This window comes from Mixophyes fleayi, chromosome 2, assembly GCF_038048845.1.
Source record: "Mixophyes fleayi isolate aMixFle1 chromosome 2, aMixFle1.hap1, whole genome shotgun sequence".
Lineage (NCBI taxonomy): Eukaryota > Metazoa > Chordata > Amphibia > Anura > Limnodynastidae > Mixophyes > Mixophyes fleayi.
Genome location: NC_134403.1, coordinates 91,113,676 through 91,185,764, shown reverse-complemented (window position 1 = coordinate 91,185,764; position 72,089 = coordinate 91,113,676). Strand labels below are relative to the sequence as shown.

At 39.5% G+C, this 72,089-nt stretch overlaps 1 protein-coding gene across 1 annotated transcript; it reads left to right on the top strand.

The window, feature by feature from the left end:
- Nucleotides 1-25,736: 25,736 nt before the first annotated feature.
- On the top strand, nt 25,737-61,241 carry WNT10B (Wnt family member 10B). The gene is made up of 5 exons (XM_075199637.1): nt 25,737-26,005; nt 38,283-38,443; nt 48,446-48,708; nt 56,161-56,537; nt 60,192-61,241. The coding sequence occupies exons 2-5, from the start codon at nt 38,361-38,363 to the stop codon at nt 60,648-60,650; spliced, it is 1,182 nt and encodes a 393-aa protein (XP_075055738.1). The 5' UTR covers nt 25,737-26,005; nt 38,283-38,360; the 3' UTR covers nt 60,651-61,241.
- Nucleotides 61,242-72,089: the final 10,848 nt, after the last annotated feature.

Here is a 72,089-nt window from a genome sequence, read left to right as displayed (position 1 = left end):
GGTGGTGAATGTGACAAGAACACATAGGAGAGAGCAGGACAGTCTGTCAAATGTTCTGATTCTAGTGGGACAATCTCAATTTTTGGTGACTGCTCTGCCCAATCTAAGGGGCAGGTCAAGACTGTGTACACTATGGTGCTAGCTGTCCTTCATGGGCTGATCACTCCCTCTCTAGTGTCTGGTCTCGCCTCTATGATGGCTGGCCACACCCACTCTGGTGGGCCTCTAGCATTGCAGTTCCCCGGTGGGCCCTTCATACCCCAGTCCGACACTGGGCACACCCACAAGCACTACTGTTCCCAGCATGTTTGCAGTCCTCTTTTTTTTTATACAAATCACTAAGGTCTGCAATTACCAGTATTTCTCCTTTAACTGCATAATATTTAAATGTTGTACCTTGTAATGACTTGACTGAAGATTGCCAGAGGTAAAGTGTGCACTTGTCAACTTGTTATGATATGTTATACTTACGCTTGTCTTTTAAAATGCTAGTGTTCTGTATGCATTTTACACATACTGTAAGAGTGACTTTCTGAGATATATGATATAGATAGACTTCAATGCTACAGGGGAATGGAAGACAGATCAAGGTATCCCGAGCTGTTAAATTTACCATGAAGATAGAAGGAATACATGAGCAGGAAAAAGACTACACTGGAGTACAAGGGAAATGAATGAGTACTAAGGACTTTACTTTGCTCAATCGCAAAAACTTAGTTATTGCTATATTGAGCTGTCTCTTCAAACCCTAACATTGTATTTATACATTGTACATGGAGGACATCATGTTCAGTGAATGTAAGATCATCTATATGCATTGTATCATCCTAACAATATATGCCATGTTCCAAGTTCCGGAATGACCACCTTAGCAATATTGGTGAAGTACTTAAATAATTGATCTACAGTAGGGACTGACTTGAAATTATTACATTGGAGAAGTAGCTTAGCAGGGTCACATGGTACCTGGCACATGTCCTACGCTGGGTCCTGCTCCCATCTGCCATCTCTTTTGAGTGCTTCAACTCAATGCTCAGAGGAGAATAGTGGCTGTCAGCATGGAGCTTAATGAGCACCTATGGTGTGTGACTGCTGACACTGAAGCATTTGAAGCTCCAGAATACTGTGTGGACAAGACATGATTCTAGGGCTCCATAATTAAATTCTGGTCAGAGAGGAAGGGAACTCTGATGTCCCCATCCTGTCTGAGAAGTGCAGAGCAGCAGGCAGCAAGAGGAGGCGGTGGGCAGGCCCAATAAAAGAAATGAGGGGAGGGCGGGGGCCGTGACCCCCTCTAGAACCTTTGGGGACCCCTTTAAAATTTTGCTATGGGGCCCACTTGTTTCTAGTTATGCCCCTGCTGGTAACGCATCTTGTGCTAAATAATTAGGAGTACAGCAGCAGTACCTATGGGAGATAAACACGTAGGAGAAGATTCTCATTATGTCAGTTTGGAAAGACTAAAGTAAAACAACAGACATTTTTTGTTCTTCATATTTTCCTTAAAGTGACAGAAACGCCATGAACCTCACAATCTTTTATTTATACTTAAAATTTGGCATGATTTTAATATACTGCATTTTTAAGTAAAAAAAATTAAAAGTTTTTCTTTCCTTTGTTTTGTTTTTCGAGTCCAGTATTTTGGATGTTACAAATGCTGTAGTATACTAAAATTAATCTAAAGATTCTCTCTACCATTTGATGATGTTTCTGACTACTTTTCCGTTTTCAATTGCATTTTTTTCATACTAACAGTTTGAGAATATTTTTCCTAGTGTACTGGTTAAAGATTGCCCACCTCAATGCCTCTGCACATAGCGAATAAAATATATTTGTTTGGCATAACACGTACTAAAGATAGGCTTGTCCAGCTGTCTATCCAAATGAAAGGCTTGCAGATTTTTCTTTATTAAGTGTTTTGCTAAAAGCAAGAATCAGTTATTGCACTCGCCCAATCTATATACTTTTCCATTGCTACATATTAAATAACTTTGTTTAGCTTAACTATGCTTTATTTGAGTTTTTTTAAACAAAAAAAATCTTAATTTGCAGGGTATTTCTGTAGATAGTACATGTTACAAAGGATTCTAGATATACACTAGGTTTAAAATAGAAAGTAAAGCTGAAATCAGCAATAACATAGTTTGTGTAAATAAAGAAAAGCAATATCAAAACGTAAGCTGTTTTATAATTTACACCACATCCATATGTGTTCTATGAAGCAATGCATGGCACTCAGATAGTAGAACACTTCATCTTAACAACTTGATTGTGTCTATGTATTGTTATCATAGGAAAGCACAATAGTACTTTGCTTTCCACATGGGAAAATAATACTTAGCAATTAGTCCATTCACACGCTGGGCAGGTGAGGTCTAGCAAAATATCACAATTCCCCGGCTACTGATAATAAGTAATGGCATGTGTATGGTATGATCTGGAAATATCCGATAAAGGGAGCACATTGTTTACACTGGACGTACAACAGCTTCCATCTCCCTCTGACACCAACTGCATATATTTGCTACAAGCAGCGGAAGAGCCCCGGTGGGCCCCGGGGTTAGGCGATTAATGGAACATTAACTCTGCAGATCAACAATATTCAAATGAGTCATTGTTCTCTGCAGCAGCCAAAACAAACAGAGGGAGGGAGCATGTCTTAACTCTGCCTTTGGCCCAAGCACATATGAAATTGAATTTAATTATTCTTTCCATAGATGGGGAAACCCATAGGGAAGGTTTCCCTAATGTCACACCCATGCAGCCACTTTATTATACATACAATGCAGGCTACGCCCATCAAGCTATGTAACCTGAGTAAAACAAATTCAACTAGGAATACTCTTAGCAGCTCATATAAATAAGAATCATGTAGTAAGCATATACACGTCCACAACTGTTTTATTTTACTGTCAATGTCGCGGGATAGTGCCTTCTCTTTTATAAGCTTGATATTATATACTATATTATATAGTATCAAGCATATCTAGAACAATTTTGAAAAATGTTTTTATTTAGGTGAAATTTTTTTTATGGATGCTATAGCAAAGTTATGCATTCCACAAAAACGTTTTCAGCTATTTTGAGGTAATTACAGTTTATCTCCCACATTTCTGGTAGTGTGAAGAGAGAAATTAGTCTGTGCAAAAAAATAAATTGAACAAATAAAAGATCAACAATAAAAAATGTATTTACATGACTGAGTGATGGAATTTCAATACATAAAATACAAGTAGTTTAAAAAGATATACACCTACCTTAGGCAATCATCCATGTCACTAAAAGTATTTTATTACCATGTAACAAAGGGATTTATTAGTTCACAGAAATTATTCTTATAACTGTACAAATATATTTTTTCAAGCTGATTTAGATGGCAGTGCTTACTGATATTTGCACAAAGCAAAATATATCAAATCATTTTTGAAATCAGGTGCAAGCAGTAATGCTTGTCTTAAGGTGGTCATACACATACAGATGCTTTCAGTCAGTGTGGCTAATTAAAACTATGTGAGGCTAGCATTGGAGCATAATGTATATGGCTAATAAAGTCATCATCCAGTTCAATTGAAATCCAGTACAAACAGATTGGAATGTAATGATACAATACAAAATCTGATTGACCTGAATAAAGGAAGGACATGTTATATCTGGCCAGATGCTGCACCAGCAGATGTTGTCCCAATGTATGTTGCTAAATCTGCCATATAATGTATATTGTGGTGAAACAATTGAGCAAAATGACTGGGTCCTGCCCAGAGGTGTCCTTATGAGTTTTTCCTGTGTCCCCAATTAGCTGTTATGTATACTATGCATCCATATCTCCATAGACCATCATGTAAACACAGGGATGCATAGACATAGGCATAGGTCAGCATCTTTCGAGGAATGGCTTCAGCTAATATGCTTTATACCTATGCACCTTTTCCTTTCTATCGGTGGGTTGTGGTAGACACCGTTTTTATCTTGTTCAAATCTTCAGGTTTTATTGGACATTTGTAGAGTACATGTACTAATTTATAATGACGTAGAGTCATCTCTCTGTATATGATATGCAGCTTGGTTTCATATACCAACCATAACAATGTAAAAAAGCTGTATAACATATCTGAAATTATTGCAAATTAATACATTTCAAATAGCAAATCAATGCGACATAGATAGTATGGGAGGAAATGCAGTGTCCATCATGTACAGACCACTGACCTCACTGCTATGTTATAATAAGAGATCAACAAAGTTGCGGCAGAATATTGTCGAGAAAAAGGACAGTTTGCAGAGGCACAGAGCCATTCATTACTGTATTTGTGAACTTTTGCAGAATTTATAACATAGAGCTGGGATGATGACTGTTGGACTGATTCATTAAGGAAAGTTAAGCAAAAAAATTGATTAAGTTTTGTTACTGAAGTTTTCTGGACAAAGAAGTGTTACAATGCAAGGGGTGCAAATTAGTTTATTATTTTGCACATAAGGAAAATACTGTCTGTTTTTTTCATGTAGCACACAAATACTTGATAGCTTCTTTGTACACTGAAATTTAAAGTTGATCTAGGACATGCCCTACCCCAAATATAAATCTGCCATCACATTTTAAATTTACCTCCCCCTCAAATGCAACATGGTTTTGACTTACTTATTTTTGCTTAACTTTCCTTAATGAATCAGGTCCTGTGTCACTTTATTCTGCTCTGTGGTGTAGTTAGCATATAATTAAGGAGAAAAAGTAGTATCAAATTCCACCAGAGAAATGTGCAAAATTCTGTGTCAAAATTCAGAATGAGGTTAATATTCAACTGAATAATTTTGAAAATGTTGTTTATGTCTAATTATAATTAAGGAAACACAAAAAAGGACATCTAAGCCTGTCTAAATGTTGCAAACAAAAATGCAATCACCGCAAACCATGTAGGAAAATATCTTATGGTGTTGTCAGCAAGGGTGAACTGTTTGTATTAATTCTAAATGATATCCAAGTCAACCCAAAGAATGGCTTCAGAAAAGGAAGAACAAAGTCTCAGAATGGACCAGGCAGGGCTAGATTTACTAAGCTGCGGGTTTGAAAAAGTGGAGATGTTGCCTATAGCAACTAATCAGATTCTAGCTGTCATTTTGTAGAAGGTACTAAATAAATGAAAGCTAGAATCTGATTGGTTGCTATAGGCAACATCCCCACTTTTTCAAACCCGCAGCTTAGTAAATCTAGCCCCAAAGCTCAATCCCATCGAAAACCTGTGGAATGCCCTAAAGATGACAAAGTCGAACCCCTCGCAATGTGATGGACCTTGAACTTTTTTGCAGGGAAGACGGGGATATAATTCCAAAGTCCAGGGGGTAAATTTATCAAGCTGTGGGTTTGAAAAAGTGAAGATGTCACCTATAGGCAACTTTTTTTAAACCCGCAACTTGATAAATTTACCCCCAGGTGTACAAAGTTGATAGAGACTTATTCAATAGACTCACTGTTATTATAAAAGCAAAATGTTTTACACAGTATTAGTTTAGTGTTGTGCACATTTATGCAATCAGAGTATTGTAGTTTTCTTATTTTCAATTATTTCCCCCATTATTGTCTATTTAATCTTCACTTGAATTTGATTGGTTTCAAGTTCACATTAAAGGTAGAAATATGTCTGATATGACTTATCTTTATTCCAGGCTTTACATCACAAACACCTGCACTTTCATTAGGGGTGTGTAGAATTTTATATTAATATATTTTATAACTCATGTATGTATTGTGTTTGTATCTTTTCACCAGTTTAATGGTAATACTCGTTAATACATACAGAATGGAAACTGTCTATTGTATACTGTATATTACTATAAAACATTTGCTCACAATTGCACACATATACAATATATGTGTGCCAGGTACAATGATTAACCAAATACAAACTAGTCTACATCTACCAGTATGACGGAGTTCCTAAAAGCAAACTATATAATTGTGGAAACTTGTTGAAAATAGTTTATTTTCCACCAAACTTAATTCTATAACATTGTTTATGGTCTTATGTTTGTTCTAAAAAAACATTTGTAATTTTAAATCACAAAACTACAAAGGGGAAATAAGTTGTAAAAATAGCAATAATACTTAGATGAATAATTAATTCATGTTATGTGCCTGTGATGCAAGTTTAAATAAGGCTCTGTGAGCTTCACTTATAAAATAAATCACAGTATTGGCGGGACATTTTCAGGTTTTGCGTGTTTATTTTCCATATTTAAAACCAGATGCAATGGAGTTGGTGTTGTTCCACATAGGTAAAATAGATAAGGGAAAATCCAGAGATAAATTTAAAACAAGTGAATCAAGATTTTTTTTACAATACCCAAGCATTGTTTTAAAATTAATTTCACCCAATTGATAATATTCTAATGCTTGATTTCATAGCATTGTTTTATATTTTCTGCTGCCTTCTGGTGAAAAAAAAATAGCCTATATTTGCTATAACCTGTCAACTTTTGAGCTGGAGATTAAAGCTGCTCACACAAAGTCAGATTTGATTTATTCACTTTTTTTTAATTCAACCGAATTAAACAACCATTGTACAATGTGGTACTACTTCCACTGTTCCTGTCCATTTGTGCCTGGAATGGAATTAGATTGTTTCAGTTTCCAACAGAAAACAATAGACTATGGAGCACATATTAAGTGGAAATGGTTGATCAAGCATAAATATTCCAGGAACATTCTGTTACGATCTGCCTCTGTCTGCAGTACAGCACCTCCTCTTTGGATGCTGCCTTGGCTTTTTCAAAACCTGCCTGCAAGGGATTAGGCCCTCACCACTTGATCTGGATCCTGATCACCTGTGTCTGGCCTTTTAAAGACTGTCTTTTCCAACAGACTGGTGCCAGTTCTATTGTTTGTTTCTCATTGTCACTCTGAGAATCTGCTGTAATCTGGTCCTGATTTGTCTTCTGGTATCTGACTCCTGTTTATCTCATGATATTTGACCTTTTCTATTGACCCTGACTTCGGCTTCAGTTTACTTTGCTCCTGTTTATTACCTGGTACTGTTGTGAATTTCTTGGTTTCTAACCCTGGCTTGCCTGAACTTCCTCCTGTCTGATTCTTCAATGATATCCTGTACATTAAGTTCTCTAACCGTGCCTGGTATCCAGTAGCTCCAGCTGCTCAGATAAACCTGGAGATTCCAGTATCATGCACCTGCAGTTCTCCATTTGTGCCTGTTATTCAGTGTTTCCTGCTTCCTCAGCTATACCTGGAAATCCTGGTATCATGTTCTTGTTGTTTCTATTGACTTGTGCTAGCTGCTTTACCATTGACTGCATCTAGTTTATACCTGTGTTACCTGTGTTCAAAATAAAGTTACTCTGTTTCATTTACCCTACTGACTGTGGTCTTCATATTGGGAACCCTAACACATTTACAGGTGCATAGAATAACTCCTTTTATATATTTTCGTCCCTCCTATAGCATGCTAAACATAATTGGTATAGAATGCAATTATATAGTACTAGACTTTACTATATATCTATATCAATAATGTTTATTATCTTAAATATGTAAAAGGATGCATTCTATACATCTGTGAGTGTATGCTGGACTATTTATCTTATTGGTTTCACAGATTTTTTTTTCGATTTTTTTTCGCCACAGCATTTACTTTAGTACATTGTGGTTTACATTTTTTAGTGAGCGCTTACAGTTTCTAGTCTAATGGTCAAGCCGAAAGCAGATCATACAATCAGGGCCGCCATCAGAAATTGTGGGGGCCAGTACAAATGAAGCCATAAAGCGACGTTCCCATATGAAACATCAGTGATCCCAAACTGATTAGGGTTTCATCACAACCAAGTAAACACCTGCATTCTTTACTTATAACATGGCAGAACTTAAACCAGTTGTCACACTAGTCTCTTACACGATCATCTTCTTGAAAGCAAAGAGATTCCGTCCACAGTTGCCAGACACTTTTTGAAAAAACATTACAATGTAACTTAACAGTGTACGGTATGGAAAAAGTCAGTTTGGGCATTAGAGGTGGAGACATAAAACAGGAATTATTGAAAAAAGAAGCAAGGATGATTTTCTTGATGGGAACTACCCAACCAGTAGGACTTAATGACAATAGTAACTATAAAGTTTTTTTTATGAATCACAGTTTTATCTATTAATATCAGATGGATTTCTGTTTTGTGGTAAAGTAGTATGATATATATGTATGTACTAATATATATGTTTATACCTGGACATAGGAAGAGAAAGTTTGGATATTTATTTAAATAAAGATACACATGTTTAAGACAGTATTATAATTGAATTTGTATATATAAGACAAGTTAAATTATAGAACTGCTGATTTAAATATCGGCCATGTACCAAACATAAGATTAGCCTTTACAATATTTGACTTTTTGATTGATAAATAGGATATATGAAAATATTAATCAAATATAGTTTAGTTGGTTGATAATAAGATAATAAATTATCTTTTGATTTTTTGATTAATAAATGGGATATATGAACACACAATTTAATTTTATTTATTTGGTGGATAACAAGATAATAAAAAATAAAATAAAAAATTATTAAAATTATCACTATAAATTATTTTCAACAGTTACTGCAACTAATTAATAAAATCTCCAAATATTCACACATTATTTAAATGGGTTATTATTGCAATTTAATTTATCATCATTCACTTTACCTCACTTCATTATATCCATTGCATATAAAGGATTTAATATCAATCTGATTGCACATTAAGGTTACATTGTACTCGACCTACAATATTTATCACATTTCACATTTATTTTTTAATGTCTTTTAATGTTATCTTTAGTTTTTTTTATCACTATCATATTTGTTTTCTAGTTTACCACTATGTACAGTTTTTATTACTTCATATTTACTGCACATTAACAATTAAATAATATGTTTATTAATCTCATTTACTAATCACATATTAAACATGGAACCTCCAATATAGTTATATCATACCGCCACATGCATGAATAATATAGTTATATCATACACAAATAATATTTTTTGTAATATTTGTTCCAGAATTTTATTTTTACCTTTATAAGAGGCTAACTGCATTGTATACATTAGAATGGGGAATAGTTCTGAGTAAATTTGTTTGCTAATATGGATTAGCCAATAGAAATCACTAAGAGACGGGACTTTCATCTTATTACCAACCTTATTGGTGGAATGTACTGTCAATCTTGATATGAATCCCAGTTCCTGATTGGAGGAGGTAAGAATGACTCTGCCCGGTTCCTGATTGGAGGAGATAAGAATGACTCTTTTTCGGGGAGCTCGGCTCCAGAGTATTTAAGACCTGTCAGATGCACTGATAGGCTGGCCCTGATAAAGCACTAATCAGTGAAACGCGCGTTGGCGTTCTTGCCGGCCATACCTCTACCCTATTGATAATAAGAGCTTGCTTACTATACACAGTCAGTGTGGAGCTGTAACAGGCAGGTATCAATACACTTCCCGTAATAATAGTGGCGCTCATGCTGGGGCAACGTGAAACAGTTTTCAGGCAGTGACACATGGGTTTCCAGCCATTATTTTCTATGTCTGGAATTCCCATGTGGTAGATAGATGATCTTTTACATATTGGAAGCTACCAGTCTTATTTGATAAACATTTGGATTTAAGGAAATACTATACCTTATCCATTTGGAATTAGCTGTATATATATTGGGTAGGCAAACTAATGGCATGAAAGGGAACACATTTTTATCCCTCAAGAAATACAGCTGATTTAAACTCCATTAAATCCATAGTTAGTATGGAGTATTAACAGGCAGGTAGCAACACACTTTTCACAATAACAGCAGTTCTTATGCTGGGACAGCGTCTAATAGATCTCTAGTCAGCAATATACGGGTTGATGCCACTATTCTTTACGCTTTTGGAAGCTTTACGTGGTATACAGCTGATTTTTATTATTTAGAAGCTACCAGCCACATTTAATAGCTAGTTTGGATTTAAGGAAATATTATACTTTATCCAATGGGAATAAGCTGAATATACTAGATAGTCATATATATGACATGAAAGGGAGAAAACATTATTATCCCTCAAGAAATACAGCTCAACTTATTATCATATATGTAAGCCTAATCTCTATTAAATTTCAGGGTAATAGATGAGGTACATCCGGCAATTTTATGATACAAAGTTTGTTTAATCACTTGCGCCATAACACTTTTTTCTCTTTTAGAAATTTTGCTGTTTTAACAAATTTATTATTTTAATGATACTAAATAAAAGTTAGATTTTAGTAACTTCTTGACGTCCCTCCCAGCTTTATATCTTACATATATATTAGTGAGTTATAGTGCACCATAAAATCCTAGCAGAGACGAATGCAGGGCTCCAAATAGAAAGATAAGAGGTTTTGCAATGTGTATGTAAAGTAACGACGGCACCCACTTTGTACAGTTACTAGAGGCAGTGTAATGTGCATAGCATGAGGTTGTGGTTTGTATAAATCAGACCTGGCCTTACTAGTATACAGTTAATACCTAACCTCTGCTCTGCAGCCTGTGCTCAGACTGCACTTGTCACTGCTCCAATATGGGATAATCAGTATCATAAGGGAGTACCTTTAGAAAGATGGGTTGTTGTTTTTTTTACTACCAATAATGCAGTTTTCATTATATTTGTTTGAATGTCTGATATAAAAAAGGTAGAATTATATTCTATTGCTTGTAAAAATACAAGCGGATATGTTGTACTTGTCTCTACTGAAGTGGACTTCATTCAAGCTACCGACACTGACGGTGTAAATATAGCGCACCCCCACTGTGGTGTCAGGTCACAGCTCTGGGTGTCCACAGTCCTAGCAGTGATGCAAAGCTCCCACTCCCACAACACTTTTGTCTATAATATATAACACTATAATATATAACACTATAATGTATACTTTATAATGGCGATCTTAAAGCCCAATCTTCCTGTGACATTCTACCTGGGCGTAGACGCTGGACTGCCTAATAAGATACAGAGCACTGGCCTGGCGTTATAAAACACAGTGTGTCCAGTGCTCAAACCTAATAGATAGCTACTAGAATTGCTGCCAATGTTAAAGGATTCCCACTTTCAGAGCATGAAGTTACCATATAAAACATAAGGTGCAAAAAACTCTAAAACTTGAAGAGGGGGCTAATACTCACACATAGGGGCATATTCAATTGTCGGCGGGATCGCCGAAAATCCTGCAGCGGAAAAACTAATACATGGAATACGGTAATTTGTAGCTGGATTTCAGCTCGCGGCTCAGGGAGCTGCGAGCTGAAATCCAGCAAGTAAATTACCGTATTACATGTTTTTCCGCACACGATTACCGTAAGATCGGTAATCGTGCGCGGACTGCGGGATTTTCGGCAATCCTGCCGACAATTGAATACCCCCCATAAAGTCTCAATAGTAATCTTATCTCAAAACCAAAAGGAACAGAAGTAAGCACAATTGAATTTCTGAATTTCTGAATTTCAGTAACTAGATAAAAACAAGACAAACTCAATCCATAAATATTAGTAAAACTATCACTGCCCAAAAATTCATCACAGTGGAATTATCGTTATTAAACAGTAGTCCTTAGAAAAGCTTTTAAAAACTAAAAAAGTCCAGCTATGTATAGTGCAGCTTTGATATCTAAAATTGTCCAATGTATATCTCTTTTCAGATACCACAGTCCTTATTATATATCCAAATTTATGTTATAGGATAGATATTGGCCATTCTAATTTGCATTAGGAAGTCCCCCTTATGTTTCCTGCTACAAATGCATTTAGTATCAGGAAACATAAATGCTTCAACAATGGTGGTCTAGTTTTGGGGGCAGCAAAATGAAGACTAACAACTAAAAATAAATTTTTTGTTTCTTCCTGCAAATGTCTATTTTAATGGTATTCACTATATAAGTGGTATTGGTAGGTAGAGCTAACATTGCTTAATTTTTATTTTTTTAATTCCTGTATGCTGCTATTCTCCTTTGTAGAATTCCAATAACTAGATTGGCTGCTTTTAAAAATTCGCTGCTGTGAGCTCAATGTCGCGGCTCCCCTGTATCGGTAGAGGAACACACAGGCTGCTTCCAGGTCTGTTGTTTGTGTCGCTAGAGGTGCCACCCCCTCTCCGAACCCTGCTGAGACTCATTGTAAGGAAAAATAATACAGATGTGAGGTGAGTCATCTGGGTGGTGGGCAGGACATGCATGTCACGGCGGGCCACCTTGTCATTCCGGGACCCGTACAGCAGTACCCCCGCATACCACCGCTCATGGCGGCCTTGCATATACTCACCAAATATCTGACCAGTTTGAATAAACACGTGGAAGACCTAATTGGAGAGATCTGGTCATTCGTGGACCAAACTGAATGATTGGCTTGGAGTGGCCCCATAATGTTGAGTAGCCATTATCTGACTAGAGTTTTGGTAAAAAAACAAACCGTAAAAGACAACTAGACTAGAATAGAATTTTTCAAATGTGAACAATGAAATTAAAACACATTGTTCAGTGATAACCTAACATTTCACTGCAGCTCTGTTAACCTCCCAACTACATTACTGACAGATGAAACCTTTCCCACATCTTTAGAACAGTGTCATAATTTTATATGATGTAGTTCAAAAAAACTTTTCAGCTGGTGTCACTTCACTTCACTGCCCCTGTATATATATATATATATCTACCAATTCATACTGTACATCTCAGTGTAAGGCTGCAAGTCTGTCAGTCACTTACTGTCTGTTCAGACAGGGAATCACCTCCATCCTAACACGACGTACATGTTGGGTTACGTATAAACTTTTCAGTTATTTCCGTATATTATTCATCTCAGTAATACATAGTCTTTGTTATATATTAATGAAAATGGTTTTATTTACTCTGTAAAGAAATACATCAAAAGACTGGTTCTAGTTCTATGTTGGGATTTAGTTGTCCTTTAAGTTCTTAGCCCCACTTGTAGTGATTTTATTGGTCCAAAAATCTGTTAGGCCGATGACTGTGGCCAGGCTGCATGGGGCTACTCCAATCAATCATTCAGTCTTCTTTAGATACCACTGCTAGAGTAAACTTCCTTGAGTCCAGCAATTATACAGGGAAACTCTAGCTTTGCAAAAATAGAACCACAATACACAACAGAAAGTTGGTGTCAACCAGTTCCCATATCTCCAATATAATAATGTATTCAGGTGTATTCGATAGACGTTTTTGTATAGAATAGTTATCTTTATGCTTGTATATGGCACTAAAGCACTTTTGTAGCTATTGGGACAGCTGATAACATTGATTACATCTGCTAGGGCAACAACTGCTTTCAACCTGCTGCGTCACTTGTGATTGTGCTTTTCTGGCAGCTAATAATACAGGAGCGCTGTCAGCGCTTATGGTTGTTAGAAGTTGCTGCAGGCTTGATCAATCTCGGCAGCAGCGCCAGTATGGAATTAATAAATTTGTGCAGGGGATTAATATACTGGGCCCGGGATGTTGCAGTAGTTCTTCACTTATTTGATAGTGTAGTTAACATCAATTATTGAGAAATTCTTGACCTTAGATGGGGACACTCTCTCTACATCTGTCCCACATTCATCCAATAATCACTCATTCAATAATTGACATGACACCAAGCAGTGTAGAGAATATAGCCACAGCCAGTGGTTGAAGTGGAAATTTAGAAGTGGCGGTATTGAAAATGTGAATGGAGTTTGATAGTTTGAAATTAACTTTATAACCCCCCAGTCACCAATTAACTTTAAGCCCATGGGCCCAAACCTTAAGCCCTAACAACAATCAGTTCACGCACTAAAACTTCACACATAGTGGGGAATTCAATTGGCCGCATTATTGCCGAAAGTAACGTGGCCTGCGCTCTATTACTTTTCATATGTTCATTTTAACCCGTATTTCTGCTCGCGAGCAAAAATCAGCGTTAAAAATTACCGTACTAACGGTAATAATGCACGCTATTACTGCAGTAATGGTATAGTGTGCAGGCCGTATTACTTTCGGCAGTAACGCAGACAATTAAATTCCCCCATAGAATGTAACATAAGTACAGGGAACTCACTCACATCATTCCCTGCCCCATTGGGGCTTACAGTCTAAATTCCTTAACATACACACACAGACTAGGGTCAATTTGATAGCAGCCAATTAACCTACCACTATGTTTTTGGAGTGTGGGAGGAAACCGGAGCACCCGGAGGAAACCCACGCAAACACGGGGAGAACATACAAACTCCTCATAGATAAGGCCATGGTCGGGAATTCAACTCATGACCTCAGTGCTGTGAGGCAGAAGTGCTAACCACTGTGCTGCCCATATGTCTGACCTTATGTCTGACTTTCTTGCATCTTTCATGACTCCCCTACTACTTTACCCACTATATCTTCCCATTTTCTCAGGTTGACCTATCTGCCCTTATATCTTGCTTTCTGTTACCTCTGTCCCCAAGTGTTGTCTCTTCCAACTGCTTTTGCTTTCCATAGTTTCATAGTACTGTTCTTCCAACATAGTTGCAGGGACCCAGGTCACACTGCTGCGCGGCGAGAGCTCCTGTCTGACCCGCCCCCACCGATGACACAGATGACCAGTAAGAGCCACGACCCATGGCACCCAACGTGCCCCCCCCTTCCCCATGCGATGCGTGGCACACACATCCTACTCCCGCACCCTGCGACCTCCTCACTCAGGATAATAAGAACATCGTCAACGAGGAGCTGGAAACTGTTTCCAGAAATTTGAACACAGTGCCGTATTGGAAGTGCCGGTATGACATACCGCCTCATAGGGGCACACTTTGAGCACAGGCCACAGCCTTTTATTCAAATTCCTTAATTTCAAATATTACGGGGACTGGTGTGGCAAGCAACTAATAGCCAAATCAAAATCCATGGGTCTCGTCCTCAGTGCTCAGTCAACAGGATACCTGATCCTCTGCACTGGTGACAATCAGAACCCGTCTATAATATAACCCCAAAACCGTGGGCCGAGAACCCTTCTTGAACTGCTGCCTGGCTCCCCCCAAATATAACTTTACCAATAAAAGCTTTATCAAGCTTGTTTTGAAGTGAAACGTACGTTGAGGTTATGGGTAACTGACGTCAACATTGACGTCATACCCGGAAGTGGAGCCAGCGAGCGGTGGTGCCGCTAGCGCTCTGATACTACTGACTGTGTGTCTTTTGTTTTGAATTCACTAAGCGCTTGATATATATTTGGCTAGGGAATCTATGGCATGTGTTATAGCAGTTAATACACTCACATTGATGGTACTATATCAATGCTGTTATTAGTCAGGGACTTCTAATACAAACCCTATGGCACATACCGATCTGTGATATTCTTTCACCTGGGTTTTTTGCCAATCCCCATTAATAATTAATAATTATCATTTAGTATGGGGCTGACACTTTAGGATATCCCTGGCAAGAGCGCTTCACATATATCTTAGCTAGGCAATCTTAGGCATTTGCCACAGTCATTTGGGGCGCCTATACCAGGTTATTATATACGATCTACTCTGTCCTATTATCAGATATGGACACCTAGAGAAATGTATTTTCATATTACCTGGCTCCACTATCCTTAATTTTAATACACATTGCTCTATTTTCTTTTCACCATATTCTATCTTTTTTTAATATTTCACTTTTTTACCAATGAGGTTGTATACCATCATCTAGATGGATATGTTTTCTATTTATTAATAATAAAGGCTTTTTGCCCGTAACTATTTAGTGGTAATTATTGAGTTACCCTTCAATGTGGACAGGAGTGCTTCCAAATCCTTTCTTTTTCTGATCCCTTTTTATGTTCTATTATGGTAGGGAGCACCCCCTCATTTATGTAGACTGTGATTTCTATATACTTTGAGGCATATCCTAGCTCTGTGCAGGACATTATACAATCTTTTGTGTCACTGTCTTACAAGTTCAGAATAGTGTTTCTACGGCATAGGGCATATGAATAGATTGGACTGCTATCCATTTGCAGTTTGAACAGGTGACATACAAGGAGGACTCTGTGCTTGAGTGGATGATCCAATGGCCTGCAGCAGAGACTAGAAGTGCTAAAAGACTGATTGCAGCGAATGTGTTTGAAGATGAATCTCGGCAGCTTGAATATGAAGCAAATAGCCCACAGCACATACAGTGGCCGCAGCCTGCAGATGAAACAACTGACAGCTTCAATATGGAAGCAGTCAGCAAGCTGAGACAGATCCAAGTGATGGCTATGAAGTCACAGAGCAGTGGGGACAGGTATAATTGTTAAAAGGGGTATAGCTGTGGGCAATACTACCGAACTTCAACTTAAAGTGCAATCAAAGAGTCAGATTGTTAAGCTAAAACAGAGAAAAAAATATAAACGTCCAATGACTGTTGTAGCAATAATGCAGATTATCAGAACTTTACTACATGTCAGTGAAAAGCTAAAGGCAATTAACCTGTGGGTCTCCACAAAGTACTTCTTACTATATATACACAGATACAAAGAAAGTCATCACACTGTGAGGCCACAGCCAGCAAGAAAAAAAGAGGTGTATGTGTTCCCCAGGTTCTTCACTTATGTCTGGTCACTGGACTTGGTTACATGGCCTTGTTGTAAGCTCCGCCTGGCCATAGGTCCTGTTTAACTTCACATTGGAAGTGTGGTGCTGTCTATATTATCCAGTGTGGAACTGACTAATATCTTAGGCTCAGATCAGGGAATTCTCTGCAAGTTGGCTTTCTGAAACGCTTGGTCCAAAGTCAAAATGATAATTTCAGAATTTCAATTGGCTGAAGATTTCACAGCTTGCACAAAGGATGGGTTTGGACCTCATCTACTTGGTTTACCGTCGGCGTGCCAGACTTGTCTACCCAGCGCATATCAAGGTGACCAGGAGATGCATCTGCAAACTAAAAGTGTGCCTTGGTGTGCAGAGGGGAAAAACGAAGAGGCGTATGGTTCACACTGCTTTGTTTAGCCTTATTTATAGCTTGAATTAATTGTGAGAGTGTTGGGACATCAGGACTGTTTATGCAGTAAATGGAGATGTAAATTTGGTCCTATTAAAAGTATTGGACAAGAACAAAAGCCGTCAGCTCATGATAGAGCCCAATGTTTTAAACAAAACAAACTAATTTAGAAAGTTGCAATATTTTGGGGATTAGTATAATATGATTATTTTGCAGATATTGCTTATAGCTTTCACCCTTGCACCTGTTTGCAGCAGTGAGGTACATCAAAAATACTGTCACTGTGCAAAATTTACTCACTGCAGTTGTACATGTCATTTCAGGTGCAGTTCCATTGAAATCCTCAGGATAAGTCATTTCTGATAACGCCACCAATATTGTGAGAGCATTACAGCTGGGTGAATTCCATCACGCTCCCTGTTTTGCTCACACAATCAACTTGTTGGTGCAGATCTTTTTAAGAAATGACAGCGACGTGCAGGAGATGCTGTCTGTGGCCTGTAAAATATCTGGACATTACCGGGATTCGGCAACAGCATGTAGGAGATTGCAGCAGACACAAGAGCAATTTAATTTGCTCTGCCACACACTGAAGCCAGAGGTGGTGACAAGGTGGAATTCCACCCTGTATATGCTTCTGCAGATGGAAGCCATCCACGTTTACTCCAAAAGCCATGACATTGGGAAAGGAGGGGGGATGTATTTTACTCAAGCGCAGTGGAGAATACTTTCCGTGTTGTGCAAGGTGCTGAAACCATTCGAAGTAGTCACCTGTGAAGTGAGTTCAGACACTGTTAGCTTGAGTCAAGCGATTCCCTTAATTAGGCTTTTGGAAAAGCAGCTTGAGAAACTGAAGGAGGAGATTAAACAAAGCAATTACGCTAAGTATGTTGGAATTGTAGATGAAGTACTATTTTCCCCTCGCCAGGATCCAAGAGTTATCAAAATCTTGAAATCGGATCACTACATTTTGGCAACTGTGCTTGATCCTCGGTTTAAGAGCTATGTCTTCTCTTTGTTTCCAACTGACCCAGATCTGAAGAGATGCAAGGTGTCTCCTCCTTTATTTTCTCACTCAACTGCTGCTAGGAAAAAAAACTTAGCTTTCCCAAGAGACCCCAGGATGATGCAGATGACTCAGCACAACATTTTGACATCTGGGCTGGTCAAAAAGAATTGACAAAAAAATGTGACACCTCTGCCGTAACTCCACCTGATGCTACTGTCAACATTCAAAGGATGGTGGAGGATTATTTTCATGACAGCATAGAAATAGATACATCAGACAGTCCCTTTACATACTGGGAGAAAAAAACGGGAATTTGGAGACCCATGTACCAACTCTCTTTGCACTGCCTAAGTTGCCCACCCTCCATTGTGTACTCGGAAAGAGTTTTCAGCACAGCCGGGAACCTTGTCATCGATCGGCGTAGGAGGCTACTTCCTCAAAATGTGGAAAAGATGATGTTCATAAAAATGAACATCAAGTTCCACGAGAAGGCCTTTCCCGCCAATTATATCAAAATACTGAGACTTCTGTAATGGTGGATTCCAGCGGTAATGAATTAATAATGTGTGAGGATGATGTACAAACTGATGAGGGTGAGGATGAGGCTTAGGATGATGACAACAACATCTTGCCACAGTAGAGTTCATTAACAGCACTGTTACCTTCGCTCCTTAAGCCCATTGTTAACTTGTTTTGTGGGAGCGCAAACAAACCAAGCACTTCAGTCACAAGGAGTGCCACTTTTGTGACTGAAGTGCTTGGTTTGCTAAAGTGTGCATGTCCGTTTTAAGATCCAACATAAGGGTGGATGGGAGGGCCCAAGGACAATTCCATCTAGCACCACTTTTCTTTTCAGCTACCGCTGTGTGCCAATGTTACCTACATGTGCTATATACTGTTGTGTGCTTAGCAAAAATCTTAGACACCCTTTGATGATGCAGATGATTTAGCTCAATATTTTGACGTCTGGTCTTGTCTACTGTAAAAGAATTGACCAGGATTAGTGACACCTCTGCTGTAACTCTACCTGATCCTACTATCAACTATCAACATCCAAAGAATGGTGAAGGATTATTTTTAAATTTTTTGAACGGTGTAAAGACAACAGTTTTATTAACAAAGAACAACGTTGTTTGCAGAACTAATATAAGCATGGATGTCTAAATAGATTTGTATATGTATTACCTGCCACTTTGCTGCTATTTCATCAAGGGTTTGTAATCTGCACTTTATGTCAAAGGTACCTAACTAGATTATAATTTTGTGGGAATTGGGGCTGATTCGAAGCTCAGTGATGAATTTTTAATTTTGCTGTGAATTACACTTTTCAGTGCATTGTCTGGCACCCCGGATTGGTCTGGGTCTGATAAAAGCACGCATCCTGGGGGGTCAGTGCTCGTTGCCATGTATTAGCTGTAGAATTCATGATCCAAGGACAATTCCATCTTGCACCACTTTTCTTTTCTGCCACTGCTGTGTGCCAATGTTTCCTAGATGTGCTATGAACTGCCGTGTTAAACTGCCGATTAACAAAGTTAAACCAGTTCTGATGGCTGTGGATCTTATGTTATTGACCTACAGTGAGCCAGTGGCTAACAGATGATGTTGGGAGTCAGAGTTCAACAATAGTGTAGCGAGCATTATGAGATCTCTTTTACTTCTACAGCAGCGAAGAGAACTTGGAGAACTTTTGTTTTCAATCTCAAAGGCTGATTAAATAGTTTTATTTTACCATTACCATACCTCAGATGTAGGTTACTGTAAATTATTCCACATGTAGGGAGAGCATAAGGAAGATCAATAGGTCAGTATCTCTACTGTCAAGTTGTATGTTAAATTACATTTCTGATCCACCTGTTTTCCACTAGTGAGAAACAGAACTCTTGCATTACACATACCTAAATAGTAATCATACCAAATATTTGTCCACCAGTTTCATCCTAAATATGAGAAAGTGATTTGATCTATTTTTATAATGCTACTAAATTTTTGTATACCAGATATGATAAACCTAGTGATCTTAACAAACCGATATGCATATGAGCATGTTTCTCAACTAGTAACCAACAGGTGCTATAAAACTCACTTGATGCTATGGCGCCTTTTTATCAATAGTCCCCTTTTTCCAGCACTAAGGATGATCTTATCACAGCGATAAAAAATTCCATATTACTGCAATTTATCAAAAAATATCACCGGGGCGGCTGAGCGATGCACAGCTGTCTCAGCGATACCCGCCTGGATAGATAAGGGTTAACTTACAGATTTGCCAAACTAGTCTCTGTAGGTATGCACATCTGTGAGTCTATAAAAAAATAGATGAAAAATATTTAAAAACCTTTAATGATGAAAAAATATCCTTTATTAAAATCTGGTATCTAGCATCCATGGAAAAAAATTCAGCATATCTCAATAAGAATAACTATCAATTCTCCCAAATTTAGAGAGTTTGGTTCATTTACACTGATCCCTCTGTTCCCAGGTTGAGCACCGTATACTGCTCCACTATGTCTGCCCTCCGGTTGACGGGGGTCCCGGGCTTGGTCTCAACTCCCCCAAACCCCCTCCTCTCCTCCTTCCCCTCTTATCCTCCCTTCTCACTACCATATACACTGTCACACTCTCTCACACCTTTTAAGGTTTTTCATTGACACACTGTTATGTAATCCTCCTTCATATTTATGTTGTGCAAACGCCCCAACTGTACTTGTTCTTTATATTTCGGTTTACCATTTATGATGTAATTTATTTATGCCCTCTTGGGACAGTGCCAGGTGTCTGTTTACTGTGTGACAAAAATGTACAAATAAAGGTTTAAAAAAAAAAATATCCTTTATTCAAAGAATAAACATTTAAATGATTTTCATTTGCGGTAAAAGAAAAAATATTGTTAAATTCCCAGAAACTAACCATATGCAATGTCCAATTTTTCTTCGAGCACAAATGACCCTTACTACAGCCTACAATTTCAAGGTTGTAATGGGGACAGGGGAGGGACTGGACGTTTGTATGGAGTCAATGTACAGTAAGGGCGTGACAAGCTCCAGCGCACACAGCAGTGTCTGAAGCAAGATTTGGGCGTCTCACAGGTACGTGTTTTTCTGTCGTATCACTCGCACCAGCTACAGGTCTGGTACAAGTGCCGGTAACTAGTGATCATGCATTTTATGTACAGTAGACATTAATAATATCATTATTATGGAGAAAAAAAAAAAAAAAGTTTTTGGTTTTTTAAATGTTTTGTGATTACTGACTATATTTTTAACAGGTGACAATAACTGAATAGTTTTCTATGCTTCCTTTTGGGACTTTATCTTCCACATATGTGTGGATGTGCCCTGCAGTGTCTTGTCTGTTAGAGAAGAGCCGACCTAGATCCGTATTCACCAACAGAGGTATATTTACATCAGCTCCTTGTTGAACTCGGACATGAGTATGCCCGATTTATGTGAGCTTTAAACAAAACACAAAACATTAGTTTTGTGTGCTTAAAGAATCAGACCTGTAATATCTAAAATAAAGTAAAGAGGCATACAAATGTTAACAAATCTGTTTTTTGAATGAGAGCTCAAAACCTTTCTTTCACTACTTTATGAAACAGCAAAATCTTTTCTTAAATAGTCCAATGGAAATCTTCATCCATGACACAGTACAATTGAAAATAAAATAAAACCCTAATGAGATGAACGTAACTCCTCTTTACAGAGCCCGACGCAAAATGACATTGACATCAGTTGACTGGACAGGTTAATAGCCGTTCAGCCACAGCGGCTATGCTGTGAAACCAATGAGCATGTTGTTGTTGTTTTATATTATTATTATCGGTTGTTTTTAGTTGGGAGATATTTAGAGATAAGTGAGGACATATTTGCCAGGACACTTACGCTGATTGATTTGTATGATAGAAGGATCTTGCATTAGATTATATACTGTACAGGCCAGTGGCGGATCCAGGGGGAGGCGATCGGGGCGATCGCCCCCCCCCCCCTAGCAGGGGCTTGCTGCCGGTGGCTGCACACTGTGCAGGTCCGTTCAGCAGTGACAGTGTGCTGCCCGGCTGCTCTGATTGTGTTTTAAACACAATCAGAGCAGCGGGGCAGCACACTGTCACTGCCGAGCGGACCTGCACATACTGTGCAGCCGCCGGCAGCCTTAGAAATTAGATAGGGGGCGGGGCCTAAATCGCCCCCCCTAAAATCGCCCGGGTATAGCAAAAGTCTGGATCCGCCCCTGGTACAGGCTGCCAGTAGAAAAGTGGAGCAGCATTAGGTAACCAATTAATGAGGAAAATTTGACTAGCTGTCGAATTTAGAATGCATTGTAGAAATGGAGGTCAGTTCATAGAAAGACCGGTCCGAATGACATTATCGTAATCTATGTGGTAGAGTGTAAGGCAAGGACAAGAATGATGTTTTTGTCTTCTGTGAAATATAGAGACATTTAAGAAAAATATCTTATCTGAAGGTGGCATTCTTTGGATAAAAGTGAGTAACAAAGGACAGTCAAATATACCCATAAATTGTGCTTGAGTTGTGGAGGTATTAAAAGCGATATAAATGTCAAAGAATGGACATTAGAAGCCATAAACAAGTAGTTCTTTCATATACAGCACTACAGTGAGTGTGGACACTATGAAGCCCTTAGGTGACAGGAGCCTGCCCCACTCCTAGGCCCCTGCTATTCCCTGAGGCAAAGCTGGTAGACTAGAGCCCAAATTTTGCTATGGACCAAGTGATACACTGTTACACCCTTGACAGTATGACTTAGTTATTGGACATTTATGAACACATAGCTGTTACACTGTCCAGAAGAGATGGGGACAGATGTGGAGAGAGAAAGCGAGAGAGAGACTTGTGTATAATTTGTGTAGGAACCCAAAAGCGGAAATGTGAATGAAAATAGAAAGAATGTAGAGGGAGTAGAGATGTTATAGCTAGAAACGCTAAAGTTGGTATGTAAGATGAGAATCAATCCGATACAGCATTTCAGTCAAATAAAGAAAGCTGGGCTACATGTTCCACCACTACAGTGGAGCCCAGCCATCTTACTGACTAGTTTACTCTTAATAGAAAACAGTTTTGCTGTGCAGTTTCAATATAAAACTAGTTTAATTAGTTGAAACCACCTTTGATTTTCTCTCATTGATTTCATTGAAATGGTGGCTGCCCATTGGCTCTCCACACTAGCAGTGTTTTATCTCTCTGGCTAATATGGGATGCACACTACCCACCACCAAAGGTAGTGGCATGGGACTGTGGTGGACGCGAGACTGGTATGTTGGGCACAGGGCTTTTCATGTTGGGAGTGGGGCTATGGTGGGCATATGACTGTTATGTCAAACCTGGAGCTATATGCGGTGGGCATAAGTTTGTTATGCTAGAACAGGGCTGTGCATGAAGGTCATGGCATGGTGCGTATGCAGGGCCAGATTAATGGAGGCCCCTGGGCTAAGAGGGCCTCCACTCCCCATGAGGCCCCCCCGGGTGAGGCCCCCCTGTGAGCCGCAGCCCCCCCCCCAAGGCACTGACCACCATCTCCTGGCATTGCAGTCCTTCCCTGGCGCGCTGTACGCTCCTTACTGAGGAGATCTCGTGAGAGTGAGACTCACGAGATCTCCTCAGTAAGGAGACTACAGCGCACTGGGGAAGGACCGCAGTGAAAGTGCTCAGCAGCATTGAATGGGCCGGGGGTGCCCCCGACCGATCAATAATGCTGCTGAGCGCTTTCAAGGGCCCCCTGGATGCCCCAGGCCCCTGGGCTGTAGGCCAGTTAGACCTCGGGTTAATCCGGCCCTGTGCGTATGTGGAGTTTATACTGCACACACCGCGTAATATGATTGCCATAGAGCTGTAGGTGTTGGGCAAAGAGCGATGTATGATAGGCATTGGGGTTATGTGTGGTGGGTATGGGCTTGCTGTGCAGGTTATGGATCTGCTATGCACGGTATTTACTAAATAGCTACATATATGACATATTTTGTGCTATGCAAAGTGTATCATTTTTCACCATACTACTTTTGCTAATAATTTGATTTCTCCATCTTGTAGGTCCAAAAAATGTGTCCCCCCCCCCCACACATGTGAAGTTGGCTGACACTGTCATAGCACGTGGGATCACACAGAGGAAATTGGTTGAAAAGGTCAGACATTGCTAATAGAGATTCCTGCAGAAATAGTATTAAAACCTAAGTTAAATTGTGTAAAACCAAGCATCACTTGGAGCTATACCAGGTTATAAAAATTGTAAGGGCTGTTTTCTGGATGTGGAAACAAAACTACCCTGATCCCCACAGAGCAATGTGCAACTTGTTTGCTTTCTTGGTTCATTTACTACAAAAGCAGCTTTGTAGTGCACAAATAACCCTAAACTCTCATTTTGTTTTTACGGGAACATATGTGTAAAAAAGACAAACCTTCGGAATATAAACCCTTCTGTAACTGACATGTTTACAACCCATTGATAAAGGGCACAAAAGCTAATGTTCACCAGTAGCCTCTCTTCCCTGAGGCAATTCAGAAGTCAGTGGGGTTTTCTCCTGGAGATCTGTAACAGGCTTATTTACTAAACTCTATCTAATGCAAATCTAGTGAAAATAAACTATAATGCCAAAAATAAAACTAGCAACGTGAACCTCATTAAAAAATAAGGCTAAATAATAAAGCAAATTTTTATGTACTTGTTGTCGTAGAACTAAACTCAAGGCTGTACATGATCAATGAAGGTGGTCATAGGAATAATTTTTTAATAATCTCTATAATTGCCAATAGATTATCTTTTAGAACAACTTCATAGATAAGGTGTAAAGTTGCCAGTTGCAGTTTTGCACCTGATTTGCCAACCTTATCCATACATACTCCTACTAATTTTTCAATGTTTTAGATTAAATATCTTGAGTGTGTAGCTGACACAGGTGTATGTCGAAGGGCATATTTTGTTTACAGGCATTAAACCATTAAGTTACTTACAGCTCACAGTATCAGCATCATGGCAGAAACCTATAATGACCCACTAATCAGTGAACCTATGTAAGAACTTACATGCTACTGGAGTAATTATAAACCATTAAAGACACAATGTTTGTGAATTCAGAGATACAAAGTACAAAAAAGTACAAAAAAGTGCAATACTGTCCTGGTGGTTTCAGTTCATTGCAGAGTGTCCTTTGTTTTTTATTACTAAATACAGTTCTGCAATGTGACAGCACCTTTCACTGAACTAATAATTCAAGCCTCAAATGTTACTGAATGACAGTAACAGTAGCACTAAGTGTAAGCTATTTAGTAGATGCTGTAGGGAATAATTAAAAGATGCCTGGGGAAAAAACTATTTCAACTGTTTCAGGTAATAAAAAGGTACAATGAAAATATGCATGGTATTAAGAGCAGATGGAGCAACGTGTTCTGTTCTTCTGTGAACGTCTATGTGTTTGTATTAATCGGACATATACCATAGATAGCAATTTTAGTTTTACCTGTAACAGCAACAGCCCTTTTGTGCTTTTTCGGTTGCAGTTTGCCACCTAGAGTTTTGCAAATTGGTGTTGAACTTTGCCCTGTGATCCCTCACTCACTTGTCCCCCAAAGCAGCATGCAAAAGGTAGCATTGTGTTTGAACCCTCTACACCTTACAGATGGGAAACCCCTAACAAGACAGAAAGGAACAGATGATAGCAAAGTTGAGGAAAAGAGGTGAATCCTCGGGATGGACAGGGGGGGAGTGGAAAGTGACTTCAGGGAGTGGCTGTGCATTCACTATCCAGAGAAACAGACAGAGAGGAGAGATTCTGCCAGAGACACATCCATAAGGGAGCTGCACAGAGTGGCGCTACAGGCTGTGTCCTGACTACATCTGAGACCTGCTGTGGCCAGGTCACCAGGACAGTGGCACTGAGAGATGCACTGGCAGAAAGCACAAGGGTCACAGAGAAGTCCAAATGCACCTAGAGGATTCCAGTAACAATGGGACACACTGATAAACTTAAAGGAAGCATCTTCAGCACATGATCACGAATCAAGCACTGGAAAGGAAGGTAGGACAATAAAGGGCTCAAAGGGGATAAGCTGAGGTCACAAAACAATATTACAAACTATACACAAACAAATGGAAACTTATTGGTGCTCTGTAATACTACTACAACAGACATTGGCAAAGAACTATATAACATGAGAGATACACCTGTCAGAAATATGATATTATTATTTTATTAGAACCAGCGAACATAGAGAGAAGTGGACTGCAGCGCAGTGCAGGATTGTGAGACAAATAAGTGTATAGAAAAGTTCCCACAAATGATGTATCCATATTATGTAGGTTATGTGACCCGAACACAGATGTGTGAATGAAATGTAAGAAATTAGACATTAATGCCGGTGTATAGACCAGTCTGCGAATGTGTATTGACTCAGGAGGGCTGTTGTTATGTCATTGGTGATTAGTTACCACTTAATTGAGGGACCATTTGCTAAAACCCCAGCACCTAACAAGAAGATATTTACAGCTGCAGCCCCTGTATCCACGGCTTCCTCCTTGTAGAAGTACAGGATCTATATTCTACAGAAATGACCACAGGTAGAATACATGGAGGCAGGAAGACACAGGAGATGTAAAGGAAGATTTATAGAGGTCTGGTAATTGAAAGCTCCCTGCTGATATAGCAGAGCAGTAGCTATAGTTATGGTGTTTTGACCCTGTGAAGGGCTCTGTAAAGACTTCTTTAAAAAAAGGTTTTCACAACTTCATAGTAGGAATTCACAGTACAGAAACAGGATCGCATTTCAATTTTATACCCCCCCTAGGCCAATTTTTGCTGCCCCTTCCCCATAGCCTCCGTGGTCTATGGCCTCACTGGTCACCACTTTCTATTTCTGCATAACAAATAAATATACCCTATTATCCTATAAATAAAATGGCAATGTATTACAAGCCACCTATGAGAAAGTAAGGGACAATTTGCCACCCCTGCCATTCTGCCACCCTAGGTTTGGGCCTATGTAATACATATCAAAACAAAATGTCACAACACGCTCTTATTGCCCATTACTGTCTATATATAATTAAAAAACTGGTAGAACTTTCCCTGACATTTTTGTCACAAATAGATTCCTGAATTCAAGACCAGGAATCTTTTAGCCAAAACAATCCATCATTCATCTGTTTGAGATCCATTCCATTGTTTTATTTAAGCCTTTAAAAGTCATAGATTTATCACTCAAACTAAACAGAAACATATTAACTGAACTCTTTCATGCATGATAACTGTTATTCCTGAGACAAACCACATTGAATCAATCTATTTTCTGACTGTCTTAGGTTTACACTTAAAATGACAGCTTTTAGTATTAAAGATCCTTCTCCATTATAAGCATTTCATTTCAGTGTCACATTGAAAAGACTGGTAATTATATACTGAGTCTAAATGATATCGTTATTATCTGACAGGTTATGTTACAGTTTTACAGGACTTATGTCATGACACAGATCTAAAAAGGTTGTTTTCAATTGTATAACATATTTATGCACCTTATATATGATGAAAGGCTGAATTTCTCCTACTGGTTTCAGTAAGGTTAGGAAGATTTCCCACTGCAGGCTACCATCTAGTTTCGGGTGACTAATTAACATGAATTGCAACACAAGTAATAAATATCACAGTTGCCCAACAAGCATTGTCAGTCTTATAATATACATTAAAGCCAATGTGCTGACATTGATGTTAAATAATGTGTGTATATATATATATATATATATATATATATACACAATGTTTGTGTATGTGTGTGTATATATATATATATGTGTATATGTATAAATATATATATATCATCATAACCATTATAATATGTAAATGTATAAAAGCATTTTTTTATGTTTTTTTTGCGTTAATCATCAATATCTAGCTTGTTACTTATGTTAGAGGAATATAAAATTGCTTTTCAAAGTGATGAACAGTTTATCACTATCTAAACTACTGTATTGGCACTGGTTATCCCTGGTATCCAAATCTCTTAGAATAACCAAAAATAAAGAATTTATATTAGCAGGTAAGATGGTAATATATTATGTGGCATGTATTACTGTTGACATCGCAAAATTAAAGGATAACATTTGTAAAAACTATTTATAGTAGGAAAACAATATTTATTTTACCATTAGCTGATAAATGGTTCATAGGTGTTTGTTGCGAGCTTCCCCCACTCTTTACCTGCACATATTGAAACAGTGACTTGATAGAAGACTGACAGAGAAGATATAGGAGTTTAAGACTATTCTAAGAATGTGTCCATAGGACATACTTGAGAGCGGTAGTGATCTCAATGCACGGCTTCCCGGTGACACAGTGTATACATAACAAAGAGCCAAGTATATTTGGAACACTTGCAATTACCCACAAACTAATAACTTAAAACATCACATTACTTTTGATGCGTGATACAAAGTACATGCACATTTTATACCACAAATAGTTTCAGATTCCAAATAAATCTTAATAACAAATTTGGGACAGGCATAAAAATGAAGCCAATTTAAAGCCTGGAAAACATATGGAGATAACTCTTCCAAGTTTGTCGTTACCTCCTTTTTTCACGTGTGTTATTTCTAGGCTTGTATGTTTTTTGTTATGTGCTTTTGCATCTGTTACAAACTGCACATTCAATTCCTGTAGGTCTTCAGAGATGTCATCAATATTACTGACAAAGGTGCCCACAGTCACAAATACACAAGACCTGGCACAAGGACTTTAAAAATATGCAATCTTGACTCTTGCGCTTGCCATGTGCATCTTAAAATGCAACCGCTTGTACAAAGATATCAGTTTACACCTGCTTACACCAGTGTGGTAGACATATGACAGATCATTTATATAGAAATAGGATGTGTTATTTCATACCTTTCCCAGGCAGACAATAGATTTGATGTCTCTTTTAAAGAAGAACAAAAATACATTGAGGTAATCATTGATGTACATTAATTAACTGAGCTTGGTTATCTGCAGTTCTAGAAAGCCATTGATTTGTAACTAAGCAGCCTAAGCATTTGTAGAGCAGTGACGGCTGTGATACATCAGGTAATGGTGTCAGTCACTGCAGATAGAAACCAAAGATCCAGAACAAATCATTTTCCTGTGCACACAATGCACTTACATAATTGCTAAGTTCTTGGTTGAATTTTCTTTCTTTTAGTGACGACATATAAAATACAAACTATGGACGTCAGCTGAATCTTGTCACCTCAACATGTTCTCTATAACATAAAATCTATTTAGTACATAGATTTACATGACTTGGTAGACCCATATGGAGCTATTACATCTGCACCAGTTTAAATTAGCTCATCCCCTCACATCTAATAGGACCACTCCCAGAGAAGCTCATAACACAGGTTTTTTGGGGCACTGTAAGTAAACGTTTGTCAGAAGTGAGTCAGTTGTGGAACACTTTTCCAGCCTTCACACACACCCTCTCCAGTATCAATGTAAACTTGAAAACATCCAGAGATTAGAAATCCTCACCACACAGTACGTCCCATAGCATAACAATCAAACTTTTCAAGTTACAGGTTCCTTTGATATTTGTGATACAATTATCCAACCAAAAAAGTGTTCCACTTTTGCCTTAAAACATAATACTAAATGAACATGTCCTATTCTAGAGAACATCTAACAAGATTAAACCTGCTTTAATGATACCTGCAGAGGATTACTGCAGCTAACTAGAGACGCAGGGACACCTGCAAAGATACTGCTCAGATCCAATACTGTGACTGTTCAGTGACCACATGCAGAGTAATGCTAGTGAAGCATGCAGGGTACAGTTTACTATTAAGTATTTCATAGGCTTACATGGTGGTTAAGTATTACTTGGTTTTATAGTCATGCTGAGCACTATTTACTTTTACTATTGAATCCCACAGAGCAGTGTTTAATTATATCAGCGGGTAAGTGTTTCTCACATCTAGGCTGCCACCATGGAAATACCATTTTACATACATGAGCTTTGGTTTTTACACTGATAATGTGTTAGTTAACACACAAAAGTGTTACATTTGCAAATGTCTTTAAGACTGTCACACAAACCCACAATTTTTAACCTGCTATGAATCAATTCCTTTTAGAACCTACTGTCTATAAGAAATCCTTTATATATTATAAATAAAACAGCATATAGCATCACAGGAAATCGATTATATTAAAGTTCTACAATATTCGGGCACTTTGCTAATAATCACTGTTAGTGGGGAAAAACTTTTTATTGAACTTATTTATGAAAGTCTGTAATTTTTGTCCTTTCTGCAGTAAGAATATCTAAGCCATAACCACATTTTTTTAATTAAAACTGAACCACAAGCGTAGTCATTACAGATGCTATATATAGACTTTATTCGTGGTGGAAATGTTATTACTTATAGTTGCGATCAGACATATATTTACAAAAATGTTTAATCCGTGCATGCTTAGTTGCGCTTATCAAATATAGCTCACTGCTATGATCTGGAAGGTGGATGTGCCCAGGAATAGAAGAGACAAGTGAGATCTTGTCTGTTGGCTGCATGGGAAATGTAAAGAAACAAGAAATCTTGTACATGGAGCTACTGCAATTGATCTTTGTAATACAGAGTTGCAGAGAAGCTGAGATATATACATAGACAATAGTAAAAGTGGCATCTACACATTTATCTTCAGATAATTATTGGAGGCATTGCTATGAAACCTGGGTGGCTGACTTTGTATGATCTTCAAAATAAGGTTTTTACAAGTAAACAACTGTGCATGGACTCAAAGAAGATGACAGCCCTGGAAATGATGTCACTGAAGAACAGTTCTATTAGCCACTTGGGAGGAGTTACTTTTTATTATGCCTCTGCTCCAGAATGGGTTTAAAACATACTTGCCAACTCCCGGAAACAGAGGGGGCGTGACTGGAGGGTGGGAAGGGGCGGGGAGAGGCCAATCGCATCATTTTGTCCCCGCCCCCCGCGAAAACATAATTTACATCACGGGGGCGGGGACAAAATGAGGCGATTGGCCTCACCCCGCCCCCTCCCGCCCTCCAAAATGGCATGATTCACAGAGAATCGCGTCAAATGACGCGTTTGACGTGATTCTCGGTGATATCCAGTATCCGGGAGAAATGCCAGCTCGCCCGGGAGACTGACCCGAATTTCGGGAGTCTCCCGGGCTTTCCGGGAGAGTTGCCAAGTAGGGTTTAGAATCTTATTGAAAGGTGAATTTGTTGATTGCTAGAACAGAGGAAACCTCCATGGGGTGAGCTGGGCATGCAGAAATTAATTTTCAAGTGTGTGCAGTTAGCTGCATGGACACTGCAAGTGAAGTGTGTAAAAGCAAATAATGTGGAGCTGCTGAAGGAAAATTTCACAACAAAACACAATACAGACAGTTTTGCACGTTTACTACAAAAAGTAGTATTGTCAAGTCTACTACAAGAGAATAAAACATGACCTTAAAGATGACGAAGTATAACCTACACTGAGATGGTTCTACCGACTCAAAAGTATATATATAAATATATATTAAGGTAACAGTAAAAAGAAGACATCTAAATTACAGAAATGTAACAGAGGTGCATGTGAGTTTAAGAGACTCATTCTTCAGATATAACTACAGCCAGGCGGCTGCCGGTTGAGTCATAGAAAGATAGTGATAGATAGGCTGGGGGTAGTGGACAGGCTACGTAGGCAAAGGTCTAGGGCAGCAAAAATACAGAAGCAGCATGTTTCTCCTGGTTTTATCAGGTGTTCAAATGTTTTTCCTCTTTATCCTGCCAGCATAATGCCCCCAGTCACTGGTGAAAAAAACTAATGCTTGCACTCCTGTATTTTAATGCTAGTAAATGGGGATGGGAAGGGAGTCTATTGGTTTCAGTGATCTGCATATGCCTGTAATCTGGACCATTTGTTGTGTGGTAGAGTCTTTGGATGTTGCATGCCCCATTTACTTGCAATTCATTGCAAAATGCATTGAGGTCAATGGGGTGTCCATGGTGTAAAGGATTTGGTGTAGGTTGGTGCCATGGAGCTGAACATTAATGTGGTCTGGAAGGCAACCGAACAAAACCAGCCTGGGGGGAGAAATTTGAAGTCTAAGGACATTGCCACTTCCCTTCACCAGTTTCAATATATAGGAATGGGAGGAATGGAAAACTTGAAGAAGCCACCTAAAGTGAAGGCACTGCTCACATCAAAATGTATTGAAGCCTCTGACTGCAGCATCGCAAAGGAGCTCAGACCCGCCTAAAAGACAGCAAGTGAACAGTATCTGGTAGAAGGCTATAGAAGATGCAGCTCACTAAAATAAACGTTGATTAAGCTAATAAAGAAATGCACATTTTTAAAAGATATGTCCAGTGTTAGAGAACTATTGCTTTCGATCCTATGTTTTGGAAAACCTATGTAAAAAATGAGTAGAAGGAAAACATGAACATGCTAATACCACCATTCGCTCATTTTTGCCATTAGACATTTTTAAAGCTGGAAATTCTCATCTATAATTCGGACACAATACACAGGTTTCTTTCATGGCAGCTTATTCCACAACTTCTGCAATAATGGGGTACGATCATCTTGCCTCACTTGGACTATTTATAGTTTTTATCCAACAACATTTTCATATTACATCACATACACCACAACTCGGTGGTGGATTTAGAGCTCAGTCCATAATTATATTTGGATCTTTAGTGACTTCTAACTAGAGATTAAATATACCAAATTCTAAGCTTTCAGTTTAACTATAGCGTCACACAAGTCATCTTGATTTCAGTTCTCAGTAGTAGGTCAAGGCACTTATATGTCTTGGTGTAAAAATAACCAAGGAATACTCTTCTCTGTAGAGCTACATGGGAGAATATGACCAAACCAAGGCTTTAGGTGTCCTCAGAGCTCCGCACTATGTGGCCAGGTTATAGCTAGTCTCCATCAACTCATCTCTCCCCATCTCTCTTGAGCATCACCATTTTCGGCATTCAAGTATGTGTCTTTAAATTCCACACAGAATATTTCAATCCTCTCCTAATCTCAATATATTCTCCTGCATTTGTATCAGCAAAGTCCTTATAGAGATCTCTTTTTTCAAACACTGAATTTTGAAAATATTTTAAAACCTATATTGGCTATTGTTCTTTTTAGTGTTTACAATTCACTAATTTTCTTCAAAATAGGTATTTGCCTCATGACAACAAGGACCAGACTTATTTTGAACCTTGTGCATTCAGACGTCTGTAGATCTTCAGCTCTTTACTTAATTCTGTATGTGCTTATTCACAATTTTCTTGATACAATGATTACCTTAATCTGGTACGATCTGGACTGCTGTAGGGTGAACCTCCATCTCTGTAACTTTTACAAGATTGGCTATAGGTACCTAGTTCCGTAGAGACTAGCTTAACTCTTCCTTTCTTCTTCAGAATTGAGCTGTTTCCATCGTTGCATGAAGAGTGTACTTGTGTCATGGCAACAGGGTCTTTTGGATCCATCTTGGAACCCTTGGGACTAGTTGTATCAGAGGTGAAGTGGAAACTAGGAGGCCGGATAAAGACCTTGCTCATGAAGAGAAAAGCATACTCTATTCGTGACTACCAGATGACAGGTGGAGAAATACTGGACTGGACTCTGTAGGAATTACCAACTGGAATATGGACCTGGTGGACTGGAACCTGGACAAAGGAACCGAGAGATGGAAGCCACGGCCAGAGACTCGGTAGCCCCCAAAGTCCAGAAACTCAGAGGACTATTGTACCAAGACTGAAACTGGAAAGGCTCAGAATTCCGGTAGAGAAATACCAGGAGGGGTAGCTACCTGTTGTACTGAGTAAACCTGGAACTGGCCCCAGACAACTCAGGACTCAGGACCTGCATCAGAAAGTAGGGACTCGGGATGAGCAACCCCAAAGGGGTCAGACTGCCCTGGAATCCACAACCTGGTCAAGCCTGGAACTGGAAACAAGTACTCAGAGACACAATGATGACTCCAGAAGCTGGAAGACCCAGAACAGTAACCTACAACCCAAATGGCCAGTAGGAGAGTCAGAGGAATTGGTAAGAGAAAGCTGGATCCTCATGAGGGGGAATTAGCTGGACTTTGAACAGCAACAGATGGTAACACTGAAGTAACAGAAGGAAACTGAATTCACGCGAAGAGTTAATGGCTGAAGTCTATACAGCAGCAGATAAATGACAACAGTGGTAAGCTGGAACCAGGGACTAGGAAAGTGTAAGCTGGAATCAGGGACTAAGGAAATGTTGCACTGGCAAATTGTTGAAAGTAGGAGGTGACTTTTATAATCAGCAGAGGGAGCTAATTGGTGGACGAAGTCAGGTGCTCAGAATAGGCAGGATTTAGCAAATGTCTCACCCAAGATGGCAGCCTCCAGTGCAGAAGCCTGAGACAGAAGTCATAAAATAAACACACAAATTGTCCTGGCGCAATGGAAAAGATCTCCAACAACCAACCGATTATACAGATGTTTTGTCTCAAAAATTTGGAATGCTGCACACTGACAGGAGAAAGATGCATGATCATATGATGCCACTGAATGGCGTAAACAGGGTTAAGACATGACAACTTGTCAGCATTCATGACAACTTGTTTTCATCTTTGGAGGACTTGCTAAATGGTGGTATGATTCTTGGAACATGAGATGCTTTCATTTGTTTCCATAGTCAACAGTATGTCACATACTGCGGGGGGGAATTGTTCACTGCCAAAAATATTGTATATCTTATTTCACCCCCATCACAGATTGTCTATTTATATCTATATGGATATGATCAGTTCTAGCAATCATCTGGCAACAAAACTAGTGACCAGGGCTGACTACCTAACAAATAAAGTCATTTGAATGGAAAGCATGGAAACTGTCCAATTTCACTTGCTGTAAAGTACTGTCATGTGGAGGCACAGTGGATTCGATGCTAACAATATTTACTTTTTCAACCCCAACTAATTGATAATCCTGATGGTTTTAATCTCTGTCATGTTTTTGTTTGTCTTCCTATTGAAAACTCAATAATCCTGAATAACCCAAAAAAGAAAAACATAGCAGCCTCTCCCTTAATTGCTGATCAACTCGTGATCAAGAGAAAATATTTGTATTTGAAAATAATTGGTGGTCTAAATTACTTTCATACAAATGCTAATGCTAATTTGTCTATCAGATATAAGGTGGCATTTCAGTTGAAGCCCACTTGTACATTTGATGAGCCCTCTTGTGGCCAATGTATGCAAAGATTTTAGTCACCAATTTAAGTGGACATCATATTAACTACTTATCTTGCTGATTCATGTTTTCGAAATAAAATGTAGAATATTTTTCTGGACTCTCACGAATTGTGCCCCACAGACCAAATTGTTTTGTTTTTATGGGGTCCTTAAATCTGAAATATGCTAAACACTGAAATTTGAAATATTGTATTGAAATTTAGAAGTAGCCGGTATGGAAAATGTAAGTGAATGGGAGAAGCAGGAGAAGTGGGGGTATGGCATAACAACATATCATACCAGCTCACTTCAACCACTGTAAAAAAAACATAACAAATAGTGAGATAAAATGATAATGATAATAGTATGTACATTGTTTAGGATTTTCTATTTCTGGTTCCTATGGAGTGCAGTATAATAAGAGAGATTCCTGTATTTTACCATTAACCTTATGCATTTTAGTAAAAAAATAATCACGCTCTTAATTGTTACATTGTTACATAATATTCTTATCCACCTACAGTGTTTTCTGATATTCACTATATTATCCCAATGGTAGGCTGACTGCATGTGTAGATGTAACGTTGTGTGGTTTATTTCTACATCACAACTCTGTAGACTAGAACTAAAACGTTAAATCACTAAATAAAATATAATATTTTAATAAGTCCATTGTCGGTAATTATTCCATAAAGATTGCTTTAATGGTTAATGGTAAACTATTCTTGGATAATCATGTGGTTGCCAAGGGTTAGTTGGCGGACAGCTAGAATTACATTTGTGCATAATAATATTTGAGTGATAATATGAAGTCCTTGTAAAATAATCTTTAGGGACAAAGTTGATTGTTGACTGCTGGAGAGAGTGAGAAGTTACCCAGATTATGGGATATCTGGTTGTGAAAGGCTTAATCAGACAGTTAGTTATTTTATGAGCATAGTGTAAATTGAGAAAGAGATCATACGTGTTTTAGCTACACTAGAATTCAGCCACTTGCTAAGTCATGTTTAGAAATGTACATGGCTAGCAGATGTCTACAGCTCCAGGTATGTAAAGTGTCCTGCCAGCAAATTTAAAAGGTTAAAAACATGCAACGATCGACGATTACAGACCTTTTAAGATTGATAAAAAATATCTTGTCTTTAACATTTAGCTCATTTAATATCCAAAACTATCTTTACAATGTTGATAACATTTACTCTTTCCTGTTCAATATGATCTGATTTCTAGTCTGAAGCCAAATGAATCAGTTAGTTCCTGTATAACTGCCTTTCCATTGGTGTGATGGCATTCCCAGGGCAGAGATTATTTTTTATATATTAATTTAGAACACTTTTTTAATGTAAACATCCTGCATATATTTTATTATCTTGCAAATGTAAAAGCTATTTTTTCATTAACAGTGCATATACTTTTATTACAATCCTTACTATCATTATAATCTGTTTTTATGGTAAAATCCTTGGGCCTGATGTGGAGTTGAACCTGTATCCGTTTTCTTCGTGTACCGTAAATTGAGTGATTTCACTATGTACATGCCCACAAAAGACCTGCAAATAACTACACCTATGCACAGCTGGACGCACACACTTGCGCCAGCCTGCACCTGAAGAGGCATGACGTAGGGCGAGTACAGTACAGGCGTGTTCACGGAACTGAATGTCAATGCAAACCTGAAAGCAGACGCCAATATGTCTTTAACAGCCGTATGAATTGCATAAGTCTAGAGCAGTGTTTCCCAACTCCAGTCCTCAGGGCTCCCCAACAGTGCATGTTTTCCATATCTCTTTGCTGGAGCACAGGTGTATTCATTACTAACTGACACATTTTGAAAGATCCACAGGTGGTCCTAATTATTTCACTTGTGACCTGGAAAATCTGCACTGTTAGGGATCCCTGAGGACTGGAGTTGGGAAACACTGGCCTAGGGGTTGGCGCAAATACACAATGATGACGAACGTCAGCAATAGCCAGCACTAGCTAACCAGATCTGATTGGCTACTTTAAATTTCAACTCTGAAGCTGCTGGGTGATGTCTTTATGGATTGTTCATATATTATAGGATTTTGTGTGTGTATTTAATGTATTTTTTAAAAACTACGTCATTCTGGTATACTCACGTATGTATTCAACTACAAGCTGGACTGAAGAAACGTCTCTTCTTGAATACGGGTGTAGGTACACTGTGCTTACAAGCCACTTGTCGTATTGAGACAGACATAACACACTTTCTCATTTTTTTTTTACACCAAATACATTTATCGAGATGCTTTCAATGCGTACTGTATATGTAAATACTTTTTACAGTTGCTCCTAATTGCAAACACTTGCGGCATGTATACACGTCCGTCATCACTATCACTGATCTGTAGCTGGTGCAAGTGATATGGCTGAAAAACACGTGCCTTAATGTCCAGGGCTTGAATTGTTCCACCCTTCAAATTGTAGGCAGTCGGAAGTGCCATTTATGTGCGAACATGAATTGCGTTCTTTGGCTCGATTTTGCACATGCGCAGAGTGAAAATACATCAAATACAACAAGTAATTGGACTTAGATTCCTTAATGAATCAGGCCCACAATGTGGTTCTGGGTATGTGTACGTGAGTGTAAGTACGCCTGCCGTAAACCTAACACATATACTACAGGTAGAGAGCTGGATGCAGCTAGAGATTCCTCCGATTCAGCGTATGCGGGCACAGCTCTGCACAGGCTCCTTGTGTGCAGTCCATCCTTCTGTCAGGTGAGGGGTTAAAACCAACAGCTCTTCAGGCTACATCTACATATGTGTTCAAGGGCAGGATGAGGGGGAAGAGAAACAGTGTAGAGAAAGGCCAAAACTGTCTGGAAACCTCTGCAATTGATCAGTAATCAGGGAACCCTCAACAAGGAAACTGTGAGCAATGAGCTAAAACTGGACCTTTCATTCACAATGAATACTTTTCAGTTAGAATTTTTTTGCAGTATTTGGTTACATGTCATGAAATGTATTTCTAGCATTTATGTCCCCTTTTATTGTCACACCTAACAATTTGCTATTTTTTGTTTGCTTGTATTATAGAAATGTTAAGGTTCATTGTGGTTTGTCTTTAACAGGCTCAGCAAGACTGGAGAAGAGGCAGCTCCTGGACCAGGAGATGAAGAAAGAGCCTCACCCTCTGCCACAGCTGTCCAATGAAAGGTCAGAGGATGGCCTGGGACACGCCCACAGGGAGCTGGCCCTGGATTCTTACCATCATCATATGGCTCTGCAGCCGGTAAATGGCCAGAACTGAGAGAATGGGAAAGATATTGTTGTTGGTATCTTAGCTAGGTGAAAAGCAATATTATATATTAGAGTTCCTATATTCTACATAATCTACCAACATCATCGAAGCAATGAAAACGTAGGAGAAAGTGGGAAATAACTCCCTGAGGATGCACTTACTCCCTCTGCCGCCATTTTAAAGTGGCTAACTATTTTGATTTGGCCAGAACTGAGAGACTGGCAGACCGGGTGAAAGCAGCAGCATGGTGCAGCCTCTGGAGTTTGGCCTCTGGAGTTTTGGGCTAGGGGGGGGGGGGTGTGGGCACATTAGTAGAATCTTTTCTACATGTGGTATTGCAGCTTTAGTAGCATATAAAAATATATTTAAAATTATTGACAAGTAAAGCTATTAAATTTTCCATACCATAGCTTCAGACTGTTCTCTGTTATCAACCATGTAGGCTCTGAAATGTTCCATACTATACTTTACTGAATGCTTCCCTCAGGAAGTCAACCTTATTTCTTTAGCTCCCAAAATATTTGCTTATATGTCTGAGAAAGTTTCTAATTTTATACATGACTTATTGAATTGTAATAGTGGTTTAAAATGAACCTTCTTTTTTAGAATCATTTAATACATAAATCATCATCATTTACTTTATATAGCGCCACCAATTCCGGAACGCTGTGCAGAGAATATTTGTCATTCACATCAGTCCCTGCCCCATAGAGCTTACAGTCTAAATCCTCTAACGCACACACAGAGAGTAGGGTTCATTTTGATAGCAGCCAATTAACCTACTAGTATGTTTTCGGAGTGTGGGAAACCGGAGTGCCTGGAGGAAACTCACGCAAACACGGGGAGAACATACAAGCTCCACACAGATAAGGCCATGGTCGGGAATTGAAACTAATGACCCCAGTGCTGTGAGGCAGAAGTGCAGTTATTTTTTATTTTATAATGACTACTAAGGTCGTCAAAGAGAAAGTTGCAATTTTGTAATTGTTTATGTTGTTCTACATCTAAAGGAGATTACCTCTGTACTGTATGGACAAGGAAGGAGAGGATTTTAGTGCTGACTGAAATATCCTCGTCTATAAAAGACTTAGGGCTAGATTTACTAAGCTGCGGGTTTGAAAAAGTGGGGATGTTGCCTATAGCAACCAATCAGATTCTAGCTGTCATTTTGTAGAAGGTACTAAATAAATGAAAGCTAGAATCTGATTGGTTGCTATAGGCAACATCCCTTAATGTGTCTAACACAGAGAATATTGTGGCATCACCATTTCTGGCAGTGACAGGCACATGCTCTGAATGCTGTGTGCAAGGCTACATTATTTGTAGATTTATTTTTATTGTCATGACATATATATGTTTTCTAGATTTAATGAATTTCTGTATTAGGGCTCATACACACAAGCAGGGGCAGGCTGGGCTGGGGGGCAGGGGGGCATCTGCCTTTCCCCTGGGCCGGTCCCATATTGGGCTACCTTGGGCTGGGTCACTGAGCCACCTGCATTTTTTTCCTTTACAATGTTCCTAACAGGCTGCTGAGTCAAGTTTTGTGGCCCCTGGGGTAAAATGTGCCAGCCAGCCCCAGCACACAAGTGCGGAAAAACAACACTAGTTACATCCCAGACAAAAACTTTTAATTTGTTCTCACTTTTAGCAGAAAATTCTAAATATATTAATTAATGGGTCTCCAAACTTCCCTGCAGCACAGCATGCTATGTATCATATGAGTGCAATGATCCCATAGAACACCCGTAATATTTCTGAACACTGTAGGTATTGTCAAAATTGCCGCAAAACAGACCAAACTGAAAACAATGTTTGTCAGAAATTGTGTGTGTACACGTCCATTCTCTTATATTATTTTTTACAGTCAGAATCAAAGTCCCTTTATCAATGTTTGAAAACGCATATTAAATGCTTAAAATGAACACCTACATGTGCAGGGCATAAAGGAAAGAATATATATAATTTAAGTAAAGAAGGACAAAACAAATTATGCAGAAATTTGGAAACAATTGCTAAATACTTAGGGGTATATTTGCTAAACTGCGGGTTTGAAAAAGTGGAGATGTTGCCTATAGGAACCAATCAGATACTAGTTATCATTTATTTAGTACATTCTACAATATAACAACTAGAATCTGATTGGTTGCTATAGGCAACATCTCCACTTTTTCAAACCCGCAGTTTAGTAAATATACCCCTAAATAGTAAACAGTAATAGTAAATAATATTCTTGCTTTTTCGCCTTTAGAACCTGTCTAGAGCGAGCTTGCTCAACCTTTTTCTTGTCAGATAGCACAAAGTACCCTCTTATATCTGTAAATATTTACCAATACCAATACCAATACCAATTTACTTATACCTGTATAGCTACCCCTTTGATTTGTTTTGTAATTTACTAATACAACAAGTTGATATTTTATTTTACATTTACCAGACTATAAAAGCATACTGATGACTAGCATTTTTACGGACCCTTATTTTATATATAAATCATAGTTGCCTACTCTACCGGAATGTTCGGGAGACTCCCGAATTTCTGGGAGTCTTCCTAGAGAGCGGGGCAACCTCCTGCATGCAGCATACCACGTTTATTAACACGGTGGGTCGTCGTGGCCCCGCCCCCTGTTGGAATAGGGTAAAATTGTGTTGCCAGGTGGGTGTGTGGGGGCGCGGCCGAATCACGCAATTGGGCGAGCCCCGCTCCCACACTCCCACCTGCCCCCGAGACCTCCAGAAGCACACCAACCAAAAGTTGGTAAGTATGATATAAATGTGTCCAGTACTAAAACTAAAAGCAGCATTTACAACAAAAGAGGACTATACGTAAAGGGTTTACAGCTCTATGCAGTCTCTAAATCCTGGCTGTGACCCTTCTGTGTGTATTATTGCAGCATCACAAGGGGGTCTGATTTTTAAATACATCTAATTTTTTACTTTTAGATGTGTAAAAAAAATTTTTTTTTATTGTCAGTAAATATGCTAATGATTGGCAACCCTGTTTGTCTTCTGTGTCCCTCGGGATACATGTATCAAACAAAAGCTGGTCTACTGAATGCCAGACATTCTACATGTGCTGCTGCATCTTTGTTTCCAGTCTTCTGCGAGATGTTACAGTAATCGTGTCATTTCATATGAATGGGTTTATTTCGGCTTTTTGTGTCTAGCTATATTGTTATGTTCCAGTTCAAATAGGATAAACACAAATTGAAATTCTGCCAGCGGCAATGAAATGATTAAACATCTGAACTTCAGTAGTGCTGTCAAGGTGGGATTTATGGATGTCTTGCACCTTGACCTGAATGAGTTTCAAAGTATTTATCTTCCATCACTGGTAGCTGAGTGCTGTTGTGCAGAGAGAGGTGAGAACTGAAGACTTATATTGACAACCTTTGTAGAACGGGCAGTGCCGTATTTTATGACTATCAATGTGATGGAATGAATGTGTAGCACAATAAAAAAATAAAATAATTGCAGTACCGTGTCAGCCAGAAAAATCTATGTGATGTTGAATACTTTTGTGTCAAAAAAGACAAAAGTATTACAGGAGTGATACCTTTATTGGCTAACCAAAAGAAATGTTTATATTTGCTAACTTTCAGAGCACAGATGCCCCTTCATCTGGCGAGTTTACAAATGAATAACTAAGTAAAGGGCACAACATTTAGGAGATGTTACATCAAGCAATTTGTACAGGGGGGGGGGGGAAATACATCATACAGATAAGCTAAAGTAATAAAACGGAAGTTTTTGTTACGGATAGAATAGTGAAAGTACTAAGAGTTCAGAGATCTGGAGTAACTGTGCTGTGGGGTGGGAAGTGTGTCCATGTAGTGGATGAGACCACTACACTTCAATAAAATAGCAAAATGAATCTGTTAAATATACAATGAAATGAAACAAGCCAGTGCTTGTTGAGTCACTGTTATTCCATGACATTCACCTTCTTAAGAACCTCGGAGTAGTAGTCTGGATGCCACCAGTCCCTGACAGTAATATCTACCTCAATAAGAGTCGCTTACGACAGTGCAGAATCACCGTGCAAATGCTGTTTTGTGATGCCACACTGTGAAGTTTGCAAAAATGCACTTGTTTTAATGGATGTGTTGACCAAGATGTGGTGCTTGTGGGAGTGCAATAGGTAGCGCCTGCTGATGGGGGGAGTTGGGTGGATTGGATGCGTTCCTTGGTACATGAAGACTTTTGCTGGAAAATGAGATCTCATTTTGTGGGACTGGATTATTTAAATGAGCTGGTTGGGATGAAGACAGCACAGTTAGTGGGGAATACCAGTTTTTTATGGTTAGACGTGCAGCGTTTTCCGCCCCACAAAAGGACTCCAATTCTCTGGCTGATCACAGATTGTGGAAACCTAACCGTGTTCCTGTACATTCAATGGGACACATTTTGCACATTCCAGCTGCACTTCTGCAGGAATTCTGCAGTATTTTTAGACCAAAAACATTCAAACACACAAATGTGATACATGTATTAAAGACAGACTCAAGTTTCACACTATCCTGATTATCTTACGACATAAATGATGCTAAACTAGACAGTGTTTTAGGAGATAAGCAAAAAAGATTAATGACGTGGATTGTCTGACAGTGTAATTAGGTTGGACTTTGATCAGGAACATTTCTGTCATGAGGTAAGTACCTCACCTCAAATAGCATCCTCTAGGAGGCAGCAGTGGGGCTTATATTTTATTTTAATTATATTCAATATATAAAAAAAACTTGACCAGGTCACTTCTACGCTACCCAGTCAGTCACTAGCTTACCCGATCACCTTCCCTGCTATTGTTACTGGTGCACTCCTTACAGAGATGGAGGTGGTATGTGGTCGCAGGTCAGTGAATGACTAGATCACCCCTCACCACTTCCTGCATTTGTGTGATGAGTAAACCAGTGATGCTTAGCACTCCTATCTATTACCTCAATGGCTCACTCATTATACTAATGTACGAGGTGGTGATGAGTGATGTGGTAATTTACTGGTCTCCTGTATTTCTGTAAGGATCACACCACTGACATTAGTGTGGTATGGGAGAGGGAGAGTGATTGGGTAAGCTAGTAACAAGCCAGGCTGCATAGACACAATATGTTGTGGGGGGTTGAAGCAGTGTCTGGGGACTACCTCAGGTAGCATATGGGCAATGCCTTGACTTTGATGGGACATTTATACTTTGTAGATAATCTACTAACCCACGAATGCAGGTGCATTCCCCTATTATAGCAGATTTTCCAAAGACTGGGAGCTGGACATTGCATTTTGGCAGACAAATAGGCGCAGTGTGGGCCTGTATTTTTCAGAAATTACCCTTACTGACATAACTGACTAGACTCTGCCATCTATTTATTCTGTCTCCCATGTAGCTGGTATGGTCCCTTAGTTTGGTTACTCAGCGAGAGTTTAATGAATATGCCCCAGATATATAGTTTTACCATACGTCATTTGCAGGAATGTTTAATCGCAAAGGGAGGAAGAAATACAAGCATCTTTATAATGAGATATAATATTGCGTAAACTGCTGTTAAATCTGAGATCCACAAAAAAACGTGTTTTAACAGATAGGGAGTCTCGCTCAGATCTGCAGATAAGGGCCTCCTATGTGCTGGCACTTGTTTAACATACCTGGTGTGTGCCTGCCAGTCAGCAAACACAGAGATTACTGTTTATTAGACTTGTGTTCCCCACACTCCGGTACACATGCCTACAACTGACACCAGTGTGCAAATAGTAAAACAACCGACAGACCTCCTCTGATTCTTGAGTCATTGCTACTTAAAAACTACACGCAACATCAAATAATACAGTTTGCATTTGTAAATAGTTATACTAAAATCAATTATTCAAACATTTGCACACACTGAACTAGTAACATCAACTTCTACCAGTTCTACAATCTCAGTTGTTTCAGGGAGCTGCCATAACGATATTAAGAGCCAGAGAAAACAAGCACAAAATATTCTGCTCTACAATATACAGAAGCCACCAACTTGGCAGTGTCTGTAATTCATACTTGCCTACTTTTAGGTACTGAAGTCCGGGAGATCCCGGACAGGGGGCGTGACTGGCGGGCAGGAGAGGGTGGGGAGCGGTCAATCGTGTCATTTTGGACCCGACCCCGTGTAAAAATGATGTTTTGATCCGGGGGGCGGGGCCAAAATGACGCGATTCACTGCAAATCGTATTATTTTGACCAGGTATTTGCGGATGCAGGAGACTTGCCTGCTCTCCCGGGAGCTCCCTCTGTGCATCACTGCTTCTTTGGTATCAGGTCTGGGGGAAGCCAGCTTGGAAAATGACATAGAACATTGAGCACACTGAATGTAATGCTTTCCTCCTTGTGAACTCAATCATGAGAGAAGCCTGTTGTTTTTACTAACTACATAAGATCTGATGCAAAGTTGCTTGCAAAATTGATGCATTTTAACTCAAAAAGATGGACATAATGCATAACTTAGCCAACTTTATGCACCAGTAGCATATGCACCCAATTTACACCAGACACAGGTCTAAGTTAATACTACACAGTATTTATAAACCCGGAATTTGGGCTAAATGCATCTGTTTGCGTCTCATAGTCTTAGCGCACATAGCAGAGGCGGAACTACCATTGGTACGGCAGGTGCCGTGAATCGGGGCTCATGGAGATAATAGGGCCCACTGCATGGCAGATACAGAGGTCTGGTGCCCTGGTTCCCTCCTCACCGTCTCCCTTGCACCTCGGCTCACAGCTCGCTAGTTCCCCCTCTGACACATAGGTATATAAATATCCAGTTTCTCTAACACTAGATGGAGGAGAGACACATAGAGGACTGATACATTAGTCAGCACTGGTCTCTATAAGAGAACATGTAGCTGGTGCACACAGGCTTCTTTACATAATACAAGATGAATATGGATGTGAAAAAGTCCTTTTCTTTCATGATCATATATGTCTTGTAGATAGGTTGTGCACTTTGTCATAGGGATCAGTAATTCCAAGTCTGCCTGCACCTCCCCAGTGTCTATCTCCGCCTGCACCTCCCCAGTCACTGAGTGTCTATCTCCGCCTGCACCTCCCCAGTGTCTATCTCCGCCTGCACCTCCCCAGTGTCTATCTCCGCCTGCACCTCCCCAGTGTCTATCTCCGCCTGCACCTCCCCAGTGTCTATCTCCGCCTGCACCTCCCCAGTGTCTATCTCCATCTGCACCACCCCAGTGTCTATCTCTGCCTGCACCTCCCCAGTGTCTATCTCCGCCTGCACCTCCCCAGTGTCTATCTCCGCCTGCACCTCCCCAGTGTCTATCTCCACCTGCACCTCCCCAGTGTCTATCTCCGCCTGCACCACCCCAGTGTCTATCTCTGCCTGCACCTCCCCAGTGTCTATCTCCGCCTGCACCTCCCCAGTGTCTATCTCCGCCTGCACCTCCCCAGTGTCTATCTCTGCCTGCACCTCCCCAGTGTCTATCTCCATTCTAATGTAAGGAAAATAAACCACAGCATAGGAGGATTAGACCGTACCATTAAGGGATGGTTCATCATGCAATACCCGAACAAACTCTGTATTGAAAATGCTTGTGGCCACAGGTCTCAATACCTGTATGACCTCCATAAGGCAATATGAATAAAATAGGTTATATAATGCCATTGCCAATATACATCAATTTTTGATGTTTGTTATGCTTGTTTTGATAGGGATTAGTGAAAGCAATTAAAACCTACCATATCCTGATACCTATAGGTATAAAAAAACTAGATCAACCAGAATGCTAAATACTACAGAGGATCTGCATACTAACATAAAAGCTGTGTGTTTTTTTATTTTGGTTTTGTTTTCCAATCAAATAAATTGCAGATTTTATATTGAACAACATATTGAATTGCATCGTGGTTTCCCTTCAAGGCAAGGAATGTAGTGACGTTTTATGTGATTTGTCAGAGCTATAACTCATTGCAGATATGTAGAAATGTATGATACTTGGGGCATATACAGTAGGTATCTGGAGTGTTCAAATCCCCTGCACTGTGTTTTTGGACAACTGGGATGTTGTAACATTAAGATGTACTTTGACACTATAAAGGACCCTTCATGTTGTGGTATAAAATGTTTTTGTTCGTATTTGTTAATGTGTATGTTAATAATGTATCACTATGTACTGTAAGTTTTATTACATTCTCATTTCCTGTTTTTAGAAAGACTGCTTTTATTACTAAGGTTATAAAACATGAATTATTTTCCCTTCAGCATGGGCATGTTTTGATCTGTCATTCGGTCCCTTGGCTCTGAGTTCTGTTTTCCTGCCCCTCCTACAGCGAGAGAGAAATTGCTGAGCCCTAGTTCCAAAGTGAAGACAAATATATTCTCACCCTGCAGGGAGCGTCCCACAGAGATTCTGACAGCGGTCGAGCTTTCTGTCCCCACCCAGGGCAAGATGAGCAGACGGGTTAACTATTTTACAGATGCATAGAGTATATGAGACAGAATAGACACCTGTTCTGACTCGGCTGCCCCGTCTCTTGCACATTCCAATTCTAAGCAGAAACTTTAAGCAACATAGGCAGTGCCAGTTGTCTGTCACTCCAGCCTTTGCATACATATTGGGACAAGACAGTAGCGAATAAAACAAGTGCCTTGAGTAACAGAAGAGATCATTCACTGGAGATTCACTGGAATGCAATTTTCTTCAGGCCTTGTATTTTATTTTTATTTATTGCCAATGGATTTGACAGGTCCTATCCTGCACTTAATGGTTTCATGTACATCTGTTAAAACTAGCATCTAAACTAGTATTCTAATCCCAACTGAATGACATATAGGTGATTGCCAAGGCATGATATATTCTTTTGAAATTAAGAAAATATAAATATTTATATGCAGATGAGTCTCATATAAATTCCATACAAATATGAAGCTAGCTATGAAAATTAGCAGATATGCCAAACATAGCTAAAATAATGTCATGTTCATTGTTGATATTTTTGTTGTTTGTGCTTTGTCATTAGATTATTTTTATTATTTGCTAAGGTTATGTTGAGAGTACAAACCGGTTGGCTTTTGATTCATTTCATTCTTATGAGATCTATCTGCATTATAGACCTGAGTTGTGGGCAGTTGTACAGATCCAGTTGGATTGCAGTGATGCAATGCAATAAGCTTGCTTTTATAATTGGTTGTATATGCTACCATAGAAGTTTTGGGTCAGCGATTAACTGAGATGTTTGTCAGTCATACTCACCACCCACTTTTATTATGCTCTACAAGTTAGATGTTAAGGTTAACCAAGCTGTGTCACCCCTTTAGTGGAGCACTGGGAACTGCGGGCCTGAGTCAGTAAGGCAAAAAAAGGAGTAAATGTTCTCCAGGACAAACCATGTTACAATGCAAGGGGTGCAAATTAGTTTATTACTTAGCACATAAGTTAAATACTGGCTGTTTTTTCTTGTAGCATACAAATATTTGATAGCTTTATTTTTACACTGATCTGGGACATACCCTACCCCAGTTATAAATCTGTCCCCGTATTTTAAATTTACCCCTCCCTCCAATGCAACATGGTTTTCCCCAGGTGCAAAGTTACTCCTTTTATATGCTTTGCTCTCTTTAATGACTCAGGCCTGCTGCATGTTTTTCCCTAGTCTCCTCCATTTCTGTAGTACAGCCCCGGTAAAGGCCAAAAAGCCAGTGCATTGTGGACAGCATGTGAAGGTGTGACCATGTAGACCAACAAGAGGCCATTAGCCAGGATCTTGCAGCGCCCCATCGGTCCTCCCTGTCACACCATGTTCTCTTTTAGAAGTCAAATCAAGCAGCACTTCCAGGGCTAGACGAGAGTACTGCTTTAATACATGTTCTTATAAGGCAAGGACTCCTCTAAAGTATTGCATAGCAAATGTGTACTTATGTTTTCCTTTCTAGAATATGCTGTACTCCAAGCAGAACACTATTATTAGTCCTGTGTGTACTGAAAATCATCCCTCCCCTCTCTGTCTCTTCTCCCCAGAGTTCTGTGCAATGATATTTTGGGTTTGAAGTTACCCAACGACCCCATACTGACTCCCAACACCGTCTGCCTGACATTGCCTGGCTTAAGTAAACGCCAGCTGGGACTGTGTGTGCGCAGCCCTGATGTGACAGCTTCAGCGCTCCAGGGAATACAAATCGCCATACACGAATGTCAGCACCAACTGAAAGGGCAACGTTGGAATTGCTCCACTTTGGAGACTGGGGGCAAAGTTCCACATGACAGCGCCATCCTGAAGAGAGGTACATTCAGAACCAATCAGACATGGGTGCAATGATGCATTGTGTATTTCTAAAATATTGATAACTACATGTAAACTGCATTCTTCTTCTGTCCATTTATTTTCCAATGATTGAGATGACACATATGTACAGAACTTACAGAACTTACATATTTGTAGTAACGCGGAAATATATATATATATATATATATATATATATATATATATATCGTTCCTTGCCAACCGCTCCTCTGCTTTCACCCCATACCCCATCTATCCTTCCCATAGGAGTCCCGCAGTGTTCTGTCCTTGGCCATCTGCTCTTTTCTCTGTACACCTCCCTCCTGGGTGAACTCATCAGTTTCTTCAACTCCAATACCACCTCTATACCGACAACATTCAACTCTACATCTCATTTCCTGATCTCTCCCCTTCCCTCCTCTCTCGGGTGTCCAGTTGACTCTCCATCATCTCCTGATGGGTGTCCTTATACTTTCCCAAACTTAACATGGCCAAAACTGAATTCATTGTCTTCCCTCCATCAAGAGTCTCCTCCCCTCCCAACCTCTCTATCACTTTTGACAACACCACTACACCAGCACCAACTCCTCTGTTCCCCAACGCCGCTGTCTGGGGGCCATTTTTGACTCCTCCCTATTCATGTATAATGCTATTTGCCTGGATCTATATCTGCAGTTTTTTCTGTGGTCTTGAAACCACTTACCTGTAATAAGCTCTGACTATAGGAGCATCCGAGCAGTGCATTCTCCAGAGGTGAAACACATTTTTGTGACAGCTGCCTACGCTAGGTATACATATTTTTATTAATATATAGGCGTACCTATATATTCCGCCATACAGAGGGATGACAACAAGACAGTACAAGATATAACAGTATAAATACAGTAAACAAATAACACTACAACTCTCAACACAGTTACTGGGGTGCACGGGGTATATACAGTGCAGACTGAAACTGTGCCTATTAGCATGGGCGCAGCTAATAGGTTTAGAGCTACTGAAGGAGCCGTAAAGACAATGGATGAGTGTAGTCAATGAACGGAGAGCCCAAGGAGGAGGTGCACAGTGTGGCTGGTGAGCAACAGTTATAGATAATGAGAACAGGAGGGAAGAGGGCCCTGCTCACTAGAGCTTACAATCTAAAGGGAAAGGTTCAGACTAACGGTTGACACTTGGGGGTGAGTCAAAGTAAGGGGATCTGAGGGCAAGAAGCAAGAGTGGGAGAGATGGAGGATGAAAGAGGGTGAGGTATACTGGGTCAAGTGTTTTATCACTCTTACTTTTATTTAGTTGTAAACGTACTTATTCCTGAGTTAGGCCACTAATATCTTATGGTGTACATAGGGTATTGTGGCACAATATGTTTTAAAGCAACTTTTTCAATAGACCTAGTTCAGTGTTGGCTAATCTGTGACACTCCAGGTGTTGTGAAACTACAAGTCCCAGCATGCTCTGCCAGCTATCAGCTAGTTATCTACTGGCAAAGCATGCTGGGGCTTGTAGTTTCACAACACCTGGGGGTAAATGTATTAATGTCCGGATTCTTCAACTCCGGCGTTTTCAGCGTCTTCGGCGATTAAATTTAAAGCGGTGCTGCATTGTAAAGGGAATCCGGACATTAATACATTTACCCCCTGGAGTGTCACAGGTTAGCCATCACTGACCTAGTTCATCATGTAGTGGCCCAGTGCTATCAGCATTTCATTTTTTCTTATGTATCTTTGTAAATTCTACTTTTAACAACTTAAATGCTCTTTTATTTTCCTGTATGACATTTAATCATTTATCATATAGCCACATTGGTCATCTTGTATTTGAAGAACACTTGTTGTATATACCTGCAACAATACATAAATATTGTTTTAAAGTGTCCCATTTGTTCTCTGCGCTTTTCTGTGAAAGAACAAGATTCCAACAGTCAACTTAATACATATTTCTGCTGTTTGAAATTAACATATCTAAAAGCCAAGTTTTCTGAGGCACCTCTACATAAATGTGTCTTATTCTGATGATGTCCTGTAATAGAATGCATCGCAAACAATAAAACACAAGTCTATGAAGGATCATCTCCAAATCCTTTTTATACAATTAGGCCCACCAATTTTCACTGTAGTTAATTGCATTTCAAACCACATGGACTTCAAACTGTAATATTGTTGCCAAAACATAGATACCTAAGGCTAATAAAATATCCTCATACACCTATTATATACTAGCTCAGGGGAGGTGTGAACTATTCAGAGCATTTAGAAAACAACTTGCTACAACACACATTCCTAACATGTTTTCCCCACAGAAAACCATATAGATGTCTATAAAAATGAAATGCGGTTATATCTAAATGACAGTGAGTTAAACAGAAAGTAACTTTTATAATCGCCTTTTCATACCTTGCCCCTAAGTTATTTTGAATTTGTCTCACCCCGATATTTAAATAGAATTCCACTGACATTGGGGGAAGCTGCTAGCAAACCACATGGCTCTGAACAGGCCCTATTGTGCTGGACTCTCTTGACCGGTGGGCTCAGAAAGGGGTGCGACCTTGTGATAATGTGGGTTGGGTGTTATTTGGGTGGATCTTTTATATATATATATATATATATATATATATAAAGAATAATTAAGAAAACAATGATTTCTAGTTATTGTGCCACAATGGTGCAGTGGTTACAGTGTTAAGCAATGTAAGTGGAACCAAAACCAGACAACAACTTTGCAGCACACAGGTGTATACCAGGCCTGATCTATTAATAAGTGCGGGGTTGCAGGTGAAGCTCATGGGGGCATAAGGCAGAGATAAGGGCCGACAGTACATAAAGCAGGAAGAGCCTGGGCCACAGGTGAAGACTTGGTGGATTGCAGGTACCCCTTATGCTGCCTGTTGCCCATCACTGCCATACACCCTGCATTTTATGTTTATTTATAATATGGGTGTTTTGTGAAGGAAAGGACAAAGGACATATAGTGATGATAGCTTGGGTGGGTGGGGTGAGGCTAAGTCTTAATTTGACCAAATCTGGCCACTTCACCTGAATGGATAGCAGAAAGGTCTATGTAAAGTCTGGTCACACATAAATATCATCAAAATAGACCCTGTGGGTCAGGGCTTGGGCAGAACTACCAGATCCCTTCGTCACTACTAGTATGGTCAGACAATGATCATTCCTGATAAGATTACAATTGGGATCAGGAGTTACAACTAGTTATAAAACCCCCAAATTACATATCAAATATATATATATATATATATATATATGTATATATATATGCTCAAATTTCATCATCATCATCATTTATTTATATAGTGCCAGCAAATTCCGTAGCGCTTTACAATTGGGAACAAACTTTAATAAGACAATACTGGGTAATACATACAGACAGAGAGGTAAGAGAACCCTGCTCGCAAGCTTACAATCTATAGGACAATGGAGGTTTGAAACACAAGGGCACGTGCTACATCATATTGCACACTGGACCAGCTAGAATGCAAAGGTAAAAGTACTGAGCAGGCTGTGTGTGTAGCAATGTTGGTCAGAGGGTTGTTGTCTTGTGTTAGCTGTGTAGAGGGTGGTAATAGGAGAGATTAAGATGGTGGTTGAGGAATATTTGCATCCATATATGAAACAATGCAAATATGTAAACCGTTTTGAAAACTTGACTCATCTCTAATCAGGATGTGTTTTCAGTTCCAAAAATTGCTCATGATTATGATTTCATACCAGGATGCACCAATGAACATACCACTGCCAAACAGAAACTGCCAGTCTTACACACCCTTTTGTGCACTGAATGAATGCATCTCCCACATGCTTTTTGCAAAGTCCTGTTTTCTTTCTAAGGAGTAATTATGTTATTACTCATAAAACTTTGCAAATATTCGTTAGACATTTTAAAGAAGAAGTGTACTGGAAAATCCAAAAAGTCTGTCATATAAATAAAGCTCACACATGGGTACTTGTTCGGACGGAAATCAACTTCATTTGATTAAGTGGTAAATAATCAATATTTGAAATAATGATATGAACCTTCATCCTAAAAGTTCCCAAAATATAGCACAAAACGTATTAACATCAAAGAGTCTCTTTTTTTAATCTCTTTTACTGACCATTCAACAGCAAAATGCTATCATCCCCTAAGGTTAGAGGAGAGGAAATTTCACAACCAGCAAAGGAAGGGGTTCTTTACAGTAATGGCAGTCAAGATATGGAATTCATTGCCAGGGAAGGTTGTGATGGCAGATTCAATAGATATGTTTAAGAAAGGGTTAGACAAATTTTTAGCGGAAAGGTGTATCCAGGATATAGGGTAAAAATTGGATTGCAATATTGAGTCTGGGGGGATTTTCACAATTGAAACAGATTGGCGGTTGCTTACTCTGGATTAATTTCAAATATAAGTGCAGGATTGCAGGAGATCCAAAATAGGTTGAACTTGATGGACTGGTGTCTTTTTTTTAACCTCATCAACTATGTATGTTACTATGCATATACTATGAGGAATTAGGCATCTGTTTATGATATATATGCTTTTTTGGTCTAATTTTAACATTTATGCCTATCAGAACAGTATATGGAAAGTCACCAAGACGCTCCAGTAGGTATGTGACACTGGGAAATTACAGTTATGTAGGGATGACTAGTTAACTTTATTATTGGAATTAGTACTTTTTATCCTACAAGATTTAATTTAATTATTTTTACAAGCTTTAGATTAGGGAAAGCCATAAACGTCTTTATATGGGACTTGTGACTTCATAGCACTTTGACTTTTTAGATAGGTGGCTACTAAAGGGCATTTACAGTTATGAGATTTTCAGAAAAATATCTTGGTGACATATGGTGAAATGGTTCCTATTTGCTTCTAAAATAAGTTTTAGTAAAAAAGTTTCTATCCATATTTGCCTGTTCTCTCGGAATGTCTGGCAGATTCCTACAAATTATCAGGTGACATCACACCATCCTGAGCATGGGCAGGAATGTGCCATAACATAAATTGCATCATCAAGCCCTGTGTCCCGTCCAGCTCAGTGTATACAGCTGGGGGTTAATGATGCAATCCACAGAATCATACACTTTGCCCCCCTGACATGACTACACAATTGTGTCATCAAACCCCACCCCCAACTTATCTATACCTGCTCCTGGATGGCATTATGACAATGTAGGTGATTATCCCTTAAGGTAACAAAATCTAAACCATACTTACCTACTTTCTTCAGCTCCCTTCCGGGAGCCAGCCAGTGGAGGGGGGCGTGAAGGGGCGGGGTGGCCGAAATCGCGTCATTTCGGCCCCGCCCCCTGTGACGTCATGACGCAAATTGCGTCATTTGACAGCGCGGGCGGGGCCAAACGCCGCGATTCACCGGGAATCGCGGCGTTTGGGATCTAATTCTGCCCACTTCACTAGGAAGTGGGGCACTTCCTAGTGAAGTGGGCAGAATTCGGGAGATTGCCACACTCGCCCGGGAGTCCGGGAGACTCTCACAAAATGCGGGAGTCTCCCGGACATTCCGGGAGAGTTGGCAAGTATGAATTCTAAACAAATTACTAAACTTTGGCCAGGCTCACATATGTTAGACACACACAATGCATATATAGTGTTCTGCCAACTGTTAAAAGCTCTTTGCTGATTGACTATTATGATTAGAAGAAATATCTAATACAAAATACGTAGTCAGTAATCAATCATCACTATCTTATATTTGCTTCTATATATAAAATTAGTTTTGTTTGACAGTTATGGTAATTCAAAAGACGCAAATCTAAAGTAATAGAGTTAAAGAAAATGCAAACAATAAGGAAAAAGTATTGTCATTCTTAAAGTGCGATAAAACTTCCCCACATTAAAGGTACCTTTGGAATAACACCAACTCTTCCATCATCAGTAAGCAGCCTGAAAGCATATTGAACCATAGCCAATAAGGATAATGTTAGTAAGGCAAAGTATATAAAATAGAATAGAAGCTTATTATTGACAGCTGCTTCTGCTGGGAAATTCCCATGTACAAGTAAGAAGTGTAAGTAGGGATCTTGAATAACTGATGCATTTAATATACCAGGCAGACATAATCATGAAGCTTAACCCTTTCTTTTGTACCCATATTATGATCTCCTGGTGTATAAGTTTGTATAACTAACTATATCTCACAAACACTTGTAGCAAGTGATAGTAAACATTTGATTGCAATAGAATAAAGTAATTCCTGGCCATCGGGCAGCTGTAACCTCCTGTGGGAGATAATGGAGTAATAAGATGGAGCAGAGTTAGGGATATATAGCCACAAACTTGCATTGACACAAATTATTGATTCAAGCTACCAGCTTAATCAATACCTTAAGCTAAAATATTTGTGCTAGGTTCTCATTTCTGATTTTTTGTTATCTGAATTGACCAGTTTGCACCTTCATAATGGACTTTAATGTACTATTGTCAGGTACTGACCACATTTGTCCTTTTCCCTGCCAAAACAATTGAGATCCTATGCACTTAGCAGTGTGTGCTAAGAATGAAAAATCTCCCATATGATAATGCTGCAAGACAAGTTTATTTTCTAGGTGGCCACTGTGTTATGTGTACTATAACAACGTCCTTCAATAGTGAGGACCTCTGCCAGTATCGCTGGCATATAATGGTGTTTCTGAACAATTAGCCACAAGATTGGTTACCTCTATCATAAGACAAGGTTTCTAAACCTTTTTATCACATACCCATTAATGTTAATGCTCAGGAAGTAGATATGTGTTCATTGAACCATTTGTACACATGTGGAATGATGAACATATCTGAGATTTTGAGCATGCTTAGTATAAAGATTGCTTCATTCAATCTGCCCACACACTAAGGGATACAAATGTGTTCAAATAATGGGCAAAGTAATGGGCAGAGTTGGCAGATCACAATTCCAAGCAATATTCTGGATTAGTTACATTTGCATTAGATTATTAATGTGTCTGACACATAGTGATAACTCTATGGAAACAATAATAATATAACCATTTACATACGTCAATGTTTTTGTTTTCAGTAATGACATTAGAACTCACAGAAGATAAACAATTACTTCAGAACTCAGTGATATTATTTACAGGAGATAATACATATATGAACATTATAATTTGTGCATTATATTGAGATACATTGAATTACCCCTTGAATTTGTCTGAGGTGCCACTGGAAGGTCATGTAGCACCAGTTGACAAACTCTGTTATAAAGTAGTCCTGGTTGTGCAACGATATTAATTCTGCATCATCCAGTCATAGATGGAAACATCTCCTATTATTGTCAGACACTGCTGTGTCTTCTCTTTGCCTGGACTCTATAATTGTAAAATTATGTTTAATTTCCATAGTTTGAAATAGTCAATTAGACACACATTTTCCTTCAAGAATACTTGGTACAGCAATACAGCCACATATACGGCAGGTTATCATACTTTGTTCTTCTTTCCTCCAGGTTTTCGGGAAAGTGCCTTTGCCTTTTCATTACTGGCAGCGGGCGTCATGCATTCAGTAGCCACAGCTTGTAGTCTGGGCAAGCTGCAGGGTTGCGGGTGTGAATGGAAACGCCGGGGAACTGAGGAGAAGATACGTCTGAAGCTGAACCAGTTGCAGCTCCAAGCTTTGTCCAAGGTGAGGGGTCTCCCTAGAGACTTGACCCCACTGCTACGGGAGACCCCTGAGCCCAGTGCCCAGGATACATGGGAATGGGGCGGCTGCAAGCATGAGCTGGAATTTGGAGAGAAATTTTCCAGGGATTTTCTGGACTCCAGAGAGTCACCAAGAGATATTCAAGCAAGAATGAGGATACACAATAACCGCGTGGGGAGGCAGGTACTGAATGATCATCGGCATATGATAGGCATGGTTATTTAATGAGGACACATATGATATGAAACTAAATGAAATATATTGAAATATATATTCAAATATTTAAAGCTATTTGTCTCCATGGGACACCCATCATTTGCTGAATTCTGCTGGGACCCTGTAATTACAATAACTATGGACCCTTGCTGATTATTCTTTATAATCATTCCTAAGGTCCAGAGGATGGAGGGCTCTAATGCACGGAATAAGAAGACAGATGATTGTTACAGCACTATACATGTAGCTATCCAATCAGGACCCCTTGGGGAAAGGGCAAGGATTTATTTTAATTGTAGTTTGAAGTAAAAATCCCATTACAGTTTTAAGAAACTGCATTTTGTATTCTGCCTATGATCAGCATAATCAGTAATGGAGTAACAAGATGGAGCAGAGTTAGGGATATATAGCCACAAACTTGCATTCATCATCATCACCATTTATTTATATAGCACCACTGATTCCACAACACTGTACAGAGAACTCACTCACATCAGTCCCTGCCCCATTGGAGCTTACAATCTAAATTCCCTAACACACACAGACAGACACTAGGGACAATTTTGATAGAAGCCAATTAACCCACTAGTATGTTTTTGGAGTGTGGGAGGAAACCGGAGCACCCGGTTGAAACCCACGCAAACACGGGGAGAACATACAAACTCCTCACAGATAAGGCCATAGTCGGGAATTGAACTCATGACCTCAGTAATATGAGGCAGAAGTGCTAGCTGCTTAGCCACCATGCTGTCTATCAAAATGTGTTTCCTGGATGTACCCATGGTAGAGAGTTTAACATGACAGGTACTGATACTCTCATGATAAGTTCTGACTCTATACAGCAAGTGTAATATGCTACAGAAATCTCCAGGACACAAGGTCCTACTTATATTAATGAGCTCTCCCCTAGATCTTCATTATATTGCTGTAAGCATCAACACTCATGAACGCTGAGGCAACATTAAAATTGACGCAAAGCGAATTGAACGCTTTTCACAAAGTGCGATTGCACGGGTCCATTAGCAGTCATTACTTTTTCTACTATACTGGAGTTTACCATGCTTTATGAACGTAACACCTGATTTTAATGCTCATGTGTATGAGGGCTAAGGCCCCTTTTTATTAAAGAGCAAACAGACCTATTGGCAGCAAAAACTCTGCCCCTGTTAAGTGTCATCAGCATATACTCCCCCATATTTATGTATGAGAGAGCATATCTAATAGGTATCACAGGATGGTGTAACCAGAGGCATTAAAAAATAAATAGTGCTTATTAATTTCTGACAAAAAAACATATATAATATAAGCTACGTATTATATGTATTGCTGTTTATATAAAGCTCAGCTGTCTTGGCAATATTTATTTTATAATGATGTGCGATAACCATTGTTTTATCGCCATAAAATAGGGCAATAAATGACAGCTTTTTGCAGCAGTGGGAAAAACAATCATAAATAGGCCCCTAAATGTCCACCAATTGAACTTTACTTTGTGATTAACTTTTTGAATTTATTGACAATCTATTTTGTGCAATATTCTAGATATTCAGTAAACTAAACCCATTATGATTATGTAGAAATCCATAAAAGTTTGATCGCTAAAAATGACTTTTCCGACAATTTATGACAGAAACTAGTGAGTAATATTGATTTTGTAAGTCACTGCTCTGCAAACTGTCTTTTTTATTTCTATTTTGTTGGCTAACTCCAAATTTTGTTACCAAAAGTATTTATAAAACTGTACAAAGTGAAGTGTGTTACCTTCCCTAATATGCTTTATTCATATATATGATTTTATAGACCAAATGTATTGTTAATAAATGGCCCATCATCTTTAAGAGACTATTTTCATACCCCCCAAAATGTGCACAAATTAGGCCACACCTCACTCTGCACAGACCACACTCCACCCACCCATGCCACGCCCCTATCCACTGAGACCATGCAATACTCAGGAGTTTTGTCTTTGCTTTGTGCCTGTGGCTTCTTTATCTCCTTTTTATTTTGCTGTCTATCTGCTTTATGTTATTGCACCGATTCAAATTAAGAGGAGAAGCAAAAAGAGGCATCATAGAGCAACTGATGAATTGCTGACTCATACATTTTTTCTCTCGTGTTACTTATGGTTTATAAAATCACGAGAACTTGCATTTGAATAGATAGATATTTTATCTATTTTTTTTTTTTAAATACTGTTTATTGGAGACATAGCAAAATAAATAAAAAGAAAGACAAGCCAGTAATGGTAATAAACAAACAAAGGACAAGTTGCTTTGTGTAGGGCAGTATATAAAATCCACAGTAGTCCATACTTACAAACTTTCTTCGGCTCTTTTCCGGGAGCCAGCCAGTGGAGGTGGGCGTGAGGGGGCGGGGTGGCCAAAATCGCATCATTTTTGGAATCTAATTCTGCCCACTTCACTAGGAAGTGGGGCACTTCCTAGTGAAGTGGGCAGAATTCGGGAGATTGCCACACTCACCCGGGAGTCCGGGAGACTCTCACAAAATGCGGGAGTCTCCTGGACATTCCGGGAGAGTTGGCAAGTATGCAGTAGTCTTGACCTATAAATATACAGTCATAAAATGAAAACGACTGTCTAGTAGGTGTCATCAACTATGCACATTTTAACATTTATCAGAGAAGAAGGAAAGGGGGAAGGGTGGGAGAACAGGGAGAGGTCAGGAGAAACAGGGAGGAGATTGAGGAGGGAAAAAAGGAGAGAGAAAGGAGAAGGAAAGTTCACGTGGAGAGAAAGAGCAATAAGCTGGCATAGCAACGAGGGTAACACCCTTTCTAGACAGAGTTTTGCCTAATGGTTGGAGTCACATATTTTATCTATCTGATCTAAGCAACACATCTGGCTCAATATCACAGTGTGTGTCCCAAACATGATAATTATGCCTCAATAAGAATCTGATTGCATTGATGGGATCCTTAGTGGGTGTGCTAGTATATGTCGTTGGAAAACGTCTGCAGATCACAGTTTTCAGCAGTTTAAGCCCTTGTGTGGTTAGCTTTAGCTTCAGGATCAATTTAGGAGTAAATAGCAACAAATTGTAAAATAACTATACATTTTTATGGCTAATTAATTCCTTAGATTTTGCAAGCTTTCTGGACAAAAATACCCAACGCGTCAGGTCTTGTTTACCTTATTTCCTTATTTTAATTTCGACAAAGGGTTAGGGTAAATCTTTCCTTAACAAGGGACCTATGTGCCCTGAAATCTTGCAAAATCTATGAATTGATTTAGGCATTAATTGGTATCATCCATATACTGTGTACATATACATATATATATATATATATATATATATATATATATATATATATATATGTGTGTGTATATATATATATATATATATGTGTATGTGTGTATATATATATGTATATATGTGTGTGTGTATATGTTTATGTATATATATATATATATCTATATATATATATATATATATAGATATATATATATATATATCTATCTATATCTATATATATACATAGATATATATATATATATATATATATATATATATATGTATTATACATACTATATTGTTTTATAGTAATGAAATTATTTGATTAGCAAGTTCTTACAAATAACTAATTTCACCCTATATTTCCAGACAGTGACAGAGAACATGAAGCGCAGATGTAAATGCCACGGAACATCTGGAAGTTGTCAGTTTAAGACGTGTTGGCATGTGACTCCTGATTTCCGGGCTGTTAGCACACTGCTACGGGAAAAGCTGCAACGTGCTGTCTTTGTGAACTCTCGTAATAAAAACAGTGGGGCCTTCCACCCGCGACTCAACAAGAAGCGACTGGCTCGTGAGCTTGTCTATTTTGAGAAGTCACCGGACTTCTGTGAGAAAGACCCCCTGGTAGACTCCCCTGGAACCCAAGGGCGAGTTTGCAATAAGACAAGCCACCAGATGGATAGTTGTGCCAGCCTATGCTGTGGACGGGGCCACAATATTCTAATGCAGACACGAAGGGAACGTTGCAACTGTCGCTTTCACTGGTGTTGCTATGTTATGTGTGAGGAGTGCCGTGTCACACAATGGGTCAATGTGTGCAAGTGAAGAGACCTTCAGTTTCCAAATATCTCAATTCTCTTTACAGCAATTAATTTATTCCTCCTTAGCACTGACATTGTATGTATTTCTGTGTAAGTCCAATATCTGTCCTGAAGTCCTAAGGAACTTACTTTGTGTTTCAAACTCATTCCATGTCAAGATGAATATTATCCAAACTATGACCCCCTTGAAAAATGTCTAGCAATTTCTAGAGCTAAACACATTCCAGGAAAGTACAAAACAGATCGATAAGGGACACATATATCTTTGGATGTTAGTACAGTGGCTGAAGACAAGCAATTGCAGTTAATCCTTGGAAAAGACAATGAATCGGCATCTCGTACTATAAAAGGATGTCATTTTCTGCATTACCTTTCAAGGTTTCCTTTTACCAGTGTTTTCGGTTTGGAACTTTGACATTTGAAAATACTTGTGGAAGTGATGGTATTCCTGCTGTTGAACTCAGAGACCTCCAAGTTCTGGCACCTCCTGACTCAATGACAGGTTTATCTCAGGAGGCCAGAGAGGATGTAACCAGGAGGTTAATTTATTGGAGTTTGTATACATCTTTTAAATTAAAAAAAGTAATTTAGCTTACCTTCCATGTTTGCATTCTTCCCTTATAATTACATGCAGAAATTACAACTGCAAAATAACCATGAGAAATGGATGAGTGCATAACTCCCAATTGCCCTGACTGCAGGGCCCTCCTGACTTGTGGATCTGGAAGTGGGTGGGGTATGGGAGGTTAGGTGGGGAAGTAGGGTTGTTGGATTTGGCCATGTTTCTGTGAAATGCGGGCATAACTTTCATGGATCACATGGAAAAAATTGTGAAGTAGTGGTTGTATTTGCATGTCTGTAATGGAGAATACAATGTACACTACACAATGCACCAATGCACACTACAATGATAACTACAGATGGATCAGGTTTATTTGAGACAAATGGTGCAATGAAGCACTGGTTGGACTGTGCACACAATGCACCCAGCCAACCGAGACACAGTACATTCAGGGGCATTCATGCCATGAGGTGAGGTTTTTTGTTTTTTTGCTGGATCTTATCAATGTGATAAGGCCGTTACCTGTTCTCACATTAACTCCACCCAGTCAGTGGTCTATCCTACTGCCTACCAAAGAGGCGCTCCTCATAGAGATGCCGGAGGTGGTGAATGTACTCTGGGCCACTCCTTGACCTGGTGTCACCTGATGAAGGATTGTATTGCCACCCCTCATCCTGCCCCACCTCCACAGCCTGTCACAGAGGCGCTCCTCCTAGAGATGCCGGAGGTGGTGAATGTATTCAGAGCCACTCCTTGACCTGGTGTCACCTGATGGAGGATTGTATTGCCGCCCCTCATCCACCACCCGCATCCCCTGCCCCACCTCCACAGCCTGTCACAGAGGCGCTCCTCATAGAGATGCCGGAGGTGGTGAATGTACTCTGGGCCACTCCTTGTCCTAGTGTCACCAGATGGAGGATTGTATTGCCACCCCTCATCCACCACCCGCATCCCCTGCCCCACCTCCTCAGCCGGTCACAGAGGTGCTCCTCACAGAGATGACAGTGTATGGTGACAGAGCAATGATTGACCGGGTTACCAATTTACCTACCAGAATCTGTGTATGATTAGCAAGCGGGTAACTGTTACAGAATAATTTAGGAACAAAGGTGAAGTCTTATCAAGATGAATTTCTTAACTGTATATACAAAGCTAGTAGTTCAAATTCAGAATGCGAGCCCAGAAATCTTTTTTTTTTTAACAGAGGGTTATAAGAATAAATAGCACTTGCATCTAACATCTAACATGTATAAAATAAAGCAATGTTATTGTGCAGTTGGTCAATATGGAAAATAGGGACATTTCCATTGACACAGCCAGGAACAAATCTTTAAAACGTGGAAATATCCTGGGAAATTAGAGATAGTTGGCAACCAGTCTCCAGACTTTATATAAAGGATAATACACTTGTTACTGTAAATTACATGGATATTAGAGGTCTCTGTGGAGCTCTATCATTTTAATACATTTCAGTAGATGGTGCATTATTCCTTATAACAGATGACTCACTGATGAACTCACTTATTATAAGTGATGACATCAGTATTCACTGATTATACAGATACTATTTACAAGAATTTATCCATATATTATCATCACTGGGGTCTTACAAGTTACTTCATTTATTCACATGGAATGCAAAAACCGGTAATGCTCCAAATTCCATTTAGAGAGTACCAGACAAATATAAGGCTAGCTCAATGGGTATTTATTGAAATGTAAAAGTTGAAATTAATGAAAGGGGTAGTCCTAAAGTAGTAGCACGCTGGACCATAAAGCAACCATATACTGTTTACACCATTAACATTTTTAGGTGCACCCAAATGAAAAAGCAGTGCATACCTATATTGTTTGCAGTTTGCAAATGACTTTACAGTATATATGCAGCGTAATACAGAAAATGTGCACACAGGGGCCATTTCTGAAGGTAAAGTATACCCAGAAGACTTTCCTTACTGCTTCTATTGCTCCATGACTGTGCCTGCTTTTAGAGTTGTGCATCAATTAATGTGACAAAATAACATTGAATATTGGTAAACGTAATGGGTAGACCTGGCCAGACATGGGTAGAATGGAGCTTTGCTCACTAACACCTGCTATGGACCAAAATTCTGCAAGATGTGGAAGAGGCATGCAGCTATATGTATACTTGCAGTAAAATATGTGCTGCATATCAATGTTCCTTTTTTTCTACGGTAGCAGCATTCTATTTTTTTACTTTTTTATTCAAAACATTTTCATTTTAAACTGTTTTTGAAAGCCCCCCAAAAATAAAACAGAAAAATAAATAGTTGCCCTACCAAACCATATAAATTCAGGCTCTGATATGAAATATTCGTCATGTATGATTATGATCAAATATGGATATTGGGGATCCATAATAATCCCAAAAAATTTACTTAAATATAAATTAATAGAGTAAGCACTGAAGGAATGAATGGTTAATACAATGGGGTTTTGGATTACTGAATTACATCACTACTGAATTAAGTTGTCAATGCCATGTTCTCTAAAGGTAGCTAGTCAGGGAAGGGCACCATTTGGTATAACATCAAGTTGGACTTCTGCAGGACAGGGCATTTCATAGTACACTCCAACCAATGTAATAAAAAGCTTCAAACACACTAAAATGACACATGTAATAAATACAGTTCTGGGGGTAAATGTATGAATCTCCGTTTTCTGCAAATCGCCGGAAATCGACGACTTTGCAGTGAAAATTTAAAGCGGCGATGGCTTGTAAAGGCAAGCCAGAAATCGGAGGATCATACATTTACCCCCATGTCTTATCCGTTCAGTGATACATTTAAACCATAAATGAAGCTAAATTGATCAGTATTTTAGGAGAGAAACTCAAATGTTTAAAGGAAAAAAGTGAGTGGTCCTAAAGTGGTAGTAGGCTGGACTTTGAAGTGACGTTTCACTCTTTCCACCATGCACATTTTCATGTGTATCCACAAAACTAGGTGCACACTGATTTTCTGGGAGCAGTTACAAGGACCGTGAAGTAATCATGCACCTTTAAATGCACTAGGTAGACAAATAGGGAAATTTGGATGGGCTGACTGCTTGTGTAGGTTGGGCTGTAGTATGTGGTGCCATTGGGACCAGTTTGTTTCCCTATTTTATTTCTATTGTTCTGATGTTCTGTCTATACTTCACTTCACTATACTCCACTCTTCTTGGAAGGCTTTCCACAAGATGTAAAAGTGTTTCTGTGGGAATTTGTGCCCATTCATTCTGTAGAACATTTATGAAGTCAGACACTGATGTTGGACTAGAAGGGCTGGCTCACAATCTCTGTTCCAATTCATCCGAAAGGTGTTCAATGGGGTTGAGGTCAGGGCTTTGTGCGGGCCAGTCAAGTTCTTTCACTCTGATCAAATCAAATCATATCTTTGTAGTCTTTGCTTTGTGCACTGGGGCACAGTCATGTTGGAAAAGAAAAGGACCTTCCCCAAACTATTGCAACAAAGTTGAAAGCATAGCATTGTCCAAAATGACCTGGTATGCTGAAGCATTAAGATTGCCCTTCACTGGAGATAAGGGGCCTAGCCCAAACCCTGAAAAACAGCCCCATAACATTATCCTTCCTCCACCAAGCTTCACAGTTGGCAGAACGCAGTCAGTCATGTAACGTTCTCCAGGCATCCGCCAAACCCAGACTCACCCATCTGACTGCCAAACAGAGAAGCATGATTCATCACTGTACAGAAAACATTTCCACTGTTCCACAGTCCACTGTTGGTGTGCTTTACACCACTCAATCCAACGTTTGCATGGGTCTTGGTGATTTTCACGAACTTACCTTATTTTGCTTCCCCGCCGTCGGTCCCGGAAGCTACACTTCCGGGTTCGGTGGTCACATGACCGCAAACTCGGGGCGGGGAATTTGAACAGCGCTTACTATTTAAAACCCACTCTGATACTCGGTGAGTGTCAGAGCAACTTACCTGGTTCCTGGCTCCTGTTCCTTTGGATAATCCTTGTACCTGCTCCCTGTGAAGCCTCTCCTGTGTACCAGTCCCTGCTAGTTTCACCTTCCTGGATCTCTTGCTCTCGTTTACCGACCTGGCTTGTTCACCATTCTGTTTGCCTGTGACCCTGACCCGGATTGTTGACGTTCCACTCTCTACTCCGTTTCTCTGCTATTCCTGTTTACCGACCTGGCTTGCTGAACATTCTGATTGCCTGTGACCCTAACCCGGATTGTCTGACGCCTCTCTGCCTCCAGTCTGTGTACCGCACCCGGATTCCTTCACGATGCTTCTATCCGCTGCTCCATCCACCATACTACATCTTGAGGCAAGCCTGAGGACCGCGACATGCGTCTCCTGGCAGGTAAATCCATCCCGCCTTGCGGCGGTTCTTGGTGTACACCGGGGAGTTTGTTAGACTTCGCGCCTCAGATAAGCCAGCGCTAATCAAGATTAGTACTGAATCCAGCTAATCCGTTACAGTGACGTGAGGGTTGTATGCAGCTACCCGACCATGGAAACCTATTCCATTAATCTCCTTCCACAAAGTTTTTGTGCTTACATTAATGCCAGTGGAAGTTTGGAGCTCTTCATCTATGGAATCAGCAGAGCGTTGGCGACTTTTGCTCACCATGCGCCTTAGCAGTCGGTAACCCAACTCTGTGATTTTACGTGGTTTTCTGCTTCATGGCTGAGTTGCTGTTGTTCCTAAACGCTTCCACTTTCTAATAATATCACTTACAGTTGACAGTGGAATATCCAGCGGGGATGAAGATTCGCGTCTTATTGTAAAGGTGGCATCCTATCACAGTACCACCCTTGAAGTCACTGAGCTCTTCTGAACAACTCATTTTGTATCACAAATGTTTGGAAATGGAGACTGCATGGCTAGGTGCTTGATTTTATACACCTCTGGCAACGGATCTGATTGAAACACCTCAATTCAATAATTAACAGATGTGGCCAAACATATAATGTACCTATGTAAATACAGGAATCGCCTCTATCAAACAAGGTCATGTGAGTTGTTTTGCCCATATATTTTCCTGTGTTCTTAAAACTCATACATGCAGCAGAAACACGTTATATATGCTGGGTGCATGCACACTTCACAATAATTTGCAAAATATTATGCAAAATGTATATAAATGTATCTGTTGGAAAACATAAGAGATTTGGTAGAAAACAAATTAAATATATACAAAAGTCAAAATCAGTAAATAATATTGTTTCGATCTAGATCCAAATCCCTTGATACTGTTTTAAGGATTGTGTGTATGGGGATTTATGTGACTGGACTATGAGTACATATCGGGTCATTTTATTAAAAACAAAATACAGATGAATTCATCAGAGAGCAATCTGATATAGAGATTTCATGTTGTTTAAAATGGATTTAGAATGGATAATCTTTGTTCCCAGGAGGTCATTTTTCTTTTAAAAGTTCTCATCCTCCAATAGGACAAAGTTTGGATGCGTCTGATGCCAGGAAGAATATATGGATAACCACTGATATGCCATTCTTGCACCATTAAAATAAAACCCTTCTTAAGAGCTTACTCTAGAAATTTATAACCACCAGCATGTAATGTTTCATTGTAAAGTTTAGATTAGTTCCTATAGACACATTACAGTAACTGTTCCGTCCTGAGCTTGGTCCATTTTTGTCATAGCAAATTAAACATAAGGCAGAAGTAGTTATTTGAAGATATACCATTTAGTTACAGTATTTCCTTCGGTCCAGGATCTCTTTTCCACACAATGGGCTTGTTTCATTAAGAAAAGTAAGGCAAAAAAAAGGAGAAAATTTTCTCTTGGACAAACCATGTAACAATGCAAGGGGTGCAAATTAGTTTAATATTTTGCACATAAGTTAAATATTGGCTGTTTTTTCATGTAGCACACAAATACTTGATAGCTTTATTTTCACACTGAAATATAAAGTTGACCTAGGACAAACCCTACCTCAGCTATAAATCTCTCATCACATTTTAAATTTACATCCCCCTCCAATACAACATGGTTTTGCCAAGGTGCAAAATTACTCCTTTTTTTGCTTTACATTTCTTAATGAATCAGGCCCTATGTGTTAATTCTCTCAGTCCCTTACAAGCTATTAAATAGTCCTTACATGGGAAGTACTGGCAATTTCTGTTAGTGGTGGATCTCATGTTCATTAGAGCTATAGGCAATTACTCAGGCAATTTGAACCCTTTTCTGTATATACAGGTAGTAGACAAAAATGGAAGCAACTGGGTAGTTAAGGGACACTCAGCATATTTAAACCAAGGGCTTCCACACAGGTCTGGCTCATGTGTTAATTAAGCAAATAACTTCACAACATCGTCAGCGCCATGTATGAAGAAACGGTCAGCCCTGGTTGCCTATAATTATGGCTAGCGTGACTGCATGTGAAGATCTCTGTGACTTTGAAAGATAGGTGATTGCTGAGGTACGTTTGTCAGGAGTTTCCGTAATCATCACAGCTCAACTTGTAAATGATTCACAAAACGCAGATGGAAAACCTTATCAGCAAAGGGCAACAGTGGGTGAAAATGCCTAATCAAGGATTGTGATATCAAAGCATTAATTTGAAGTGCAACTCAAAACAGAGAAGCAACTTCAATGGGCATTAGACTATTGAGCAGTGGAGGAAGGTGATATAGTCAGATGAATCATTCTTCACCTTGTTCTCGACACATTGACAAGCATCCTACAGCCCTGAGTGCTTGTTTCCAGCAGTGAAAGTTTCCAGAGTACACCATTTTTTAATCTGGATTAAATTAATTTGTACATTTAGAAATGGGCTCCAGAGCAGAGACTGTGTAGCTTGCTGTGTCTTTTCAGAGTTACCAACATTGTAGGTCACACATATAAGACAAATGTGACAATGCTGTTATGGGATGGATGTGAATCCCGCTGCAAACTAAACCTTGTTCATAATCAAACCATCTATTCTTTTCTCAAGTATATCACCTCTTGGTGTATGCAAGCAAGCTATGGGATCAAGGCCTTTGGAGCCAGTAGCGGGCCCTCTGCTGATTTCTAGAGATTGTAAGTTGCAAGGTACAACAAAAGACATCCATGCCTTTTCAAATGCCGTGTCTTTGTTTTGGAATGCAGCAAGATTATCTAGAGTGGTCAGAGGATAAATTGGCTGTTTTGCAAACAAAGTGTGTGTGTTCTTGCAAAACTCCATAAAGTTCTGCTGTCAACGCCGGTGCTAGGGTCCTTGGTGCCCTAGGCACAGTGTGAAAATCGCAGCCCCCCACCTTTAAAAATCGCCGCTGTGCTTCCCTCCCCTCATTTAAAGCACACAGGCCCACGTGTTGTGAGCTCCATGCACTATATTGTTGCACACGGATGCTGGCACACTACAACATGATGTAGTATGAGTGAGTGTGTGTGTGGGGGGGGGGTATTTATTTCTCCTAATGACCCTCAACATTACATTATTAGCACCCCAATTACATCAAAAAATACCATGACAATACATTATTAGTACCCAAATTACAGCAATAAATAACCCCCCACACACACTCATACTACATCAATCACCAGCACATTACAGCAACCGGCATCACCCCACACATTACAGCAACCGGCATCACCCCTCACATTACAGCGTCCAGCATCACCCCCCACATTACAGCGTCCAGCATCACCCCCCACATTACAGCATCCAGCATGACCCCCCACATTACAGTGTTCAGCATCACCCCCCACATTACAGCGTCCAGCATCACCCCCCACATTACAGCGTCCAGCATGACCCCCCACATTACAGCAACCGGCATCACCCCCCACATTACAGCGTCCAGCGTCACCCCCCACATTATAGCAATACCCTCTCCTACTTATTAGCAATACTAAGCACCAAACACACTACAACATTGCCACCAGCACGCCACCCCATACTACAGCAATACCACCAATTATACAGACGCCACTGTAGGAAACAATGTTTCGCTTTTTTCAAATCTCCCACAAAATAGCAACAACGAACAGAGTACTTACACTAGAGATGGGCGGGTCCGGTTCTCCGAGAACCGAACCCACCCGAACTTTGGGTATCCGAGTACCGAGCTGAGCAGCTCGGTACTCTCCCGCCCATTCCGAATCCAAATCGAGGCCGAACGTCATTGTGACGTCGTCGGATCTCGGGACTCGGTTCTCGCGATACTTCAACTTTATAAATACACGCCTCCACAGCAATCCATCGCCATTTGACAGAGGGAGAGAGCAGGGTGTAGTCATGGGCTAATTAGAGCAGGGACAGAGAATACCATATTGTTCTTGCAATTGCTCTAACCAAAATCGCTAGTGCAGAGAGGAGGATAGAGGTTTATTATTTTTTCTTCATATTTGGCACTCCCCAGCGCTTTTGGGGTGTCCCCCATAATTGTGCATTAATATTTCTGGCTGTCAAAAGTCATATCTGTCAGCAGTATCTACTCAATAATTTGTAGCACTCCTCAGTGTTTTTGGGGTGTCCTCCCTAATTGTGCATTAATATTTCTGGCTGTCAAAAGTCATATCTGTCAGCAGTATCTACTCAATAATTTTTAGCACTCCTCAGTGTTTTTGGGGTGTCCTCCCTAATTGTGCATTAATATTTCTGGCTGTCAAAAGTCATATCTGTCAGCAGTATCTACTCAATAATTTGTTGCACACCTCAGTGTTTTTGGGGTGTCCCCCATAATTGTGCATTAATATTTCTGGCTGTCAAAAGTCATATCTGTCAGCAGTATCTACTCAATAATTTGTTGCACACCTCAGTGTTTTTGGGGTGTCCCCCATAATTGTGCATTAATATTTCTGGCTGTCAAAAGTCATATCTGTCAGCAGTATCTACTCAATAATTTTTAGCACTCCTCAGTGTTTTTGGGGTGTCCTCCCTAATTGTGCATTAATATTTCTGGCTGTCAAAAGTCATATCTGTCAGCAGTATCTACTCAATAATTTTTAGCACTCCTCAGTGTTTTTGGGGTGTCCTCCCTAATTGTGCATTAATATTTCTGGCTGTCAAAAGTCATATCTGTCAGCAGTATCTACTCAATAATTTGTTGCACACCTCAGTGTTTTTGGGGTGTCCCCCATAATTGTGCATTAATATTTCTGGCTGTCAAAAGTCATATCTGTCAGCAGTATCTACTCAATAATTTTTAGCACTCCTCAGTGTTTTTGGGGTGTCCTCCCTAATTGTGCATTAATATTTCTGGCTGTCAAAAGTCATATCTGTCAGCAGTATCTACTCAATAATTTTTAGCACTCCTCAGTGTTTTTGGGGTGTCCTCCCTAATTGTGCATTAATATTTCTGGCTGTCAAAAGTCATATCTGTCAGCAGTATCTACTCAATAATTTGTAGCACACCTCAGTGTTTTTGGGGTGTCCCCCATAATTGTGCATTAATATTTCTGGCTGTCAAAAGTCATATCTGTCAGCAGTATCTACTCAATAATTTTTAGCACTCCTCAGTGTTTTTGGGGTGTCCTCCCTAATTGTGCATTAATATTTCTGGCTGTCAAAAGTCATATCTGTCAGCAGTATCTACTCAATAATTTGTTGCACACCTCAGTGTTTTTGGGGTGTCCCCCATAATTGTGCATTAATATTTCTGGCTGTCAAAAGTCATATCTGTCAGCAGTATCTACTCAATAATTTTTAGCACTCCCCAGTGGTTTGCGCTCAGAATGGATTCAAAGCAGTCCACATATGATCTAAATGAGCAACCAGGTTCTGTCACCAGTCCTGATGTTAGTGTTCCCAGTACGTCATCTGGCCAAGGCGATGTCAAACAACAGAGTGTTTTCAAATTAGTGCAAAAAACAAAAACCCAAAAAAATTTTACTGTATTGAAGCGAAAAAGAAGTGTAACTGAGCAAAAGTTAAGTGACGATAAAAAAAAAATTGCAAGCATGCCATTCTACACACGCAGTGGCAAAGAGAGAATGAGGCCTTCACCTTTGGCTATTAGTGGCAGATCCCAAAAAGTTACCCAGCCTACAATTGGTGCACAACTACTGTTACGCGTCAAAGCCGAGCTGCAAGATAACAGTGAGGCATTACAGGAGAATATTTGCTCTGATTCACAAATGACAACAATCCCTGTGGAGAGTCCATCCAACAGTGGGATGTCTAATCGTGAGCATTCTGCTGATGTGGGCCTTAATAGCCCGAGTGTAGCCGGTGATACCCAAATTGAGGATGCCACTTTGGAATTAGAAGAGGATGAGGGGGAGATTTGTGTAGGCGACGAGGGCGCTAATGATGATGTTGATGATTATGATGCAGACAGATACCAAATTGCCTTTCTCAATTTCTATTTATATTCTAGATTATATAACGGCTGAATAGTTTTCTATTTTACTCCTAGTGGAGAGAGGATCTGATGCAGACAGATACCAAACTGCCTTTGTCCATTTCAATTTATATTATACAGTATATAACGGCTGAATTTATTAGTATTTTATACAAGTGGAGGGGGGCCTAGAGAGACAGAAACCAAACTGGCTTTCTCCATGTCAATTAATATTGTACAGTCTATAACGGCTGGATTTTTTGGTATTTTATACAAGTGGAGGGGGGCCTAGAGAGACAGAAACCAAACTGGCTTTCTCCATGTCAATTAATATTGTACAGTCTATAATGGCTGAATTTTTTGTTTTTTTTAAAAAGTGGAGGGGGGCCTATAGAGACAGAAAGCAAACTGTCTTTTTTTATTTCTTTACATATTTAACTATAAGTGTAGGGTGTAATATACATCCAAAGACGATGGCTGCATTGCCAATATGCATAGATGGAGAGGAAGACAATCTGTTTTGTGTGTAGAATAAATGAAGGCCTACCAACGAAGAATTAAACAGTTTTTTTGGATGATTTATTACCTCAACAATTAGATTT

Bases quoted from the DNA above. Each gene is read 5' to 3' on its own strand.
- WNT10B (XM_075199637.1), top strand. From the start codon at position 38,361: ATGAAAGGTCAGAGGATGGCCTGGGACACGCCCACAGGGAGCTGGCCC. The intron at 48,709-56,160 runs GTACATTCAGAA...TCTTTCCTCCAG, and splicing joins CAGCGCCATCCTGAAGAGAG to GTTTTCGGGAAAGTGCCTTT. The intron at 56,538-60,191 runs GTACTGAATGAT...CTATATTTCCAG, and splicing joins ATAACCGCGTGGGGAGGCAG to ACAGTGACAGAGAACATGAA.